Consider the following 60948-nt stretch of genomic DNA (forward strand, 5'->3'; position numbering starts at 1 on the left):
TGCAGCAGACAACTATTTACTGATTGGACAGTGATCTTCTGCAGCAGACACAACTATTTACTGATTGGACAGTGATCTTCTGCAGCAGACAACTATTTACTGATTGGACAGTGACCTTCTGCAGCAGACACCACTATTTACTGATTGGACAGTGATCTTCTGCAGCAGACACCACTATTTACTGATTGGACAGTGATCTTCTGCAGCAGACACCACTATTTACTGATTGGACAGTGATCTTCTGCAGCAGACAACTATTTACTGATTGGACAGTGATCTTCTGCAGCAGACAACTATTTACTGATTGGACAGTGATCTTCTGCAGCAGACAACTATTTACTGATTGGACAGTGATCTTCTGCAGCAGACACAACTATTTACTGATTGGACAGTGATCTTCTGCAGCAGACACAACTATTTACTGATTGGACAGTGATCTTCTGCAGCAGACAACTATTTACTGATTGGACAGTGATCTTCTGCAGCAGACACCACTATTTACTGTGTGTGTGTGTATTTATGTAGAGCGTTTAATGTTTCACACATTATTCATAGATAACTGTATATTTGCTATGAGGTTATTTTATGGAATGAAAGACTCATGTACACAATACATTAATATTCCAATCTATATAATATTGTAGTCTAGTCTAGATACTGTTGTGTGTGTGTGTTCCTACCTGTAGACAGGCTTGCTGTGGTGCCAGGATGGTTCCTCCTCCGACGGTACCCAGCTCTATGGAGGGCATGGTACAGCTGATGTAGAGGTCTTCTCCTGTAGGCCCTGACGTCTCCATCAGAGTGATGCAGTTACTGCTGCCCACCGTCTGGGCTGGGTCCTAAAGGAGACAGGTGGCTCGGTTAGTGCCCCGACTAAAAGTTTGTTACATTATGGACTTGTTTCCTGGACCCAGATTACACATATTCCTGGATTTAAAAGCATTTATAGGGTAGGTTTCCTGGACCCAGATTTAGCCTCGTCCTAACACATTAAACATAGCTTCTTAGTTCAGGACTAAAAAACTATGTTAATATCTCCATGAACACTATGTGACAAAATACATGTACAATTCTTCCTACTTGAAACATTTATCATCCGATGAAGCTAAACTATCCCCGTTTGAAAAGACAGGTCCTGCTCTTCTCTTACCTGTCCACAGGCAATGTAGATGGCCGCCACTAGGTTGGCTGCGTGGGCATTGTAGCCACCGATGCTTCCAGCCATGGCGGATCCTACTAGGTTCTTGTTAATGTTGACATCTACCAGGGCTTCAGTGCTGGTCTTCAACACCTGGTAGATAGACAGGGAAAATACACTCAAGACATAGAAACACAAAGCATAGATCGTCTCGGACATAGAAATATGGTGCATAGATCGGCTCAGACATAGACACATGGTGCATAGATCGGCTCAGACATAGACACATGGTGCATAGATCGGCTCGGACATAGACACATGGTGCATAGATCGGCTCGGACATAGACACATGGTGCATAGATCGGCTCGGACATAGACACATGGTGCATAGATCGGCTCGGACATAGAAATATGGTGCATGGACATGGGTCAAATACATAATGTTAAATATTTGAGCTTTGTTTGATGCAGTTTGACTGGTTCAACAGAACCAATGGAATTGCCCATAGAGTGCAAACCCTTAGCTAAATTAAGCACACCTCAAATACTTTCAATACGACATATGTACTTGACCTAGGTCTGGAATGACGATCAATACGACATATGTACTTGACCTAGGTCTGGAATGACGATCAATACGACATATGTACTTGACCTAGGTCTGGAATGACGATCAATATGACATATGTACTTGACCTAGGTCTGGAATGACGATCAATATGACATATGTACTTGACCTAGGTCTGGAATGACGATCAATACGACATATGTACTTGACCTAGGTCTGGAATGACGATCAATACGACATATGTACTTGACCTAGGTCTGGAATGACGATCAATACGACATATGTACTTGACCTAGGTCTGGAATGACGATCAATACGACATATGTACTTGACCTAGGTCTGGAATGACGATCAATACGACATATGTACTTGACCTAGGTCTGGAATGATGATCAATATGACATATGTACTTGACCTAGGTCTGGAATGACGATCAATACGACATATGTACTTGACCTAGGTCTGGAATGATGATCAATATGACATATGTACTTGACCTAGGTCTGGAATGACGATCAATACGACATATGTACTTGACCTAGGTCTGGAATGATGATCAATACGACATATGTACTTGACCTAGGTCTGGAATGACGATCAATACGACATATGTACTTGACCTAGGTCTGGAATGACGATCAATACGACATATGTACTTGACCTAGGTCTGGAATGACGATCAATACGACATATGTACTTGACCTAGGTCTGGAATGACGATCAATACGACATATGTACTTGACCTAGGTCTGGAATGACGATCAATACGACATATGTACTTGACCTAGGTCTGGAATGACGATCAATACGACATATGTACTTGACCTAGGTCTGGAATGACGATCAATACGACATATGTACTTGACCTAGGTCTGGAATGACGATCAATACGACATATGTACTTGACCTAGGTCTGGAATGACGATCAATACGACATATGTACTTGACCTAGGTCTGGAATGACGATCAATACGACATATGTACTTGACCTAGGTCTGGAATGACGATCAATACGACATATGTACTTGACCTAGGTCTGGAATGACAATCAATACGACATATGTACTTGACCTAGGTCTGGAATGACAATCAATACGACATATGTACTTGACCTAGGTCTGGAATGACGATCAATACGACATATGTACTTGACCTAGGTCTGGAATGATGATCAATATGACATATGTACTTGACCTAGGTCTGGAATGACAATCAATACGACATATGTACTTGACCTAGGTCTGGAATGACGATCAATATGACATATGTACTTGACCTAGGTCTGGAATGACGATCAATACGACATATGTACTTGACCTAGGTCTGGAATGACGATCAATATGACATATGTACTTGACCTAGGTCTGGAATGACGATCAATACGACATATGTACTTGACCTAGGTCTGGAATGACGATCAATACGACATATGTACTTGACCTAGGTCTGGAATGACGATCAATACGACATATGTACTTGACCTAGGTCTGGAATGACGATCAATACGACATTTTGAATGAAAAAAAAACCAAAACAAACAGAAGATACTAAGCTTCAACTGTATAAAGTGGTGTACCTCTCTGACCACTTTAGCTGGGATGGTGGCCTCGCACACAGCAGACTTTCCCCGACCCTCGATCCAGTTGATGGCTGCAGGCTTCTTGTCGGTGCAGTAGTTCCCACTGACTGCCAGAACCACCAGCTCAGGGTACTGCTCCTGTAACCTGGCCAGAGCCTGCTCTGTTCCCTGACGAGATAGACACACAATGCTGGTTACACCCAGAGCAACACACGCACAGGACACACACACACACACAACATATACAGAGCAACACACACACACAGGACATATATAGAGCAACACACACACACACACACACACACACACACAACATATACAGAGCAACACACACACACAGGACATATACAGAGCAACACACACACACACACACACACACACACACACACACACACACACAAACAGAGACACACACACACAGGACATATACAGAACAACACACACCGGGAGACAATAACCAGCTAATTAACATGACACATGATAGTCACACACATCACATGATAGTCACACACATTACATGATAGTCACACACATTACATGTCTAACACACACATTCGCTCGCAGTACGCACGCACACACACCTTAGAGATCATGTTCATTCCCATGGCGTCTCCTGTTCTGGACTGGAAACGGATGTAAAGGTTTCTACCAGCGAGACCAATCATGAGCTTCTGCAGACGAGCAAACCTGGAAACACAACCAAAAGACGAGGCCATCAGTCTTCTCTCTTCACAACTGTTTTCAAATGTTGACCATAGAAATAGAACATATAGAGTGGACCGATCTATAAAATAATTATGTTCCTGTCATATATATATTTCTATATAACAGACTTCACCCACATTCTACCATATCACCTCCACCCTACCTGACACCCTAGACCCACCCCAATTTGCTTACCGCCCAAATAGGTCTACAGACGATGCAATCTCAACCACACTGCACACTGCCCTAACCCATCTGGACAAGAGGAATACCTATGTGAGAATGCTGTTCATCGACTACAGCTCGGCATTCAACACCATAGTACCCTCCAAGCTCGTCATCAAGCTCGAGACCCTGGGTCTCGACCCCGCCCTGTGCAACTGGGTACTGGACTTCCTGACGGGCCGCCCCCAGGTGGTGAGGGTAGGCAACAACATCTCCTCCCCGCTGATCCTCAACACTGGGGCCCCACAAGGTTGCGTTCTGAGCCCTCTCCTGTACTCCCTGTTCACCCACGACTGCGTGGCCACGCACGCCTCCAACTCAATCATCAAGTTTGCGGACGACACAACAGTGGTAGGCTTGATTACCAACAACGATGAGACGGCCTACAGGGAGGAGGTGAGGGCCCTCGGAGTGTGGTGTCAGGAAAACAACCTCACACTCAACGTCAACAAAACTAAGGAGATGATTGTGGACTTCAGGAAACAGCAGAGGGAACACCCCCCTATCCACATCGATGGAACAGTAGTGGAGAGGGTAGCAAGTTTTAAGTTCCTCGGCATACACATCACAGACAAACTGAATTGGTCCACTCACACAGACAGCATCGTGAAGAAGGCGCAGCAGCGCCTCTTCAACCTCAGGAGGCTGAAGAAATTCGGCTTGTCACCAAAAGCACTCACAAACTTCTACAGATGCACAATCGAGAGCATCCTGGCGGGCTGTATCACCGCCTGGTATGGCAACTGCACCGCCCTCAACCGTAAGGCTCTCCAGAGGGTAGTGAGGTCTGCACAACGCATCACCGGGGGCAAACTACCTGCCCTCCAGGACACCTACACCACCCGATGTCACAGGAAGGCCATAAAGATCATCAAGGACATCAACCACCCGAGCCACTGCCTGTTCACCCCGCTATCATCCAGAAGGCGAGGTCAGTACAGGTGCATCAAAGCTGGGACCGAGAGACTGAAAAACAGCTTCTATCTCAAGGCCATCAGACTGTTAAACAGCCACCACTAACACTGAGTGGCTGCTGCCAACACACTGACACTGACTCAACTCCAGCCACTTTAATAATGGGAATTGATGGGGCATGATGTAAATATATCACTAGCCACTTTAAACAATGCTACCTTATATAAATGTTACTTACCCTACATTATTCATCTCATATGCATACGTATATACTGTACTCTATATCATCGACGGTATCCTTATGTAATACATGTATCACTAGCCACTTTATACTATACTATGCCACTTTGTTTACATACTCATCTCATTTGTACATACTGTACCCGATACCATCTACTGTATCTTGCCTATGCTGCTCTGTACCATCACTCATTCATATATCCTTATGTACATATTCTTTTTCCCCTTACACTGTGTACAAGACAGTAGTTTTGGAATTGTTAGTTAGATTACTTGTTATTACTGCATTGTCGGAACTAGAAGCACAAGCATTTCGCTACACTCGCATTAACATCTGCTAACCATGTGTATGTGACAAATAAAATTTGATTTGATTTGATTTCTATAGAACAGACTACACCCACATTCTATAGAACAGACTACACCCACATTCTATGTAACAGACTCCACCCACATTCTATATAACAGACTCCACCCACATTCTATATAACAGACTCCATCTGCATTCTATATAATAGACTCCACCTACATTCTATAGAACAGACTCCACCCACATTCTATATAACAGACTCCATCTACATTCTATAGAACAGACTCCACCCACATTCTATATAACAGACTCCACCCACATTCTATATAATAGACTCCACCTACATTCTATATAACAGACTCCATCTGCATTCTATATAATAGACTCCATCTACATTCTATATAACAGACTCCATCTACATTCTATAGAACAGACTCCACCCACATTCTATATAACAGACTCCACCTACATTCTATAGAACAGACTCCACCTACATTCTATTTCTATAACTGAGACTATAACTGAGGCACTCCTACTCAATATCCCCTAAATCTAAAGTATATTTTATTCCAGACAGTTTGACCTCTGACCTGCTGGTGTGGTCGAAGGCGTCCTTGATGGCCTGGAATCCGTCGGTGCTCTCCAGCCAGCCCTTGACCTCTGCAGCCAGGCAGGCCGACGGGCACCTAATCACAGGACCCCGGGTCATCCCGTCCGCCAGGATACGACTGCTGGCACCGCCACCCAACTGGGGGAGAGGAGAGGGGGCAAAGGTTAAGGAAAGGTCAGGGTGGTCATAGAATGGATACAGCTACTTCACTGAATTGTTCCTAGTAGTACTGTTTAATATATACTTCCATATGTAGTTACTGGTATACAGTACAGTGATTCTACCATTGTCTAATGCAGTATGCTGTATTACAGTATATAACACTGTAACTTACGGAGATAGCACGACAGCCCCGGTTGGTGCTAGCCACCAGGCAGCCTTCTGTGGTCGCCATGGGGACCTGGAACTGCTTCCCATCGAGGTGAAGAGGCCCGGCCACGCCTACCGGTATGGGCATGTATCCAATCACATTCTCACAGCAGGTCCCCATCACCTGGCAACCAAAACATCAACAAAGATTGTTTTTCAGTTTCCATCAACCACAGAGGTGGTTATGCAAATAAAAACAAAGAACTGAATTACTGTTTTGTGCATCAAGCATTGATGTTTTAATGCCCTTTGGGAGGACATTCTGTATCAATCACACAACAACTTCAACCAAAAGCCTAGAAATCCTCACCTTAGAGTAGTCGTAGTCTAGGTAGGGCAGAGAGGAGAGGGCGGAGGAGTTGGGGAGCTTGGAGGAGATCATGTGTCTACGGATGGATACCCCTCTCTCTGGTCTCTCCATCATGGCCTCCAGCTTGTAGGAAGGGATGTGTTTAGAGTTGACCAGAACCACCACCTCATCATCGCTCAGGAATCGGGCTCCCATCTGTGGAGGATGCACAGAGACTTTGTCAACTCAAAACACACATTCTGTGTACAGCAGTGTGCAATGAAACCCAATGAAATGCATGTGTAAAGCACTTTTCAAACAGTCTCGAGTATTACACAATGCAATGGATCTTGGTGATAAGAAATGTATGTAATAACATTGAAATATCACAATTATTCATAAACCCAGGCTAAGTGTCGAGGTAGTCTTTCTGCAAACATTTAAAGTTACAGTACATGTAACCTCTCGTGGACAGATTCACATGAAAAGTGACAACTTTTTTAAACTTCTGGGTAACAAACATTACAGCACATGTAGCTAAAGTCACCTGATCTACCTGTGACCTATCGTCTGACGGTCACCTGATCTACCTGTGACCTATCATCTGATGGTCACCTGATCTACCTGTGACCTATCGTCTGACGGCACCTGATCTACCTGTGACCTATCATCTGACGGTCACCTGATCTACCTGTGACCCATCGTCTGACGGTCACCTGATCTACCTGTGACCTATCATCTGATGGTCACCTGATCTACCTGTGACCCATCGTCTGACGGTCACCTGATCTACCTCTGATAGATGTGGTAAAGAGGTCCAAAACAATGGAAATGCCATGGAAACAAGTGGGCTAAAGATACTGTGTGGGAAACATCCCAAATCTCCTCATTGCCCCCCACAACTTTAAAATAGGAGGACGGGCTCATTGTAATGGCTGTAAAGGAACTTGGCCTCTATGTTCTCTCCCCACGAGCCTCCACTGGGTCACAGGTAGATCAGGTGACGATCAGACGATGGATTCACTGAATGTCCGTCCTCTATTACTGTCCTGCTCTAATAGGTTCAGCCTAAGTGAATGAGTAAAGTGAGTTAAGCTCATTAGGGATATAGTTAAACCCATAGACCGTAGCAAGGGGTTATTACTGCACCGACATACAATACTCCTACAGGTCCACACCATGGAAACAGTCGTTGGATTGACATTGTGAAACAGGGGATCAGTTCTGCATTTCATTACATTACATTTTAGTCCATCTTATCCAGAGTGACTTATCGTATGTAATACAGTCCATTCTGCACTGTAATTGACCATAGCCCTGGTTGTAAACGGTGTGTGAGTGTGCATGTGGAGCTATGTAAGTGTGCATCCCTCCATACCTCAGGGTTTTTCAGGATGGTCAGGCACTCCTCCAATGGTCTGGGGTCTGAGGGTAGGCTGGGCTGAGAGGGTTCTGCTCTGGGGCACTCAGCCTGGCTCTCCCTCTCCTCTTCCATAGAGCCCAGACGGAAGGTGGGCTGGGGTTCGGTGGTCGGGGCAGGCAGCGGCCGGATCACCTCGGCTAGGGTGGGGAGGAGGAGAGAGAGGGGAGGAGGAGGGAGAAGGGAGGAGAGAGAGGGGAGGAGGGGGAAAGAGGGACGGAAAGGAACGATAATTAAGTTAACCAACGAGTTCAGAGCAAAGCCCCAGAGGCTGAGAGAGTTGCACCTTGTTGAGATCTATTCTAGAGCTAGACAGCACCGTAAGGAATGTATTGACGCAGTGGAACTCGACCAGAACAATGGAAATGTCATGGAAACGGCTGGGGGAAAGATCCTGAATCTCCTCATTGCACTCCAGCAGAATAAGCCTACTTTTAGGCTACTGTTTCTATGTGTATTTCACACAATGTTGAGGTTGAAACCGGAGTATAATGTTTGTATAGATGTCAACCCCAATACATGTTCATGTTATCGTCCCCAATCAACTGCATTAGTTAAAAAGGACTGACTACCTCCATCTATTTCTGTATGTTAGCAACGCTACCAGCTAATACGACTGCATTTCTCACAGTCCTTTCCAGACCACCATAACACCACTGTACAACACGTCTTGTTCCTCCCTGCCGTACCTCTCTCCTCCTTGGTGGCCTCAGCCAGGGCGGGGGGTGTGGGGGTGGCGGTCCTGAGGGGGGACCTGGGGGGGTGGGGGGGGGCAACCTCCTTCCTGCAGCACTGGTCTGCGCTCCAGCGGGGGGCACGGTCGGGCCCTTGGGACAGGGGGCTCTTCAGAGACAGGGTGGACTCCAGCTCGACTTGTTCAAAGAAGATGTACTTGACGGCCAGCAGCAGGGCCAGACCCAGACAGATCACCTGCTCTATGTCCATGCTGACCAACCTGGGGACACAACGGACGGAGAACGACAATAAAACAACAGATGAAATAACAGAAGAGAATATGGATTGTACTTTAATAAAATGTCACATATGTTTATATTTCACTGGTGAGACTGGATTGGTCGAGTCACAGTCCAGGGGTGGAATCAATTCCATTTCAACTTCGTCAGTTCCAGAAGCAAATTAGAATTCCAGGTAGAACTCACCTTGACATGTAGAACTGCCAGAGGGGTCTCTCGGGGTCGATCCTCTTGGGTAAATGGTTGTCCAGGGACATGGAGCTCACCTGGGAGACGTCCAGGTTGGAGTTGAGGGAGAGAGGGTCGGCGATCCAACGGCTGTGGGCGTGCACCATTACCAGGCCCAGAGACTGGAGAGCAAACAGCAACGTTAAAACACACACACACACACACACACACCACAACACACACACACACACACCACAACACACACACACCACAACACACACACACCATATACACACACACACCACAACACACGCACACACACCGGTGTAGTCTTACCATGATCATCTTGACTCTCTGGGTGACAGGGTTGGGCTTGTGATCCTCCTCTTCCTCCATCACGCGGGAGAAGTGGCTCAGCTGCCAGATGGGGTGACCCTCCTGACTCTCCCTGGACAGCTGAAGAGAGAACACACACAGATCAGAATATACACACACACACACACACACACACACACACACACACAACCTGTCATAGGCACTGAGACTGTCTCAGTGTTGCTTAAAGGCATTTAGTGTTTGTCTCATTTAAAGGCATTTAGTGTTTGTCTCATTTAAAGGCATTTAGTGTCTGTCTCATCATGTTGCTTAAAGGCATTTAGTCTAGATTTCTCCTCATGCTATGGCTCTCCTCTCCTTACACATCTACATCTCTCGTTTTACACCTATTTCATTTGACGCGTGTGTGTGGATGTGTGTGTGTGTGTGTGTGTTAGTGGATGTGTGTGGGTGAGTGTGTGTGGACGTGTGTGAATGTGTGTGTTTGTGGATGTGTGGATGTGTGTGTTTGTGGATGTGTGTGGGTGTGTGTGTGTGTGTGTTTGTGGATGTGTGTGGGTGTGGATGTGTGTGAATGTGTGTGTTTGTGGATGTGTGTGTGTGTGTTTGTGGATGTGTGTGGGTGTGTGTGTGTGGATGTGTGTGAATGTGTTTGTGGATGTGTGTGTGTGTGTGTGTTTGTGGATGTGTGTTTGTGGATGTGTGTGGGTGTGTGTTTGTGGATGTGTGTGTGTGTGTGTGTGTTTGTGGATGCGTGTGTGTCTGGGTTTAGATATGTGTGTGTGTGTGTGTCTGTGGATGTGTGTGTGTGTCTGTGGATGTGTGTGTGTGTGTGTGTGTGTGTTAACCCTTACCTCTAAGACCAGGGAGACGCAGGCAGGGAAGAACGTCATGAAGACAAAGTAGTTGGCCAGGACAGACATGCAGCCAAAACAACACATGATCTCCAACTGTCGTACACCTGGAAGATCAATCAGTCCATCAACCAATCAAACCTGGAATACTGCATCCAAAATAATATCATATTCCCTGTACAGCCAACTCTGGTCTAAATTACTTATAATTATATATGTGGACTCTGGTGCTCCATGCTCCCTTCCATACCTGACATGGTGCCCACCCCGATCACCAGGCATTCCACCAGAGCATCCAGAGTGAAGGTGGGCCCCAGGACGGCCATGCCGCGGGCGATGTTGTCGCGCACCTCGTCCTGTTACACAGGTGATCAATCAATTAATACATTTATCAAAACGTATTTAAGGAAACCTTTTTAAAGCCTTTTCAACACGGGCCACTACTACAGAGTGTCCGCTATCACAGAAACACAACGTGTTGAAAAAGCCTATAACAGCTGTATAATAACAGAATAACGTGCTGTGAAGCCTATAACAGCTGTATAATAACAGAATAACGTGCTGTGTATTACTACTGATGTGTTCCCACGGGAGTATGACGCGACACGTACCTGTGAGTTAGAGCTGAGTGCGTACTTGGCGAGAGCGCATGCCTTGGAGAGGTCGATCAGAAGCAGGAAGAAAGGTAAGGCCTCGCTGGAGAACAACATGGACGACAGTGTGTGTGAGACTCAAACGTTTTCTGAAGAGCTACAGTGGTACTGAACTGGAGAACAACATGGACGACAGTGTGTGTGAGACTCAAACGTTTTCTGAAGAGCTACAGTGGTACTGAACTGGAGAACAACATGGACGACAGTATGTGTGAGACTCAAACGTTTTCTGAAGAGCTACAGTGGTACTGAACTGGAGAACAACATGGACGACAGTATGTGTGAGACTCAAACGTTTTCTGAAGAGCTACAGTGGTACTGAACTGGAGAACAACATGGACGACAGTGTGTGTGAGACTCAAACGTTTTCTGAAGAGCTACAGTGGTACTGAACTGGAGAACAACATGGACGACAGTGTGTGTGAGACTCAAACGTTTTCTGAAGAGCTACAGTGGTACTGAACTGGAGAACAACATGGACGACAGTATGTGTGAGACTCAAACGTTTTCTGAAGAGCTACAGTGGTACTGAACTGGAGAACAACATGGACGACAGTGTGTGTGAGACTCAAACGTTTTCTGAAGAGCTACAGTGGTACTGAACTGGAGAACAACATGGACGACAGTGTGTGTGAGACTCAAACGTTTTCTGAAGAGCTACAGTGGTACTGAACTGGAGAACAACATGGACGACAGCGTGTGTGAGACTCAAACGTTTTCTGAAGAGCTACAGTGGTACTGAACTGGAGAACAACATGGACGACAGTGTGTGTGAGACTCAAACGTTTTCTGAAGAGCTACAGTGGTACTGAACTGGAGCACAACAGTAGACGTCAACAGGAAACCCTCTCTCTGTCTCTCCTCTATAGTAATTAGACCTCTTGGTGATATTACAGTAGGCCAACTAATCCAAATACTTAAGAGGAAAATTGAGGCTCAGAGTGTATTAACATATCTTATAACATAAACCATTTATCAGATGTGTTTTTATCCAACGCGACTCACACTGCTGTGTTCATACATTCACAGAAAACCAGTATGTAGCCTACTGCAACCGTGTCGAAACCCGGAGCAATGTGTGCATGCTTGGGAACAGTCAACATAGGACATCAATATTGACAGAAACATTGTGTTTTTGTACTGTTCTCTTGGGTTTACATACTTGAGGCCAGTGAGTTCTTTATCCAGGAAGTGAATCACGACAGTACTGAATACGAAGCTGGAGAATATGGTGAATAGTCCAGCGATGCCTAAAAACAAAGATGATATATGGTAAGAAGTGCAACTGGTTAGATTTAAATTGACAGTATATATTTAAGTAATAAGGCCTGAGGGGGTGTGTCACACTCTGCAACGCGGAGTGCCTGGACACAGGCCTTAGCCGTGATATATTGGCCACATACCACAAACCCCCGAGTTGCCTAATTGCTATTATAAACAGGTTACCATTGTAATTAGAACAGTAAACAAGTCGTTTTGTGTCATACCTGTGGTATATTGTCTCATATAACACGGCTTTCAGCCAGTCAGCATCTAGGGCTTGAACGACCGGTTTATAATGCTGTATATTTAACTGAATATTGCTTGCCCTGAATGACGACGCTTGCCTAGAATATATTTTGATATTGTAATATATTTCACTTTAGATTAACACGCTACATTTACATTACTTTAAAGTGTAAGTGTAAAGTTCACAGGACATAGTATTTACAGTCTCTTTACAGAATATTTACAGTCTCTTTACAGAATATTTACAGTCTCTTTACAGAATATTTACAGTATCTTTACAGAATATTTACAGTACAAACAAATGCTCACCAAGAATATATTTTATGTCACTTACAAGATTCATTTGACTGTGTATTTTACAGTATATTTACAGGATTTTTTTTACAGTAAATGCTCACCAAGAATATATTTGGAACCTAGTTGCCGTAGATTCTGGAACTGGAAGTAGATGTACACGATGGCTATGCACCGTGTGATGGTCAGAATGATGATGTCACTGCTTAGAACCAGCTGGAAGCGAGGCAGAGACAACATAATCAATGAAGTAAGTTCATCATAAAAGTCCCTAAAGGAAACGATGATGATTAACTGAAGGAACTAAAAGTACAATGAACAGAAAGTTGGCCTAACTACTATGTGTTGTAAAATAGACAAGTTGATGGACGTGTAAAACGTGTGACCCATGAAAAATGCACTTTAAATAAAAGGTATTTGACTCAAGTTAAAATGGTTTTCTCATGTACCGTGAACAAGCTACCTTTTGTTAGGTGTCCTACTTGTACTCAATGACGAGTAGTGTGTACGTACCCTCCAAACCATATATGGTAACCCGGTGAAAGTGTACACTACAGTATAGGTCCCTAGGCTAGGTTGCTAGGAGCCCTTGTAGCCGCGATAGTTCTTACAAGCTCTAGTCTAAGACTGTCCCGATACGGTGCCGAGACGACAAAGGCCTTCACTCCTCCTCCCAACCCTTTACCCCTCTATGCCTCAACCCTTTTAAATCCATCCTTCCTAACCCTGTACCGCACTTCTTACATAAGTCTATGGCTCTATGGGGCGGCAGGTAGCCTATCGGTTAAAAGCGATTCAGACAGTAACTGAAAGGTTGCTGGTTAGAATGCTCGAGCTGGCAAGGTGGAAAAATCTGCCGCTCTGCCCTTGAGCAAGGCAGTTAACCCCAAACAACAACTGCCGATGATGTTGATTAATGCAGCCCCCCCCCCTCTCTGATTCAGAGGGGTTGGGTTAAATGTGGAAGACACACCTCTCTGATTCAGAGGGGTTGGGTTAAATGTGGAAGACACACCTCTCTGATTCAGAGGGGTTGGGTTAAATGTGGAAGACACACCTCTCTGATTCAGAGGGGTTGGGTTAAATGTGGAAGACACACCTCTCTGATTCAGAGGGGTTGGGTTAAATGTGGAAGACACACCTCTCTGATTCAGAGGGGTTGGGTTAAATGTGGAAGACACACCTCTCTGATTCAGAGGGGTTGGGTTAAATGTGGAAGACACACCTCTCTGATTCAGAGGGGTTGGGTTAAATGTGGAAGACACACCTCTCTGATTCAGAGGGGTTGGGTTAAATGTGGAAGACACACCTCTCTGATTCAGAGGGGTTGGGTTAAATGTGGAAGACACATTTTGGTTGAATACATTTGGTTTTTGAAATTGACTAGGTATCCCCTCCAGCACAGTACTGTCCATCCATCCGGGTTCCGTACCTCCTCCATTTTGGGGCAGTCGTAGTTCCAGCCGCAGATCTGGGCGTTGCCAGTGAACATGTTCATGGACATCATGCAGATGGTGAGGGTGACAGTGCCTACGATCACCTCCCAGGGGTGGGAGGCCACCAGCATGCCGTGCATACGGAACAGACCAGTCAGCATGGTGGGGCTGGGGTTGGGGAACGGTGAATGTGCTTTAGAAAAAGACAAAAAGAAAGACTGAAGCTCCAACTCTGACAGAGGCAACAGAGAGTGGCATCCTAGAAGAGAAGAGCAGTATTTTGTTTTGTGGCAACCTATGTATGAGATCAAATACTATCAGTACTAAAGCTTAGTGTCGAAATGTGTAAAGTTCCTGAGAGGATAGAAACACCAACAGCAATGTTGACAAATGACCAGAAAAACAGCTAGTATTTTTTGAATTTTGGAGCGCAGTGTCCCTTCAACTTTATAGGGTAGTCATCTATTAGTTGGCCTGATGTGCTCTTTCATCTTTGTACTGGGGTGACGATGACAAAGCCAACAGAGGAGGAAGACTTCCTGGAAGGTAGAGAGTAGAGTAACCCATATAGAAACACTGACTCAAACCAGGGTGGAGACCAGACCGAGCCCATTTGTCAAAATCACAAAACTGTGGTACTTTCCAAGTTCCCAATCCGTCTACTCATGAACAAGACATTTAGTAAGTCAAATACAGTAGCCTATATTAGCTAATTATTATTAGCCTTTATTGGTCCTAGAATAATAGACTGTATCTGATGTAGTATCTCAATCACACACACTGACTGGATAGATTGGACATTTGTTCACGAAAAAAAACATCAGCTGAGTTTCAGTCACTCTATTTACTATACCAAATATTCTCATATATACCGAAACCTTTCTTTACAATTTGTGTAGTGTACTATACACTGCCTATATACCTATAGGGTACTGACTGTATGGTGTCATGATGCATAGGATAGGATAGGACAGGGATTAAGTTATCTACACTTTCTGATGATGCAAGAGGAATTTAGGAAATACTTTTCCATCTTTAAATTCAGTTTAAAAAAATAGGCAATTCTCCGGAAGCTATGACTGAACAATATGTTGAAGTTCAAAGCAGAAAAATGACAAATTAAACCTTTACGCATATAAAACAGTATCACAACCTTGATCAACACGTTTATAAAACACAGCATTAACCAAAATAAACAGATTATTATAATGTATAATAAGGTTTACAGCAAGTTTCACCAGAGTGACTTATGACGTTGACTGAACGAGTCAGCGGCAGGCACACCTTAGACACCGGCTGGCAGCATCAACCAATAAGAAAGGGACGCTAATGGCCTCATCATAGGCATCATCATGGATGCAACTCAAACATCATCCGACCATGACAGCGCGATAACAGTCGCTGTCTATCATCACTGACTAAAAATGCAAGAAACACCAGCCACAGCAAATACAGTAGGCTATACGGAAACGGCTCTGTCTACTGTAGTTATACTATAGTATAGTCTGGGCTATACGGAGACGGCTCTGTCTACTGTAGTTATACTATAGTATAGTCTGGGCTATACGGAGACGGCTCTGTCTACTGTAGTTATACTATAGTATAGTCTGGGCTACAAGGAGACGACTCTATCTATCCTACAAAAAACTGTATCAGATTCGGTACTAGATCGAGCGTTCTAAAGAGATGTGCGCGCGCTGCTACAAATGCAAGATAACGCAGAGAACAACCTCAACCATCTGAATGTTGTAGTCGGTGCATGCATTTTCTGACCAACAAACCATGTATTGCAAAACATATTGTAGGATTAGTAATAGCGGCGTCTGATACCGGTAATACCGGTGGTAGGTTTTTAACATATTAGTTACATAATGTCTCTACTGCTAATAGAGAGGAAGATGGCAGCCATATCTATGTCACTGACTGCCTGTGTGTGCAATCCCAGAATTTGCAAAACAACCCTTAGAAATAGGTGCGAAAAAAATTATCCTGTGAAAATATTGGGCACAAGTCCACACAGGTGTAAATATCAAGCAGGTTCAATAGGATCGGAGACTGCTTACCTGTGTCAAAAAGTCTCAAAGACAGCTAAATGGATGCAGTTAAAAGCCAGTCAACCCTCGCTTAAAACCGATCGTCCTTGCTTTAAATCCCAGTTTCTGTCTGAAGATTAATTTGAGCCCGAGTACAGATTAGCCTATACAGTGTGCATATTTTTATTGATACAATAAATAATGTACATGCACACAAGCTCCCAAATGGTCGTGCTCGCTTGAGAGACAGCTTTCGGGCTGAGACAACAGGGAGCAGGCTTCCTACTGTATGAGCGTGGAGAGATGGCATGGGAATGCGTCATCCGATACATTAGCCAATCGAATCGGAGATTTGCTCCGCGAGCGCTTTGGGCACGCCTCGTTTCCAAGGCGACGGTCCGTAGGGGCGTGTTCAGAGGGGGGACGCGTGATCTCACCACTGGCGCTCGGGCCAATTTCTGCGAGGAATAGGAAACAGGCAGTGGCTACAGGCGGTGCGATTCAGCATCATTGGACGTTCCATTTGAATTGGTGTGGCATTTTGATTTCAAACGTGATGCAAAGAAAGAGCACACGTTTTTCGTTTAAAGTTAATCATTAAAATTAGTCGTTTTAATTACTTTGAAGAATTTTTTTATTTGAAAATGTCAAGGTCAAAACTGTGTAAAAAGCCTTGACCTGCTGTAGCCTAGTGCTTAGTCCTTGTTTATTCCGATCTAAAATATATATATATATAATATATATATATATGTATAAGTGCAGTGAAATGTGTTGTTTTATATGGTCAGCCATAGTAGTAAGGTGCCCCTTGAGCAAATTAGGGTTTAGTGCCTTGCTCAAGGACACATCGACAGACTTTTATCTAAATCGCTTCACAATGCATATAGGCCATAATGATCAAGGATCCCAAACCTCTCAGACTTAAACTTTTAGCCCTACAATAGATTATGTATTAGTAATGAATGTTTAAAAAGCCTATAGCCTATGTATTTCAGTGCTATCTTCGCGGATTTGAAACCTTTCCGACCCGACATTATGGACCTAGTCGGATACATAATTTGTTCATTTATTTCTGCAAATATAAACCTATATTTGTTTCGTTCGTTTGCATTAGGTAAATTGTGTCCGATTCATGGAAACGTTGGCTACTATACCTGCATTGTAACATTTTATTTAAACAAAATAAATATTTGCCAGTGTTTTGCCTTATTTTATTAATTTCAGTTGAGTTTTCATGGGAGTTTCTCAATAAATTGGTGGTATTGTCACTCAGACTCTGTTGCTAAGGAGTTATGTATTAGATTAGAACATTCAATAAGAAAGCAGCTGTCAAAAAACTTCAGGAGAGCAGGTGACAGACATTATATAATATGGGCTGATGGTTTATTACACACACGCACGCACGCGCGCACGCACGAACGCACACACACACCTCTGGTTCAACTGATATTTATTTAGCTCTTCCCAGCCTGAGGTAGAAAGGTGTAGGCTGCTATGCTGGCCTGGAACAACGACTTTCACCTCTCTAAAACCGGAATGGTTTTGGTAAACACTGCTTTTAAGATAAAATATTTTTGGTGACCACTCGTTTTGATTGGAGGCTGAGTGAGGGCCATTGCCAAATCAGGCTCAATCTCAGAGTTTTTCAAATGTAGGCCTAATATTATATTTGGCGCAATCTTTTTTCCTGCCATGGGAAAACAAGGGATACTGTTGTAGACTACTCAGTCTGCTACGCCCTCTTGTGGCAGAAAAAAAAGTATTTCCACTTTTCTCCAATTTGGCAAGGAACGTCTACCAGGAACGCCTACCAGGAACGCCCTAGAGACAGTCTGCAGTCACACTTTTTCTCTTTTCGCGCGCTACTCTCATCCGTTACTAATCCAAACTAGTAACGTCGACGTGGTTGGCTAGCTAGATGTAAATATTGACTAATTGGAAATTTATCACACATGTTATGGAGACAAGTTGCTTCTCTGATATCGACAATGAGTCGGCGTCAATTGTTGGTGATTCTGAAGGAGAAGAAGAAACAAATCTTTACCTGGACAGGTTTGGACACTTTTAGCTTGGTAGCAGACACTTTTAGCTAGCTAACGTTGGTTGGATAACTTCTAGCAAACCCCAGTTCTCGCTACTTACCACAGCCACAAAGTCAAACTTGGAAACATAAAAATCCATGAACATAATTTTTTTTTTTCGCATAAGGTTAGCAGTATGGTTAATGTTAGGGTTAGGTTTGAAGTCAGATTTTTTGAAAATAAATAGGCGGGATTTAGCCATAAATACGCTTTTGTGGCTGTGTTAACTAGTGACGACCCAGTTCTCCAGCCGAATTCACACTTTTCGTAGATGAAATAGCTGGCTAAATTATTGTTATGAAATGTTTTCTCTTGTGCCAAAATGAAAAGCTGTGCGACTGCTAGGTCGGCTATGGCTGGTTAGCAGCTAGCCACTATTTAGCTAGCTAACATTAATTACTTTCTTCCTGTTGTTTTTTACAGATTGATGCTTGCAGATTTGCTAGACTCGCCCTACTCATATAATTTGTCCACACCACACACCATCAATGGCTGTACAGACGGTAGGTTGGCCCTTCCATCAAGGCCTCGGACTGCCATATCTTTGACACCGCTCACCGTTTCTGTTGTAATATAATCGTTTCTGATGTGATACCATGTCTGTCCGCTAGGGTTTTCTCCTCAGATAGCGATGTTGACTTGTAGACGTTTGGATGGCTTGGACCAAGTGCGTCTCACACCTGAAAAGGTAGCTTGTGCAACAGTAGCTTTCAAAAACCTTTTTTACTTAGGTTGGGTCTTCATAGGAGACATTCTCCCACGGTTGGCTCCATGTGAACTACGATTCCCGGTGCTGTATTTTTAATGTTTAGATACGTCAATCATCACGTTCAAACATGTTTTTAAAACATATGGTGATATGCCCCTCTTTCATATCAGCGAGAAATAATCTTTAAAATAGAAAATATACACTTACTGTGGCAGTTTTTTACAGTACCACAAGCTGTGTGTGCCCCCAGTTGACAAACTACACTTCCTCCCCAGTTAGCTTACACACAGGTACGGAGTACACTAGATAGCTAATTAGCACAGATGTCTGTCTGTCTGCCATAAAAAAAGCGATATAACATGGAGAGAACCCTAACCCTGTATAAAAATGTGTAGTAATTTGAACCTTTTGTTTTTTTGAAAATAATTTTCTCGCTGATATTAAAAGATACATTCATTATGTCCCCCCCCCCCCCCAAAAAAACAAAACGTATCGCAAACGATGCGTTTTAACGTTCAGAACGAGCGTCTGGGATCTTAACAAAACTTCTCTGACCAGAAGATACCTATCGTCAATAGGCACTAAAGCAGTTAGTGTTTGTAACCACGTTTCCATCCACAGTTTTTATGTGAGTAAAGTCATACCTTATGTTTTAAAAATAGACTTGACAGATGTGATGGAAGCAGGAAGTTTTTTTTATATAAGTACAATTTTATAAATGGCAACAGATAATTTGTTAGTTCGACGTTGGAACTTATTGCATCAGCGGAAACATTTATGGGGGAATTTGAAGAGGAAATGCCTTTATGCACAAATATTGATTTAAGAACCATCATATCGAGGCAAACTTTGAGTCACGCGATGATATGGTGTGTGGTCCTCCCACTGTGACTCGGGAAAGCACGCAGTTTATTAGGCTACAAACCGCTGCGCCACTCCAATGCACTGTATCTCCGGTGCTTGAGGCGTCACTACAGACACCCTGGTTCGAGTCCATGCTGTATCACAACCGGCCGTGATTGGGAGTCCCATAGGACGGCGCACAATTGGCCCAGAGTCGTTCGGGTGTGGCCGGTGTAGGCCGTCATGATAAATAAGAATTTGTTCTTAACTGAGTTGCCTTGTCTCTATGGGGGTGCCACCGGGTTCAATTCTATGTATATATTAATGATGTCGCTCTTGCTGCTGGTGATTCTCTGATCCACCTCTACGCAGACGACACCATTCTGTATACATCTGGCCCTTCTTTGGACACTGTGTTAACTAACCTCCAGACAAGCTTCATTGCCATACAACTCTCCTTCTGTGGCCTCCAACTGCTCTTAAATGCTCGTAAAACTATGCTCGTAAAACTTCAACCGATTGCTGCCCGCACCCTTCCGCCCGACTAGCATCACTACTCTGGACTAGAGGTCGACCGATTAATCGGAATGGCCGATTAATTAGGGCCGATTTCAAGTGTTCATAACAATCAGTATTTTTGGGCGCAGATTTTGCCGCTATTTTTAAATTTTTTATATATACCTTTATTTAACTAGGCAAGTCAGTTAAGAACACGTTCTTATTTTCAATGACGGCCTAGGAACGGTGGGTTAACTGCCTTGTTCAGGGGCAGAACGACAGATTTTCACCTTGTCAGCTCGGGGGATACAATCTTGCAACCTTACAGTTAACTAGTCCAACACTCTAACCACCTGCCTCTCATTGCACTCCACGAGGAGCCTGCCTGTTACGCGAATGCAGTAGAAACCAAGGTAAGTTGCTAGCTAGCATTAAACTTATCTTATAAAAAACAATCAATCAATCATAATCACTAGTTATAACTACACATGGTTGAAGATATTAGTAGTTTATCTAGCGTGTCCTACGTTGCATATAATCGATACAACGCTGGGGGCTGATTTAACAAAAACGCATTTGCGAAAAAAGCACAATCGTTGGACGACTGTACCTAACCATAAACGTCAATGTCTTTCTTAAAATCAATACACAGAAGTATATATTTTTAAACCTGCATAAAATAAATCCAGGTTAACAGGCAATATTAACCAGGTGAAATTGTGTCACTTCTCTTGCGTTCATTGCACGCAGAGTCAGGGTATATGGAAGAGTTTGGGCAGCCTGGCTCATTGCAAACTAATTTGCCTGAATTTTACGTAATTATGACATAACATTGAAGGTTGTGCAATGTAACAGGAATATTTAGACTTATGGATGCCACCCGTTAGATAAAATACCGAACGGTTCCGTATTTTACTGGAAAAATAAACGTTTTGTTTTCGAAATGATAGTTTCCGCATTCGACCATATTAATGACCAAAGGCTCGTATTTCTGTGTGTTATTAAGTTATAATTAAGTATGATTTGATAGAGCAGTCTGACTGAGCGATGGTAGGCAGCAGCAGGCTCGTAAGCATTCATTCAAACAGCACTTTCGTACATTTTGCCAGCAGCTCTTCGCAAGCACAGCACTGTTTATGACTTCAAGACTATCAGCCTAATGGCTGGTGTAACCGATGTGAAGTGGCTAGCTAGTTAGCGGGATGCGTGCTAATCGCGTTTCAAACGTCACTCGCTCTGAGACTTGGAGTAGGTATTCCCCTTGCTCTGCAAGGGCCGCGGCTTTTGTGGAGCGATGGATAACGATGCTTCGAGTGTGGCTGTTGTCGATGTGTTCCTGGTTCTCTCCTTCCAGACTCACATTAAGCATCTCCAATCCAAAATGAAATCTAGAATTGGCTTCCTATATCGCAACAAAGCATCCTTCACTCATGCTGCCAAACATACCCTCGTAAAACTGACTATCCTACCGATCCTTGATATCGGCAATGTAATTTACAAAATAGCCTCCAACACTCTACTCAGCAAACTGGATGTAGTCTATCACAGTGCCATCTGTTTTGTCACCAAAGCCCCATATACTAGCCACCACTGCAACCTGTATGCCCTCGTTGGCTGGCCCTCACTTCATATTCGTTGCCAAACCCACTGGCTCCTTATCTCAGTTCACTGGTCACCATAGCAACACCCACCTGTAGCACGCGCTCCAGCAGGTATATTTCACTGGTCATCCCCAAAGCCAACACTTGCTTTGGCCACCTTTCCTTCCATTTCTCTGCTGCCAATGACGGGAACAAATTGCAAAAATCACTGAAGCTGGAGTCTAAAATCTCCCTCTCTAACTTTAATTATCAGCTGTCAGAGCAGCTTACCGATCACTGTACCTGGACACAGCCCATCTGTAAATAGCACACCCAACTACCTCATCCCCATATTGTTATTTATCCTCTTGCTCTTTTGCACCCCAGTATCTCTACTTGCACATCTATCACTCCAGTGTTAATGCTAAATTGTAATTATTTCGCCTCTATGGCCTATTTATTGCCTTTACCTCCCTCCTCTTCTACATTTGCACATACTGTACATAGATTTTTCTATTGTGTTTTTCACTACGTCTGTTTATGTGTAACTGTGTTGTTGTTCTTGTCCCACTGCTTTGTTTTATCTTGGCCAGGTCGCAGTTGTAAATGAGAACTTGTTCTCAACTGGCCTACCTGATTAAATAAAGGTGAAATAATTAAAATAAAAAATTAAATAAAGGTGAAATGAATAAAAAGTTATAAACTTCACAGGGTGGTGAAAGTGCAAGGTGATGAACTTGATACGCCTTTCCAATTAATATCGAGGGTCTTATTCTGGTGACATGATCATCGATGCTTGGCTGCCAATTGACAAATAAAAATAATCTGGCTCTTTTCTCCATGATAATCTCATCATGTAGGCTATACCCACACATTATCTCATCATGTAGGCTATACCCACACAGTATCTGAGCTGTTGGCTATACCCACACATTATCTCATCATGTAGGCTATACCCACACAGTATCTGAGCTGTAGGCTATACCCACACAGTATCTCATCATGTAGGCTATACCCACACAGTATCTCATCATGTAGGCTATACCCACACAGTATCTGAGCTGTAGGCTATACCCACACAGTATCTCATCATGTAGGCTATACCCACACAGTATCTCATCATGTAGGCTATACCCACACAGTATCTGAGCTGTAGGCTATACCCACACAGTATCTCATCATGTAGGCTATACCCACACAGTATCTCATCATGTAGGCTATACCCACACAGTATCTCATCATGTAGGCTATACCCACACAGTATCTGAGCTGTTGGCTAGAGCGCAAGTGCCAATACCAGAGTGGGCACATTCGCTATATAACTCGCATTATTTTGGTAATAAAAATCATTAGTAGAGTGTTAAATGCGATGGGAACCCATTTAACTTGTATTTTTTATTCGGTACATGGAAATTTAACAATACTTCATAATGCGCACACTTTTATCCGCAACAAGTCAATTTGTTGGAAACATCTCTGGGGGGAAAATTTGCATATTTAATTTATGCGGATTCTAGAATATTCGCATTGAAAGTCTGTCACCAATTGGATGAGAACCTAGGAAGCGATTGGGTTAGTGCAGCAGTAGTGGTTTTACACAAAATGAAGTCCTGCTTGTTCTTTCTTGTTCATGTTCTTTTGTCTGATTATTTGTCGGATTCGAATGCGTTTTGAAAATGTTTTCCTTCTGCAGATCCAATCCCCATTTTTGTCAAGGTGTGTATAATCCATTTAGCTACATCATATTCAGTTTTAGTTATCAGTGCATGTTTATGGTTAACTGTGTAACGTTACACTTATCTAATGAGTAAATACCATTCTACTTACTTCCTTGTTGATTACTTACTTTATTTCCTCTCTTTTCAACGCTAGGAGTTCTGGGAATCCAGGTGACGAGAAGGGAATGGACGGTGTTATCGCTCAAGGACATGATGGAGGTGTGTGTGTGTGTGTGTGTGTGTGTGTGTGTGTGTGAGAAAGAGAGTTTGAGTGTTCAAGGCTGGAGCGCTAGCAGGCATTTGCACAGATTACACTCTGAATGTGTGCCTGCCCTGTCTAGTCCTACCGAAGACTATTCATTTATGGTAGTTTATCACCAGTTGTAGAATGAAGCAACTGCTTTTGGTGGCACTTACAGTATCAACCAATGAATCAATCAAATGTATTTATAAAGCCCTTCTTACATCAGCCGATGTCACAAAGTGCTGTACAGAAACCCAGCTTAAAACCCCAAACAGCAAGCAATGCAGGTGTAGAAGCACCAGTCAAAAGTTTGGACACACTTACTCATTCAAGGGTTTTTCTTTAGTTTTACTATTTTCTACATTGTAGAATAATAGTGAAGACATCAAAACTATGAAATAACACATGGAATCATGTAGTAACCAGAAAAGTGTTAAACAAATCAAAAGTATATGTTATATTTGAGATTCTTCAAAGTAGCCACCTTTTGCCTTGATGACAGCTTTGCACACCTTGAAAAACCCTGGAATGAGTAGGTGTGTCCAAAATGTTTGACTGGTACTGTAACCCAATGCCTGCATCTCAAATTTGACCTTATTCCCTATGTAGTACACTCACTTTAACAAGGGGCCTATAGGGCTCAGTGTGCACTATATAGGAAATAGGAATCCATTTGGGATGCAAGCCAATGCAACTTGTCGTGTAGAAGCTCCTGTACACATGCAAACCAAGGAACAATATAGCTATTATAACTACTATAACTATTATCACTCCTCTAATGTCTCTAGGATATTATGTTGCTCAATATTTCTTTGGGATTATCATTCTCTGATAGCATAACGGGTAAATAATATAATTTATCTTCACCATCATTGCTCGTCTGACACTTTCCAGAGACTCAATCGAAATGGTATATTTGCTTCCTCCTGGTGGTGCTATTTGGTAAATCAGTATGTGCAAACTACACTGAACAAAAATATAAATACAATATAAACGCTACAAAGTGTTGGTACTATGCTTCATAAGCTGACATAAAATATTCCCGAAATGTTCTATACGCGCCAAAAGGTTATTTATAAAAAATAAATCCATCTACCTGACAGATGTGGCTTATCAAGAAGCTGATTAAACAGCAGGATCATTACACAGGTGCACCTTGTGCTGTGGACAATAAAAGGCCATTCGAAAATGTGCCGTTTTGTCACGGAACACAATGCCACAGATGTCTCAAGTTGTGAGGGAATGTGCAATTGGCATGCTGACTGCAGGAATGTCCACTAGAGCTGTTGCCAGATAATTGAATGTTAATTTATCTACCGTAAGCCGCCTTCAACGTTGTTTTAGAGAATTTGGCAGTGCGTCCAACCGGCCTCACAACCGCAGACCACGTGTATGGCATCGTGTGGGCGAGCGGTTTGCTGATGTCAACGTGAACACAGTGCCCCATGGTGGCGGTGGGGTTATGGTATGGGCAGGCATAAGCTACGGACAACGAACGCAATTGCATTTTATATATGGCAGTTTGAATGCAGAGAGATACAGTGCCGAGATCCTGATGCCTAATCGCCGCCAACACCTCATGTTTCAGCATGATAATGCACGGCCCCATGTCGCAAGGATCTGTACACAATTCCTGGAAGCTGAAAATGTCCCAGTTCTCCCATGGCCTGCACACTCACTAGACATGTCACCCATTGTGCATGTTTGGAATGCTCTGGATCAACCGGTACGACAGCGTGTTCCAGTTTTCGACAATATCCAGCAACGTCACACAGCTATTATAGAGGAGTGGGACAACATTTCACAGGCCACAATCAACAGCCTGATCATCTCTATGCGAAGGAGATGTGTCACACTGCGTGAGGTGGTCACACTAGATACTAACTGGTTTTCTGATCCACGCCTCTTGCCTTTTTTAAGGTATTGAAAAGGAAATTATATACTTCATGGTAATGACTAAAATATATTCCACCCTGAAACCATATAATTGTATGACATTTATAAGAATCATAAATCTATAATCTGATGATGTGTGTAGTTTTAGTCAGAATTAGAACAAGGACCTTTTAGCATGTAAGCAGGGTGCAAGTGTGAAACAAATGATAAGAGGAGCCATCGACAGACGAGTTGTACCACTGTGTTCCTTTACAGGACATTCTGTCTCCACCCGTGGAGGGGAGAAACTGTTAGGCTTGCAGAAAAGGACGAAACACGTTGCAGATTAAACAATGTATCTGTATGGTGGAAAAACACAGACTGTCTGAGCAAGGCGTAGCTTAAGATTTGTGTGTATGTATGTGCGTAGGATATCTACTGTTTGTGTGAAGGTATGTGCGTAGGATATCTACTGTTTGTGTGAAGGTATGTGCGTAGGATATCTACTGTTTGTGTGAAGGTATGTGCGTAGGATATCTACTGTTTGTGTGAAGGTATGTGCGTAGGATATCTACTGTTTGTGTGAAGGTATGTGCGTAGGATATCTACTGTTTGTGTGAAGGTATGTGCGTAGGATATCTACTGTTTGTGTGAAGGTATGTGCGTAGGATATCTACTGTTTGTGTGAAGGTATGTGCGAAAGGAGCTGGTATAAAATTGATGTTTTTGTACAATGGACTAGAACGTTCTCGTGAATAAACTGTACTAACCTTTTGCATGAGCCGAGTCTGTGCCTAATTATTATTATACCCACGGTCTTCTAAACCTCGGCGATTGGTCAAAGCTATTTGATTGTCAGTTATTATCATTGGGATTGAAAATTCTCCTGACGGGTATCTGTGACCAACAGATACATATCTGTATTCCCAGTCATGTGAAATCCATAGATTAGGAGCTAATGCATTTATTTCAGTTGACTGATTGTCTAATTTGAACTGTAACTTGTTGCGTGTTGTGGTTTTATATTTTTGTTCAGTATATAATGACCAAAGTCTACTATCATTTATTTCTGCCAGTATAGTATCTCTGTATGATGCATCACAGATTAATACTATAAGGCTAACAACACCTATTTAGCTGCATATGTTTTTTTTTTCATTGATGCTTTTTTTTACAGAAGACAGTGAGGGGATGATAGAAGAGGATCCCTCTGAGGGGTCAGTGTCAGAGAGTCCCTCACAGCACGTTGGGAGTGGTACCTCTACCAGACGTTTGAAGAGAGCAGCCACGGTAGCTAAGACACAGGTAGATAACAGTAGTTAAGACCCCTTCACACAGGAAGGGTACACAGCGGACCCTTGGACATAATCCTAAAAAAATGTTCCCCAGGGTGGCGGTGGTTGTGACCTCTCACAGAAGGAGATAGGTGCAGAGCCCAAGAGACAGACCAGGCTGACTGACAGTCAGACACAGGGGAGTAGACAGACCAGACCAATGGAAGAAATCAGACCAAACGGACAGAATGACAACCAGGCACAGGAGAACAAACAGGTAAAGGGAGTGAACATCCTGAACACTTACACTTTTTGCGTAAAAACAGTGCGAGGCTAGATGGAGTGCCAGTCTGTTTGTGATGTCATGTCAAAGAGTGACAAGGAGATGGCATGACAACACAAACAGACTGGCACTCTGTCTAGTGAAAGGGTGAGTCAACAGTAAACAAAGACTTCAATTGCTATTACATTAAATGATTGCTGGTCCCCTGTTTTCAGGCCAGACAGAGCAGGGGTAACAACAGACAGAATCAGGACACCAGTATACAGTTAAAGGGAACACCACAGAGATCCTGTTCAATTAGGCTTGAATTCTGTGGGAAACATGCTCAACTCTCTCCACTTCCATAAAAACAGTGAAAGGGTGCTTGAAGTCAACAGTGAACAAACAAAGATTTCAATAGCCATAACATCAAGTGATTGCTGGTCCACTTTTTTCATTGTTAGGAGAACAGACAGACCAGGCAGACTGATAGTCAGAAGCAGGAGACCAGCGGACCAACCAGACAGACCAGGCAGACTGACAGCCAGAAGCAGGAGCCCAGCGGACCAACCAGACAGACCAGGCAGACTGACAGCCAGAAGCTGGAGACCAGCGGACCAACCAGACAGACTGACAGTCAGAAGCAGGAGACCAGCGGACCAACCAGACAGACCAGGCAGACTGACAGCCAGAAGCAGGAGCCCAGCGGACCAACCAGACAGACCAGGCAGACTGACAGCCAGAAGCAGGAGACCAGCGGACCAACCAGACAGACTGACAGTCAGAAGCAGGAGACCAGCGGACCAACCAGACAGACCAGGCAGACTGACAGTCAGAAGCAGGAAACCAGCGGACCAACCAGACAGACCAGGCAGACTGACAGCCAGAAGCTGGAGACCAGCGGACCAACCAGACAGACCAGGCACACTGACAGCCAGAAGCTGGAGACCAGTGGACCAACCAGACAGACCAGGCAGACTGACAGCCAGAAGCAGGAGACCAGCGGACCAACCAGACAGACTGACAGCCAGAAGCAGGAGACCAGCGGACCAACCAGACAGACTGACAGCCAGAAGCAGGAGACCAGCGGACCAACCAGACAGACTGACAGCCAGAAGCAGGAGACCAGCGGACCAACCAGACAGACTGACAGTCAGAAGCAGGAGACCAGCGGACCAATCAGACAGACCAGGCAGACTGACAGTCAGAAGCAGGAAAATGGAGGTAAATTTTAGTTTAGCGGGAAAAAAGCCTGACACGACGTGGGGACGGTATGTGGGAGCGCGATGGGGTCAGAGGTAGAGAATCCCAGTGGAGAGAGGGAAGCCAGCCAGGCAGAGACTGTAAGGATGGTTCGTCACTCCAGTGCCTTGCCGTTCACCTTTGCACCGCTGGGCCAGACTACACTCAATCATAGGACTAACTGAAGAGATGAGTCTTCAGTAAAGACTCAAAAGGTTGAGACTGAGTCTGCGTCTCTCACATGGATCAGCAGACCATTCCATAAAAATGTAGCTCTATAGGAGAAAGCCCTGCCTCCAGCTGTTTACTTAGAAATTCTAGGAACAATAAAGAGGCCTGCTTCTTGTGACCGTAGCGTACGTGTAGGTATGTACGGCAGGACCAAATCGGAGAGATGGGTAGGAGCAAGCCCATGTAATGCTTTGTAAGTTAGCAGTAAAACCTTGAAATCAGCCCTTGCCTTAACAGGAAGCCAGTGTAGGGAGGCTAGCACTGGAGTAATATGATCACATTTTTGGGGTTCTAGTCAAGATTCTAGCAGCCGTGTTTAGTTAGCACTAACTGAAGTTTATTTAGTGCTTTATCCAGGGAGCCGGAGAGTAGGGCAATGCAGTAGTTTAATCTACAAGTCACAAAGCATTGGATTAGCTTTTCGGTATCCTTTTTTGGACCAAGTATTTCAGATATGTTCGTCAAAAGAAAGCTCAGGGTCCAGGGTAACGCAGAGGGTCCTTCACAGTTATATTTTAGATGACTGTACAACCAGCGTGGGAAATAAAAGTTTAGTGGATTCAGCCACACCCGTTGTTGACAGGTGTATAATATCGAGCACACATACATGCAATCTCCATAGACAAGCATTGGCAGTAGAATGGCCTTACTGAAGAGCTCAGTGACTTTCAACGTGGCACTGTCATAGGATGTGTGTTGTTCGCCAAGCAGTGAAATGAACTTGAAAGTTTTTCACAAAATGTAAAATGGCGGACCTTATGGGTCCCTGAAGCAAATGTGTTCCTTGTGAGGATAGGGACCTATGTACCAAATTTTATGACTTTAGGTCAAATAGCGCCACCATTTGACCAATCAGTGTCCTTTTGTAAATGCCTGATCTCCATGGCAAGACGCATCATTTACTCAAGTTTTGTCATAATCTGGCTGGATAGTGCATGTGACTAAAGTACAAACGGACAGAGACAGATTGTATGAAGAGGATGTAGTATGCATGAATGGGATAACAGATTCATGGCTGGATGACTGGATGGCTGGATGACTGGATGACTGGATGACTGGATGTATGAATAAGGTGCCTGTTTGGTGATGTTCTTGAGATGAACACTAGGTGGAGTCAGTATAGCAGCAATCAATCCACTTGTTTTCTGGGCCTGACCAGATATACAGTAAGCCTGTCTTCTGTGCCTAACCAGATATACAGTAAGCCTGTCTTCTGGGCCTAACCAGATATACAGTAAGCCTGTCTTCTGGGCCTAACCAGATATACAGTAAGCCTGTCTTCTGGGCCTAACCAGATATACAGTAAGCCTGTCTTCTGGGCCTAACCAGTAAGGCTTTTTTGGACTGTGATTACCATGGTTCCCAATTGGCACCCTGCCAGGTCAAGCCCATAAGGCTCTCGTCAAAAGTCAGGTTCCCAATTGTCAAATCATTTCTGGAATGTCATGGAATTTTAAGATGTTAATTCCCAACTGGGATGTAATAAATTAATTTCTGCAATTTCATGGAAAAAAAGTGAGGGAATTATTTTCTGGGGGCGGGGGCCAAGACACCACACACGATGGCACATAACAACAGACACACAGAACACCATGCATTTGATTTGCATAGTCACTTATTTTACAGCCTGATGCCATTGACTATTTGACAGCACTCGGAGCCATTCTACAGTAGCAACCAGCAAACATAATGCCTGGTATTGTTACTCTACATCTGGTGGTATAATTTGTTCAGGTTTACGAAGCTGTGAAATGTAGACAGGCACGTCCCAAATGCCACCCTATTCCCTATATAGTACTCAACTTAACCTTTGACCTGGACGGCCCATAGGAGGCCTGAAGCATAATGAGGGAAAGTGAATGTTGAGGGGAATGTGTGCCACCATTGATTCCAGTGTATGATAAAACATTCCTTGTCGTGTGTGCATATGCATCCTACAGCAGTAACATGCAATGACCAGTGTTTTCCAGCCCCTAGGCCTGTGTGTTACAAAGACACAGGCATGAACACAAGCCTCCCACTCCCCGTCCAGCTCCCTACTTCAGATCCCATGTTTTAGTACATGCTGTACTGGACCTTATTGAAAAGGTTCTGATTGTGTGGATGGCTGAGCATGGCTGTAAGCAGGTTGGATGTTGATTTGGGGGACTTGGCTGTCAGAGTAGCCTCCACAGTAGGGCCCACCTTGATTATGTCAATAGCTGAGTATCTATACTGTAAGGGTTAGAGTGTAAAGTTAGCTGAATCTACCTATACTGTAGGGTTAGAGTTAGCTGAATCTACCTATACTGTAGAGTTAGAGTTAGCTGAGTCTATCTATACTGTAGGGTTAGAGTTAGCTGAATCTACCTATACTGTAGGGTTAGGGTTAGCTGAATCTACCTATACTGTAGGGTTATAGTTAGCTGAGTCTACCTATACTGTAAGGGTTAGAGTGTAAAGTTAGCTGAATCTACCTATACTGTAGGGTTATAGTTAGCTGAATCTACCTATACTGTAGGGTTAGAGTTAGCTGAGTCTACCTATACTTTATGGTTAGAGTTAGCTGAGTCTATCTACACTGTAGAGTTAGGGTTAGCTGAGTCTACCTATACTGTAGAGTTAGGGTTAGCTGAGTCTACCTATACTTTATGGTTAGAGTTAGCTGAGTCTACCTATACTTTATGGTTAGAGTTAGCTGAGTCTATCTACACTGTAGAGTTAGGGTTAGCTGAGTCTACCTATACTGTAGGGTTATAGTTAGCTGAATCTACCTATACTGTAGGGTTATAGTTAGCTGAGTCTATCTATACTGTAGGGTTAGAGTTAGCTGAGTCTACCTATACTGTAAGGGTTAAGAGTGTAGAGTTAGCTGGGTCTATCTACACTGTAGAGTTAGGGTTAGCTGAGTCTACCTATACTGTAGAGTTAGGGTTAGCTGAGTCTACCTATACTGTAAGGGTTAGAGTGTAGATTTAGCTGAGTCTATCTCTACTGTAAGGGTTAGAGTTAGCTGAGTCTATCTATACTATAGGGTTAGAGTTAGCTGAGTATCTATACTGTAGGGTTATAGTTAGCTGAATCTACCTATACTGTAGGGTTATAGTTAGCTGAGTCTATCTATACTGTAGGGTTAGAGTTAGCTGAATCTACCTATACTGTAGAGTTAGGGTTAGCTGAGTCTACCTATACTTTATGGTTAGAGTTAGCTGAGTCTACCTATACTTTATGGTTAGAGTTAGCTGAGTCTATCTACACTGTAGAGTTAGGGTTAGCTGAGTCTACCTATACTGTAGGGTTATAGTTAGCTGAATCTACCTATACTGTAGGGTTATAGTTAGCTGAGTCTATCTATACTGTAGAGTTAGGGTTAGCTGAGTCTATCTACACTGTAGAGTTAGGGTTAGCTGAGTCTACCTATACTTTATGGTTAGAGTTAGCTGAGTCTACCTATACTTTATGGTTAGAGTTAGCTGAGTCTATCTACACTGTAGAGTTAGAGTTAGCTGAGTCTATCTATACTGTAGGGTTAGAGTTAGCTGAATCTACCTATACTGTAGGGTTATAGTTAGCTGAATCTACCTATACTGTAGGGTTATAGTTAGCTGAGTCTATCTATACTGTAGGGTTAGAGTTAGCTGAGTCTACCTATACTGTAAGGGTTAAGAGTGTAGAGTTAGCTGAGTCTATCTACACTGTAGAGTTAGGGTTAGCTGAGTCTACCTATACTGTAGAGTTAGGGTTAGCTGAGTCTACCTATACTTTATGGTTAGAGTTAGCTGAGTCTACCTATACTTTATGGTTAGAGTTAGCTGAGTCTATCTACACTGTAGAGTTAGGGTTAGCTGAGTCTACCTATACTGTAGAGTTAGAGTTAGCTGAGTCTATCTACACTGTAGAGTTAGGGTTAGCTGAGTCTACCTATACTGTAGGGTTAGGGTTAGCTGAGTCTACCTATACTGTAGGGTTAGAGTTAGCTGAGTCTATCTATACTGTAGGGTTAGAGTTAGCTGAGTCTACCTATACTGTAAGGGTTAAGAGTGTAGAGTTAGCTGGGTCTATCTACACTGTAGAGTTAGGGTTAGCTGAGTCTACCTATACTGTAAGGGTTAGAGTGTAGATTTAGCTGAGTCTATCTCTACTGTAAGGGTTAGAGTTAGCTGAGTCTATCTATACTATAGGGTTAGAGTTAGCTGAGTCTATCTACACTGTAGAGTTAGGGTTAGCTGAGTCTACCTATACTGTAAGGGTTAGAGTGTAGATTTAGCTGAGTCTATCTCTACTGTAAGGGTTAGAGTTAGCTGAGTCTATCTATACTATAGGGTTAGAGTTAGCTGAGTCTACCTATACTGTAAGGGTTAGAGTTATCTGAGTCTACCTATACTTTATGGTTAGAGTTAGCTGAGTCTACCTAAACTGTAAGGGCTAGAGTTAGGGTTAGCTGAGTCTACCTATACTGTAAGGGTTAGAGTTAAGGTTAGCTGAATCTTCCTATACTTTAAGGGTTAGGTTTAGCTGAGTCTACCTATACTGTAAGGGTTAGAGTTAGCCCCTCTAGTAATTTCATAGGATCTCTATGATCTACCTATACTGTAAGGGTTAGAGTTAGCTGAGTCTACCTATACTGTAAGGGTTAGAGTTAGGGTTAGCTGAATCTTCCTATACTTTAAGGGTTAGGTTTAGCTGAGTCTACCTATACTGTAAGGGTTAGAGTTAGCCCCTCTAGTAATTTCATAGGATCTCTATGATCTACCTATACTTTAGGGAGACATTTGCTTTTGGGGTTGTCGTCATGTCTGCTTTTCAAATATTGTATGTTCTAACCCATATTTACAAGCTTAAAAGCTTTTCTTCAACAATTAAAACGAGTTGACTATTTATGTATTGCTCAGTGTACTAAACTAGTTAAATAATCACCTCCTTTGTAACGCACATCGTTGAAGAGAAGTTTCAAATTAAATCATGCTGCCAGATTACAGTAAGCCCGAGGTTTATGGTAAATGTTGCACTGAACACTGTTTTTTCACCGCGTCGCCCTTCCTATGTTCTCCTCAGGTGTGAACCACGGTCAATCCCATAGCAGGCGGGGCATCACCCGTCTGAATGCCCTCCACCGGAGGAACCGTTACGGGGAGACTCTACTCCATATTGCAGCCATGCAAGGAGACACCCAGTGGATCAGAGGCATGCTGTCGCTGGGCCCCGACATCAACATGGCCGACAACGCAGGTAAGACATTAGAGGAGGTTGGTGGGCAGCAATCTGTCACTTCAGTTAGTTTCAAATAACTTTATAGATACTCACACACAGGGCCTAAAATTAGCCATTTTTAATTTATTCTCGGAGCGCGCTGCCACGAGCAACAGTTTATATACAATAACATGACGTCCTTTAATTGCTTAACAGAATCTCCTCCTCTCGACCGGGACAAAGGGAACTTTAAAAGTTCATTCTGACCCCCCCAGCACATAAACAGGACACACAACACAACTGAGTTAACTTTTGACCCCTCAACATTATCGATCACCACTTAAGCTGACAGTTCTAATTAACAGAAAACCTAGGAATGCATTCACTGCCTTATCTAAAACACCTCAGAGCTCAGTTTCGTCGGTTCAACCATAGGTTAACTACCTTATCTGCTTACTTAATCCACAACCCATTCGTTTCTGCCTAGTTGGAAGGGTGTTCATTAACTTTAATTACTCCTTGTCCGTGTCTCACAATCCCTTCTTATGAACTCATATTGTTAATCAGATATAATAAAACAGAGTATAAGTTTACTTAGTTACAGTTCCATTTAAAATGATTTGTTCAGTCATTTAATCATAATTTTCCTAACATAAATTAATCACACAAAGTCAAAAAACTATGAATCCTATATAGCCTATTCCACCTCGCGCTGCAACACTGCCTGGCTGGGAGCTGGATATCCGTGAAGATCTGAGTGAAATATACATTTTTAGAAGCGCTGCTTACAGGCATAAAAGTTGGTCTAATTCACTTGAAACGAAAGTCTACTGAAGTGAGACGTTTTCCTTGTGTTTCTTGGCTATTTACCTTGTTTTGTTCACAAGCTATGTTGTTTTTCACTGTTTTGAGTTTTAACTGCTAGGGAAGAGAAGACAACGCTGCTACTTGTCAGACTTTATCTCACAGGCACAAACATGAATCGAGAGTCCCATAACCAAGGTAACCTGCCGCCCTTAAAGGGACAGGTGAACATTTGTGTCTCATCTGTGATATTTTGGTTACTGGTTACTTCTGGACTGGAGGAGGTACATTTAGGGACACTGGACTGGAGGAGGTACATTTAGGGACACTAGACTGGAGGAGGTACATTTAGGGACACTGGACTGGAGGAGGTACATTTAGGGACACTGGACTGGAGGAGGTACATTTAGGGACACTGGACTGGAGGAGGTACATTTAGGGACACTGGACTGGAGGAGGTACATTTAGGGACACTGGACTGGAGGAGGTACATTTAGGGACACTGGACTGGAGGAGGTACATTTAGCGACACTGGACTGGAGGAGGTACATTTAGGGACACTGGACTGGAGGAGGTACATTTAGGGACACTGGACTGGAGGAGGTACATTTAGGGACACTGGACTGGAGGAGGTACATTTAGGGACACTGGACTGGAGGAGGTACATTTAGGGACACTGGACTGGAGGAGGTACATTTAGGGACACTGTTTCCTCTTTAGACTTTCATTGATATTTTTCTTTAGACTGAATGAATAGAATAGACATGTTTTGTTCATCGAAATGGACATTTGCCTTTTTTGCTGTCTGTAATTTCCTGTGTATAGTGATGCAGGAATGAATTCTCTCACCCTAAACAGACTTGAATAAAACAAGTAGGGCATCTCTCTATGCTGTGACCATCACTGGTTGCTTTATTGTTTCTCACAGGTTGGACTCCTCTTCACGAGGCAGTGTCCCACGGTCACTATGAGATCAGTAAGCACCTGATCCAGGCAGGAGCTCTGGTCAACTGTACTGGAGAAAATGGAACCACACCTCTACTTGATGCTGTAGTGCAGGGACACCTGCAGGTACATATATCATACTTTGTTCTTCTTCTTGGCACTGATGCCCTAGGCTTGCTTGTGTGTTTGTGCTGCATACACAGTGGGAAGAAAAAGTATGTGAACCCTTTGGAGTTACCTGGATTTCTGCATAAATTGGTCCTACAATTTGATCTCGTCATCTAAGTCACAATAGACAAACACAGTTTGCTTAAACTAATAACACACAATTATAATTATTAATGTCTTTATTGAACACACCGTGTAAACATTCACAGTGCAGGGTGGGAAAAGTATGCGAATCCTTGGATTTAATAACTGGTTGACCCTCCTTTGGCAGCAATAACCTCAACCAAACGTTTTCTGTAATTGCGGATCAGACCTGCACAACGGTCAGGAGGAATTTGGTCCATTCCTTTTTACAAAACTGTTTCAGTTCAGCAATATTCTTGGGTTGTCTGGTGTGAACCGCTCACTTGAGGTCATGCCACAGCATCTAAATCGGGTTGAGGTCAGGACTCTGTCTGGGCCACTCCAGAAGACATATTTTCTTCTGTTGAAGCCATTCTGTTGTTGATTTACTTCTGTGTTTTCGGTCGTTGTCCTGTTGCATCACCCAAATTCTGTTGAGCTTCAATTGGTGGAAAGATAGCCTAACATTCTCCTGTAAAATGTCTTGATAAACTTGGGAATTCATTTTTCCGTCAATGATAGCAAGCTGTCGAGGCCCTGAGGTGCTCACTCCACCATACTTGTTGTTGGGATGAGGTTTTGATGTTGGTGTGCTGTGCCTTTTTTTCTCCACACATAGTGTTGTGTGTTCTTTCCGAACAACTCAACTGTAGTTTTATCTGTCCACAGAATATTTTGCCAGTAGCGCTGTGGAACATCCAGGTTCACTTTTGCAAACTTCAGATGTGCAGCAATATTTTTTGGGGACAGCAGTGGCTTCTTCCGTGGTGTCCTCCCATGAGCACTATTTTTGTTTATTGTTTTACGTATTGTAGACTCATCAACCGAGATGTTAGCATGTTCCAGAGATTTCTGTAAGTCTTCAGCTGACACTCTAGGATTCTTCTTATCCTCGTTGAGCATTCTGCGCTGTGCTCTTGCAGTCATCTTTGCAGGACGGTCACTCCTAGGGAGAGTAGCAACAGTGCTGAACTTTCTCCATTTATAGACTATTTGTCTTACCGTGGACTGATGAGCATCAAGGCTTTTAGACATACTTTTGTAACCCCTTTCAGCTTCATGCAAGTCAACCATTCTTAATCAAAGGTCTTCTGAGATCTATTTTGTTTGCGTAGCAAACTCACATTTTGTGAGTGTTTTTTATAGGGCAAGGCAGCTTTAACCAACGTCTCCAATCTCGTCTCATTGAGCTGACTCCTGACTTCAATTAGCTTTTGGAGAAGTCATTAGCCTAGGGGTTCACATACTTTTTCCAACCTACACTGTGAATGTTTAAATGATGTATTCAATATAGACAAGATAAATGCAATAATTTGTGTGTTATTAGTTTAAAGCAAACTATGTTTGTCTATTGTTGTGACTTAGATGAAGATCAGATCAAATTGTAGGACCAATTTATGCAGAATTCCAGGTAGTTCCAAAGGGTTCACATACTTTTTCTTACCACTGTAAGATAATATTTGTTTTGCTTTGTGTGTCCCAGATAGCAGAGTTGCTGTTGAAGCACGGGGCAGACCCTCTACTGAAGAACAATGAAGGACAGACAGCCTATAGCAACACCACAGAACCCTGTCTGATCAAACTCATGGAGAAAAACATCCCCAATAACAAGAGAAAGGCACTAGCAGGTCTGGACCTTTCCATAACCAAGGGTGTCTCTGTCTTTATCCCAAATGGCACCCTATTCCCTATATAGTGCACTACTTTAGACCAGAGCCCTATTCCCTATATAGTGCACTACTTTAGACCAGAGCCCTATTCCCTATATAGTGCACTACTTTAGACCAGAGCCCTATTCCCTATATAGTGCACTACTTTAGACCAGGTGCCAAATTAAATAGGCCTACATGTTGTTCTCTCTGTGTGTCTCTTGTAGGAAGAAGCGTTGAGAGGTCAAGAGCAGGAGAACCCATGTAAGTTGTTGGTGGGGGGGGAAGGTGGCTGAGGTTTTACATAACTAGAAAGTCAAATTGTCATAGGCACATTTCATATCACTTAGGCTATACACATGGCTCAGTTGGTAGAGCTTGGCACTTGAAATGCCAGGGTTGTGGGTTCCATTCTTGCTGTGGCCACAACACGAAATGTGCATGCATGCTTACTAAAGTTGTGTCAGCTAAATGGCCTATTTTTATGTATTACACAACAAACCTGAAGTACATTATTAATGATTGATAAACATTTGTAGTGATTTATTTCACTCCCAACACACACAACAAACTAAGTCAACACAATGTCATATACTGTAAGTGCTCTAGCCATTGTAAATACTCTAGGTCTAAATAGGTCTGGGACAGGACTCTTCAACCCTGTTCCTGGAGAGCTACCCTCCTGTAGGTTTTTGCTCCAACCCTGTTCCTGGAGATCTACCCTCCTGTAGGTTTTCGCTCCAACCCTGTTCCTGGAGAGCTACCCTCCTGTTGGTTTTTGCTTCAACCCTGTTCCTGGACAGCTACCCTCCTGTAGGTTCTCTTTCTAACCCTGTTCCTGGAGAGCTACCCTCCTGTTGGTTTTCGCTCCAACCCTGTTCCTGGAGAGCTACCCTCCTGTTGGTTTTTGCTTCAACCCTGTTCCTGGACAGCTACCCTCCTGTAGGTTCTCTTTCTAACCCTGTTCCTGGAGAGCTACCCTCCTGTTGGTTTTCGCTCCAACCCTGTTCCTGGAGAGCTACCCTCCTGTTGGTTTTTGCTTCAACCCTGTTCCTGGACAGCTACCCTCCTGTAGGTTCTCTTTCTAACCCTGTTCCTGGAGAGCTACCCTCCTGTTGGTTTTCGCTCCAACCCTGTTCCTGGAGAGCTACCCTCCTGTTGGTTTTTGCTTCAACCCTGTTCCTGGACAGCTACCCTCCTGTAGGTTCTCTTTCTAACCCTGTTCCTGGAGAGCTACCCTCCTGTTGGTTTTCGCTCCAACCCTGTTCCTGGAGAGCTACCCTCCTGTAGGTTTTTGCTCCAACCCCAGTTATAACTAATCTGATTCAGTTTATTAATTCAAATAACATTTTATTTGTCACATGCGCCGAATACCGTGAAATGCTTACTTACAAGTCCTTAACTAACAATGCAGTTCAAGGAATAGAGTTAAAATAATATTTACTAAGTAAAGTAAATAAATAAAAAGTAACAATAAAGTAACAATAAAATAACAATAACGAGACTATATACAGGGGGTACCGGTACCGAGTCAATGTGTGGGGGTACAGGTTAGTCGAGGTAATTTGTACATGTACTGTAAGTGACTCTGTATAGATAATAAACAGTGAGTAGCAGCAGTGTAAAAACAAATGGGGGGGGGGAGCATGTCGATGTAAATAGTCTGGGTGGCCATTTGATTAACTGTTCAGCAGTCTTATGGCTTGGGGGTAGAAGCTGGTAAGGAGCCTTTTGGATCTAGACTTGGCGCTCCGGTACCGCTTGCCGTGCGGTAGCAGAGAGAACCGTCTTATGACTTGGGTGACTGGAGTCTTTGACAATTTTTTGTGCCTTTCTCTGACACCACCTAGTATATAGGTCCTGGATGGCAGGAAGCTTGGTCCCAGTAGCGTACTGGGCCGTACTCACTACCCTCTGTAGCGCCTTATGGTCAGATGCTGGGCAGATGCCGTACCAGGCAGGGATGAAATGCAACCGGTCAGGATGCTCTCGATGGTGCAGACGACTGTCTTGGTGTGCTTGGACCATGATAGTTTGTTGGTGATGTGGACACCAAGGAACATAAAACTCTCGACCCGCTCGACTACAGCCCCGTCAATGTGAATTGGGGTGTTCAGCCCTCATTTTCTCGTAGTCCACGATCAGCTCCTTTGTCTTGCTCACGTTGAGGGAGAGGTTGTTGTACTGACACCACACTGCCAGGTCTCTGACCTCCCTAAAGGCTGTCTCATCGTTTTCGGTTGATCAGGCCTACCACCATTGTGTCGTCAGTAAACTTAATGATGGTGTTGGAGTCGTGCTTGGCCATGCAGTTGTGGGTGAACAGGGCGTACAGGAGGGGACTATGCACCCACCCCTGAGGGGCCCCCGTGTTGAGGATCAGCCTGGCAGATGTGTTGTTGCCTACCCTTACCACCTGGGGGCAGCCCGTCAGAGTCCTTAGCTTAGTGATGAGCTTTGTGGGCACTATGGTGTTGTAGTCAATGAACAGCATTCTCACATAGGTGTTCCTTTTGTCAAGGTGAGAAAGGGCAGTGTGGAGGGCGATTGAGATTGCGTCATCTGTGGATTTCTTAGGGCGGTATGCGAATTGGAGTGGTTCTAGGGTTTCTGGGATGAGGGTGTTGATGTGAGCCATGAACAGCCTTTCAAAGCACTTCATGGCTACCGACGTGAGTGCTATGGGGTGGTAGTCATTTAAGCAGGTTAGCTTCATTTTCTTCGGCACAGGGACTATGGTGGTCTGCTTGAAACGTGGGTATTACAGACACGGTCAGGGAGAGTTTGAAAATGTCAGTGAAGACACTTGCCAGTTGGTCAGCGCATGCTCTGAGTACACGTCCTGGTACACGTCCCGCAGCCTTGAGAATGTTGACCTGTTTAAAGGACTTGCTCACATCGGCTACGGAGAGCGTGATCACATAGTCGTCCAGAACAGCTGGTGCTCTCATGCATGCTTCCGTGTTGCTTGCCTCGAAGCGAGCATAAAAGGCATTTCGCTCGTCTGGTAGGCTCACGTCACAGGGCAGCTCGCGTCTGGGTTTCCTTTTGTAGTCCGTAATAGTTTGCAAGCCCTGCCACATTCAACGAGCGTCAGAGCGGTGTAGTAAGATTCAATCTTAGTCCTGTATTGATGCTTTGCCTGTTTGATTGTTCATCTGAGGGCATAGCGGAATTTCTTATTAGCGTCCGGATTAATGTCCTGTTCCTTGAATGCGGCAGCTCTAGCCTTTAGATTGGTGCGGATGTTGTCTGTAATCCAAGGCTTCTGGTTGAGATATGTACGTACGGTCACTGTGGGGACGATTTTGTCGATGCACTTATTAATGAAGCCGGTGACTAAGGTGGTATACTCCTCAATGCCATTGGATGAATCCCGGAACATATTCCAGTCTGTGCTAGCAAAACAGTCTTGTAGTGTAGCATCCGCGTCATCTGACAACTTACATATTGAGCGAGTCACTGGTACTTCCTGCTTTCGTTTTTGCTTGTAAGCAGGAATCAGGAGGATAGAATTATGGTCAGATTTACAAAATGGAGGGCGAGGGAAAGCTTTCTATGCGTCTCTGTGTGTGGAGTAAAGGTGGTCTTGAGTTTTTTTTCTTCTTTGTTTGCACATGTGACATGATGGTGGAAATGAGGTAAAATGGATTTACGTTTGCCTGCATTAAAGTCCACGGTCTTCGTGCCAGCATCGGTTTGTGGTGGTAAATAGACGTCAACGAAGAATATAGATGAAAACTCCCTTGGTAAATAGTGTGGTCTACAGCTTATCATGGGATACTCTACCTCGGGCGATCTATACCTTGAGACTTCCTTGATATTAGACATCGCGCACCAGCTGTTATTGACTAATAGACACACACCCCCGCCCCTCTTCTTACCAGACGTAACTGTTCAGTCCTGCTGATGCACGGAAACCCAGCCAACTGTATATTATCCGTGTCGTCGTTCAGCCACGACTCAGTGAAATATAAGATATTACAGTTTTTAATTTCACGTTGGTAGTATAGTCTCGAACGGAGCTCATCCAGTTTATTCTCCAGTGATTGCACGTTGGCCAATAGAACGAATGATAGAGGCGCATTACCCACTCGTCGATGAATTCTCACAAAGCACCCCAATCTCTGCCCCCTGTATTTCCGTCTTTACTTCACGTGAATGACAGGGATTTGGGCCTGGTCTCGGAGAAGCAGTATATCCTTTTCGAGGTTAGTAATCGGTGTTCTGATATCCAGAAGCTCTTTTCGGTCATAAGAGATTGTTGCAGCAACATTATGTACAAAATAAGTTACAAACAATATGAAAAAACACACAAAAAAGCACAGTTGGTTATGTGCCCGTAAAATATCAGCCATCCCCACTGGCGCTATTATATCAACCAGCTAATTACTAAAATCAGGTGTGCTAGATTAGGGTTTGAGTAAAAACCTACAGGACGGTAGCTCTCTAGGAACAGGGTTGGGAAGCCCTTGTCTGGGGTATATTAGCCTAATATCAGTTGTCTGTAAAGGAGACCGTTGAGGTCCGTGTCCGAGGGCACTGTGTCCAGGAACATCTCTGGGGGGTCCCAGAGCGGGCGGACCGTCACCCCTCTGAATATCCTCCACCGGAAGAACTGTTACGGGGAGACTCTACTCCACATTGCAGCCATTCAAGGAGACACCCAGGGGGTCAGAGACATGCTGTCACAGGGGCTCAACGTCAACATGCCCGATAATGCAGGTAAGACATATAGCAGCCATTTATACTGAACAAAAATATAAATGCAACTTGCAACAATTTCAACAATTTTACTGTGTTACAGTTCATAAATAAATTAATTAGGCCCTAATCTATGGATTTCACGTGATTGGGCATGGGAGGGCATAGGCCCACCCACTTGGGAGCCAGGTCCAGCCAATCAGAATATGTTTTTCCCTTTCCCAAATCTTTGGAAGGAGTTGAAAGTCCGTGTTGCCCAGCAACACCCCCAAAATATCAGTGCTCTAGAGGAGATCTGCATGGAGGAATGGGCCAAAATACCAGCAACAGTGTGTGAAAACCTTGTGAAGACTTACAGAAAACGTTTGACCTCTGTCATTGCCAACAAAGGGTATACAACAAAGTATTGAGATAAACTTTTGTTATTGACCAAATACTTATTTTCCACCATAATTTGCAATAAATTCATTAAAAATCCTACAGTGTGATTTTCTGGATTTTATTTTCTCATTTTGTCTTGTCATAGTTGAAGTGTACCTATGATGAAAATTACAGGCCTCTCTCATCTTTTTAAGTGGGAGAACTTGCACAATTGGTGGCTGACTAAATACTTTTTTGCCCCACTGTACATATAGGGGCGGCAGGTAGCCTTGGACTAGTAACCGAAAGGTTGTAAGTTCGAATCCCTGAGCAGACATTCTGACAAGGTACAAATCTGTTGTTCTGCCCCTGAACAAGAATTTGTTCTTAGCTGACTTGCCTAGTTAAATAAAGGTTATATATAACTGTCCGAGGGGCTGGTTTCAGATAGTCCCGCAGGTGAAAAAGCCAGATGTGGAGCTCCTGGGCTGGTTTGTTACATGTGGTCTGCGGTTGTGAGGCCATTTGAATGTACTGCCAAATTCTCTAAAACGACAGGCAGCTTATGGTAGAGAAATTAACATTCAATTCTAAGGCAACAGCTCTGGTGGACATTCCTGCATTTGTGGAATTGTTTTGTGTGAAAAAACTGCACAGTTGCCTTTTATTGTCCCCAGCACAAGGTGCACCTGTGTAATGATCATGCTGTTTAATCAGCTTCTTGATATGCCACACCTGTCCGGATCATCTTGGCAAAGGAGAAATGCTAAGTAACAGGGATGTAAACACATTTCTGCGCAAAATATGAGAGAAATAATATTTTAATGAATGTGGAACATTTCTGGAATCTTGTATTTCTGCTCATGAAGCATGGGACCAACATTTTACATGTTGCGTTTATATTTTTGTTCATTATAGATACTCACACACAGCACTTCAATAATATTCCAACTAGTACAGTGATTTTACACTGCTAAGACTTAATAATATTGTACATTTATGGCGTGTTAACAGTTATGAAAATATATATATATATATTATTACTGCTTTGCTCCTAGAGTACACTTACAACAGGTCAACATTCTGCCAGTCCACCCATTATGCTAACATTGACTTAAATGGGCACTCCTTTTCTATTCAGTATTTCTCTATGTGTACAGTATTAGTGACTCATAATGGAAGGCTCAATCAACAAGTGACCAGGTTTTCCCACATGAGAAAATACTACAGTTTACTATAGAGTACTACAGTACTTCTACAGTACTTCTATAGGAAATGGTAGTATACTGTAGAATACTATACTACACAGTGTTGAATCCCTCATGTGTAGTACTTACTGTAGATTGTTGTAGAATACCATAGAATACTATAGTATTATCTGCAACACTAGTAAATAGTACAGTCATTTCAGCAGAAACACTGCAGTCCACCAAAACCCTACACTTTTTTAACTATAGTAAACACTAAACTATTTCATTTGCTTATACCCTGCCCATTCCCCTCCCCCATATTGCAATTTGTGCCACCCATAACTGGTAAACCTACATGCCAAGTATAGACCATATTGTGTTCCCTACAGGTTATAGAAAAGAGCAGAAGCTCTGAACTATCAGACATACCGACCTACCTACCATGACCCATTTGCTCTTCTGCCTGCCTGCCTGCCTGCCTGCCTGCCTGCCTGCCTGCCTGTTATGGAATATATTGTGTTTCCTACAGGTTATAGAAAAGAGCAGACGCTCTGAACTATCAGACCCCAGCCCTGCCTACCTACCTACACTACCGTTCAAAAGTTTGGGGTCACTTAGAAATGTCCTGGTTTTCTATGAAAACATACATGAAATGAGTTGCAAAATTAATAGGAAATATACTATTTAATGAAACTGCCAGTTGAGGACTTGTGAGGCATCTGTTTCTCAAACTAGACACTAATGTACTTGTCCTCTTGCTCAGTTGTGCACCGGGGCCTCCCACTCCTCTTTCTATTCTGGTTAGACAGTTTTGGCTGTTCTGTGAAGGGAGTAGTACACAGCTTTGTACGAGATCTTCAGTTTCTTGGCAATTTCTTGCAAGGAATAGCCTTCATTTCTCAGAACAAGAACAGACTGACGATTTTCAGAGGAAAATGCTTTGTTTCTGGTCATTTTGAGCCTGTAATCGAACCCACAAATGCTGATGCTCCAGATACTCAACTAGTCTAAAGAAGGCCAGTTTTATTGCTTCTTTAATCAGCATAACAGTTTTCAGCTGTGCTAACATAATTGCAAAAGGATTTGCTAATGTTCAATTAGCTTTTTAAAATTATAAACTTTGATTAGCTAACACAACGTGCCATTGGAACACAGGAGTGATGGTTTCTGATTAATGGGCTTCTGTGCGCCTATGTAGATATTCCATAAAAAAATCAGCTGTTTAGTGTACTACAGTCCTCAAAAACACTACAGTAAATACTACAGTCCTCAAAAACACTACATTAAATACTACAGGATACATCAATCCGAAAAAAACAAGATGAATTACTATAGTGTGTACTACAGTTTTGTATACTACAGTAGTATATACTACAGTATTGTAAGGTACTGGGTGTCGTGAGTGTGACGTCAGGCGCAGGAAAACAGAGAGTTCAATATCGTGCTCTTTTAATGTACACACAGTGAACCACGGCCACCCCACTAAACACTGGGTGCTCAAAACAAAATGCCCCAGACACGGGGAACGAAAACAGTCCAGCACTATGCACAGACATAAACCAACACGTTCGTCTGTATCAAACACCAGGGTTACAATAATCAATAAAGCCCAACTAATTACAACAAACTCAAAACAGGTGTAATCAATAAACACATAAGGAGGGGGAGAAAATAATCAGTGGCAGCTAGTAGGACGACGACCGCCGAGCGCCACCCGAACGGGAAGGGGAGCCACCTTCGATCGGAGTTGTGACAAGTATACTATGGAAAATACTACAGTATTCACTGTAATGTTCTTGCGGAATACTAAAGTAAAGTCTGCAAAAACACTACAGGGAATACTATAGTATTTATACCATAGTATACTATAGTATTTAAAATAAAACATTTGTCTGTTTTCTCATGCAGGTTGGACTCCTCTTCACGAGGCAGTGTCCCACGGTCACTATGAGATCAGTAAGCACCTGATCCAGGCAGGAGCTTTGGTCAACTGTACTGGAGAAAATGGAACCACACCTCTACTTGATGCTGTAGTGCAGGGACACCTGCAGGTACATGTATGTCTGTGTGTGTGTCACTATAAACCACGTCCACCTACATCCAAATAAAGGACAGAATCACTAATGGCCTTTAGCACCCAGACTAGTTTCAGTGTGTATGCATGTTTGTGTGAAAGAGAAAGACTGAGCAATTGTGTGCGTGTGTGAGAGAATTTGTGTTTGTGTGCTCTAGAGCTGGCCAATACCGACAAAAATCCATATCGCAATAAATTGACTGAATTATTATTATTATTATCACGATAAAATTAATTAACGATAAGATTCATAAAACTACTATTACTGCTTTGAATGTTGTACCTATCAATTGTCCTATTAACAATCACCTATATTAGCAAACTTATTTCATTTCAAACTTCAGATTTCTCTATTAGGACCCTAGTCATAGGTTGCACCTCCGGCACTCGGTCTCGTCATGTCATTGTTATGAACGTTCTCAAGCCTCCCTCTACCAGCCGCACAATAGTGATGCCCTGAAGTCGTGATAAGCCCAGTCATTCTGGACGGAGGCTAACGATTGTTTAGTATAAATTACTCTAATAGTGCTTGTCAATACTATGACATTACTAACATAGTCAAATATTTAGTAGGAAACAACTTTGCCAGCAGATCACCGACCATTTCGAATCCCACCGTACCTTCTCCACTAATAAAATTTACAGCCCATCTGTAAATAGCACACCCAACTACCTCATCCCCATATTGTTATTTATCCTCTTGCTCTTTTGCACCCCAGTATCCCTACTTGCACACTACTCTATCACTCCAGTGTTAATGCTAAATTGTAATTATTTTGCCTCTATGGCCTATTTATTGCCTTTACCTCCCTCCTCTTCTACATTTGCACACACTGTAAATATACTTTTCTATTGTGTTATTGACTGTATGTTTGTTTATTCCATGTGTAACTCTGTGTTGTTGTTTGTTTATTCCATGTGTAACTCTGTGTTGTTGTTTGTGTCGCACTGCTTTGCATTTATCTTGGCCAGGTCGCAGTTGTAAATGAGAACTTGTTCTCAACTGGCCTACCTGGTTAAATAAAAAAATAAAATATTATCATGTCGTCAAATTTACTTTAGACAGATGCCAATGTTGTCATTAGCTAGCTAAGTTAGTCAAATAAAATGCTAGCAATACCAGCTTTAGTTAGATAAAATCTGTTGTACTCCCCTCAACCTTAGCTAACTAGCTAACGTTACGAAACATGCAACCCATGAATTGGTTATTTATTGTAATGAACGATATCAGCAAAATGTTCACGATAAGTGGTCAGTTTGGTCGGTGTCAAAAAAAATGTGGTTTATCGGCCCAGCTCTGTGTTTGCACGTGTGAGTGTTACCTCTGTAAATGCTTACTAGGTCAGCTAGGTCAGCTGTGGTTTGCTTTGTGTGTCCCAGATAGCAGAGTTGCTGTTGAAGCACGGGGCAGACCCTCTACTGAAGACAAACAACGGACAGACAGCCTTTAGCAACACCACAGAACCCTCTCTGATTAAACTCTTGGAGAAAAACATCCCCAAGAACAAGAGAAAGGCACTAGCAGGTCTGGACCTGTCCATAAACAAAGACATGTTATTCTGTTGTTTCTTTGGTTTAGGTTTCTACCAAATGTTTTGCTGTTGTCTATATTATTTCATGATAAAGTTATATTGTTCTAGGCTTGGGTGAGTTTCCTAAAAGCTTTGTAACACTGTCATTTTTGGTCCAGTGACAAGGTGATCTTAGTCCTACAAAGCTTCCAGGAAACTCTCACCTGTCTCGTTCTGTTCTGTTTATCCTAGCACCAACAAAACGACCTGCAGACGCGTCCCAACTCAGCCCGTCCCAAAGTGGAACAGGGAGAAAGCTCAGGAGGTTACCAGTTCAGGCAGATCAGACCAGCACTGACCAGGAGAGATACCAGCAGAGACGCACAACAACCAGGTCTGAAACCAGCAACACTGACCAGCAGAGACGCACAACAACCAGGTCTGAAACCTGCAACACTGACCAACAGAGACGCACAACAACCAGGTCTGAAACCTGCAACACTGAACAGCAGAGAGACACAACAACCAGGTCTGAAACCAGCAACACTGACCAGCAGAGACGCACAACAACCAGGTCTGAAACCTGCAACACTGACCAACAGAGACGCACAACAACCAGGTCTGAAACCAGCAACACTGACCAGCAGAGACGGACAACAACCAGGTCTGAAACCAGCAACACTGACCAGCAGAGACGCACAACAACCAGGTCTGAAACCATCAACACTGACCAGCAGAGACGCACAACAACCAGATCTGAAACCAGCAACACTAACCAGCAGAGACGCACAACAACCGGGTCTGAAACCAGCAACACTGACCAGCAGAGACGCACAACAACCAGGTCTGAAACCAGCAACACTGACCAGCAGAGACGCACAACAACCAGGTCTGAAACCAGCAACACTGACCAGCAGAGACGCCCACCAACCAGGTCTGAAACCTGCAACACTGAACAGCAGAGAGACACAACAACCAGGTCTGAAACCAGCAACACTGACCAGCAGAGACGGACAACAACCAGGTCTGAAACCAGCAACACTGACCAGCAGAGACGCACAACAACCAGGTCTGAAACCAGAAACACTGACCAGCAGAGAGACACAACAACCAGGGCTGAAGCCAGCAACACTGAACAGCAGAGACGGACAACAACCAGGTCTGAAACCAGCAACACTGAACAGCAGAGAGACACAACAACCAGGTCTGGAACCAGCAACACTGACCAGCAGAGAGACACAACAACCAGGTCTGAAACCAGCAACACTGACCAGCAGAGACGGACAACAACCAGGTCTGAAACCAGCAACACTGACCAGCAGAGACGGACAACAACCAGGTCTGAAACCAGCAACACTGACCAGCAGAGAGACACAACAACCAGGTCTGAAACCAGCAACACTGACCAGCAGAGACGGACAACAACCAGGTCTGAAACCAGCAACACTGACCAGCAGAGACGCACAACAACCAGGTCTGAAACCAGCAACACTGACCAGCAGAGAGACACAACAACCTCTACTAAAGGTATTTGAACCAGGTGTCTGCGTGTCTCTGTGAAAACTGTCATGTCTATGTATGGCTATAGTAGTGATGTAGGGCTGTAGTGCTGTAGGGCTATAGTGATGTAGGGCTGTAGTGTTGTTGGGCTGTAGTTCTGCTGTAGTGATGTAGGGCTGTAGGTTGGGCTGTAGTGATGTAGGGCTGTAGGTTGGGCTGTAGTGATGTAGGGCTGTAGGTTGGGCTGTAGTGATGTAGGGCTGTAGTTCTGCTGTAGTGATGTAGGGCTGTAGTGCTGCTGTTGGGCTGTAGTGCTGCTGTAGGGCTGTGGTGCTGCTGTAGGGCTGTAGTGATATAGGGCTGTAGTGATGTAGAGCTTTAGTGATGTAGGGCTGTAGTGCCGCTGTAGTGATGCTGTAGTGCTGCTGTAGGGCTGTAGTGCTGCTGTAGGGCTGTAGTGCTGCTGTAGAGCTGTAGTTCTGCTGTAGTGATGTAGGGCTGTAGTGATGTAGGGCTGTAGTTCTGCTGTAGTGATGTAGGGCTGTAGTGATGTAGAGCTGTAGGGCTGCTGTAGTGATGTAGGGCTGTAGTGCTGCTGTAGGGCTGTAGTGCTGCTGTAGTGATGTAGGGCTGTAGTGTTGTTGGGCTGTAGTGATGTAGGGCTGTAGTGATGTAGGGCTGTAGTGCTGCTGTAGGGCTGTGGTGCTGTTGTAGGGCTGTAGTTCTGCTGTAGTGATGTAGAGCTGTAGTGATGTAGGGCTGTAGTGATGTAGGGCTGTAGTGCTGATGTAGGGCTGTAGTGATGTAGAGCTGTAGTGCCGCTGTAGTGCTGCTGTAGGGCTGTAGTTCTGCTGTGGTGATGTAGGGCTGTAGTGCTGCTGTAGGGCTGTAGTGCTGCTGGAGGGCTGTAGTTCTGCCGTAGTGATGTAGAGCTGTAGTGATGTAGGGCTGTAGTGATGTAGGGCTGTAGTGCTGATGTAGGGCTGCTGTAGTGCTGCTGTAGGGCTGTAGTGCTGCTGTAGGGCTGTAGTGCTGCAGTAGAGCTGTAGTGCTGCTGTAGGGCTGTAGTGCTGCTGTAGGGCTGTAGTGCTGCTGTAGGGCTGTAGTGCTGCTGTAGTGATGTAGTGCTGCTGTAGTGATGTAGGGCTGTAGTGATGTAGGGCTGTAGTGATGTAGGGCTGTAGTGCTGCTGTAGTGATGTAGTGCTGCTGTAGTGATGTAGGGCTGTAGTGATGTAGGGCTGTAGTGATGTAGGGCTGTAGTGCTGCTGTAGTGATGTAGGGCTGTAGTGATGTAGGGCTGTAGTGCTGCTGTAGTGATGTAGGGCTGTAGTGATGTAGGGCTGTAGTGCTGCTGTAGTGATGTAGGGCTGTAGTGATGTAGGGCTGTAGTTCTGCTGTAGTGATGTAGGGCTGTAGTGCTGCTGTAGTGATGTAGTGCTGCTGTAGTGATGTTGGGCTGTAGCTGTAGGGCTGTAGTGCTGCTGTAGTGATGTAGTGCTGCTGTAGTGATGTAGGGCTGTAGTGATGTAGGGCTGTAGTGATGTAGGGCTGTAGTGCTGCTGTAGTGATGTAGTGCTGCTGTAGTGATGTAGGGCTGTAGTGATGTAGGGCTGTAGTGATGTAGGGCTGTAGTGCTGCTGTAGTGATGTAGGGCTGTAGTGATGTAGGGCTGTAGTGCTGCTGTAGTGATGTAGGGCTGTAGTGATGTAGTGCTGCTGTAGTGATGTAGGGCTGTAGTGATGTAGGGCTGTAGTTATAATGTAGTGATGTAGGGCTGTAGTGCTGCTGTAGTGATGTAGTGCTGCTGTAGTGATGTTGGGCTGTAGTGATGTAGGGCTGTAGTTCTGCTGTAGTGATGTAGGGCTGTAGTTCTGATGTAGGGCTGTAGTTCTGCTGTAGTGATGTAGGGCTGTAGTGCTGCTGTAGTGCTGCTGTTGTGCTGCTGTAGTGATGTAGGGCTGTAGTGCTGCTGTAGTGCTGCTGTTGTGCTGCTGTAGTGATGTAGGGCTGTAGTGCTGCTGTAGTGCTGTAGTGCTGCTGTAGTGATGTAGGGCTGTAGTTCTGCTGTAGTGATGTAGGGCTGTAGTGCTGCTGTAGGGCTGTAGCAGTGTTGTAAAGTACTTTAGTGAAAATACTTTTAAGTAATACTTATTGTTTTTTGGGGTATCTGTACTTTAATTTACTATTTATATTTTCGACAACTTTTACTCCACTACATTCCTAAAGAAAATGTATTTTTACTCCTTACGTTTTCTCTGACACCCAAAAGTACTGGTTACATTTTCAATGTTAAGCAGGAATGGAAAAAGGTCCAATTCACAAGAGAATATCCCTGGTCATCCCTTCTGCCTCTGATCTGATGGACTCACTAAACACAAATGCTTTGTTTGTAAATTATGTCTGAGTGTTGAGCTGTGACCCTGACTATCCGTAAATTAAAAGAAATCAAGAAAATTGTGTCGTCTGGTTTGCTTAATATAAGACATTTTAAATGATTTATACTTTTACTTTTGATACTTAAGTACATTTAAAACCAACTAGACTTTTACTCAAGTAGGATTTTACTGGGTAGCTTTTACTTTTACTTCAGTAACTTTCTATGAAGGTATCTTTACTTTTACTCAAGTATGACAGTTGGGTACGTTTTCCACCACTGGGCTGTAGTGATGTTGGGCTGTAGTGATGTAGGGCTGTAGGTTGGGCTGTAGCGATGTAGGGCTGTAGGTTGGGCTGTAGTGATGTAGGGCTGTAGGTTGGGATGTAGTGATGTAGGGCTGTAGTGATGTTGGGCTGTAGTGATGTTGGGCTGTAGTGATGTTGGGCTGTAGTGATGTAGAGCTGTAGTGATGTAGGGCTGTAGTGATGTAGGGCTGTAGTGATGTAGGGTTGTAGTGATGTAGGGCTGTAGGTTGGGATGTAGTGATGTAGGGCTTTAGTGATGTTGGGCTGTAGGTTGGGCTGTAGCGATGTAGGGCTTTAGTGATGTTGGGCTTTAGTGATGTAGAGCTGTAGTGATGTAGGGCTGTAGTGATGTAGGGCTGTAGTGATGTAGGGCTGTAGGTTGGGCTGTAGTGATGTAGGGCTTTAGTGATGTTGGGCTGTAGGTTGGGCTGTAGGTTGGGCTGTAGCGATGTAGGGCTTTAATGATGTTGGGCTGTAGTGATGTAGGGCTGTAGGTTGGGATGTAGTGATGTAGGGCTGTAGGTTGGGCTGTAGTGATGTAGGGCTGTAGGTTGGACTGTAGTGATGTAGGGCTGTAGGTTGGGCTGTAGTGATGTAGGGCTGTAGTGATGTAGGGCTGTAGGTTGGGCTGTAGTGATGTAGGGCCCTTTCTATCACCTCCTGTCTCTGTCCAATACATAGGGCTTTAGTGATGTTGGGCTGTAGGTTGGGCTGTAGGTTGGGCTGTAGCGATGTAGGGCTTTAATGATGTTGGGCTGTAGTGATGTAGAGCTGTAGGTTGGGCTGTAGTGATGTAGGGCTGTAGGTTGGGCTGTAGTGATGTAGAGCTGTTGGTTGGGCTGTAGTGATGTAGGGCTGTAGGTTGGGCTGTAGTGATGTATGGCTGTAGTGATGTAGGGCCCTTTCTATCACCTCCTGTCTCTGTCTCTGTCCAATACATATGAAGACTGGTTCTCATATCCCCCTGCAGTACAGTCATGTATTCTTCCCTGTACTAGTCCCCATCATAGAACTAGCATTACTAGAACGGACATTCTTACCATTCTCCATTGAGTGTACCCACCAGTCAAATCACTATTGGTCAGGCCTCCCGAGAGGCGCAGTGGTCTAAGGCACTAAAGATCTAGTAGCTGTGCCACTAGAGATCCTGGCCAGCTCTGTCGCAGCCCGGCCGCAACCGGGAGATCCATGTTTGCGGCGCACAATTGACCCAGCACCGTCCGGGTTAGGGTTTGGCCGGCAGGGATGTCCTTGTCCCATCACGCTCTAGCGACCCCTGTGGCGGGCCGGGCGCAGTGCACGCTGACACAGTTGCCAGGGGTAGGGTGTTTCCTCCGACACATTGGTGTGGCTGGCTTCTGGGTTAAGCAGGCATTGTTTCAAGAAGCAGTGCGGCTTGGTTGGGTTGTGTTTCAGAGGGCTCTCGACCTTCACCTCTCCCAAATCCGTACTGGAGTTGCAGTGATGAGACAAGACTGTAACTACCAATTGGATACCATGAAATTGGGGATTATTTTTTTTTTTTTTAATGAAAAAATAAGCATGAAAAAAATCCATATTGGTCAGGGCTTTGTTGTTTCTAGTGATTCGATTTCTATGGTCCCCATACAGACCTGGCCACCAGAAGAACCTTTACTCCTCCTCCTCGCCCTCAACCAATCCCAGAGGTCCTGAGGAGAAGGAGTCCGCTCTATGTCCCCAACCCTGATCCAGAGGTACAAGGAGAGGACAGTGTTGCTATTAGTGACAGCGAGAGTGACGAGACCGTTGACTACACGGGAGAGGTTTTTAACTTCTCGTCGGACGAAACAGAAGACTGGACTCATGAAACCACGCTGGAGTTCTATAGAGAGGGAGCTGTGAGGAGCAGGGAGGACTCTGGTTGAGCTGGATTATAGCTTGTTGTTGTGTTTCGTCTATGACATCACATTTGTTGTTGTGTTTCGTCTATGACATCACATTTGTTGTTGTGTTTTGTCTATGACATCACATTTGTTGTTGTGTTTTGTCTATGACATCACATTTGTTGTTGTGTTTTGTCTGTGACATCACATTTGTTGTTGTGTTTTGTCTATGACATCACATTTGTTGTTGTGTTTTGTCTATGACATCACATTTGTTGTTGTGTTTTGTCTTTGACATCACATTTGTTGTTGTGTTTTGTCTATGACATCACATTTGTTGTTGTGTTTTGTCTGTGACATCACATTTGTTGTTGTGTTTCATCTATGATATAACATTTGTTGTTGTGTTTCTAGGACATCACATTTGTTGTTGTGTTTTGTCTTGGTCATCACATTTGTTGTTGTGTTTTGTCTATGACATCACATTTGTTGTTGTGTTTTGTCTATGACATCACATTTGTTGTCGTGTTTAGTCTATGACATCACATTTGTTGTTGTGTTTCGTCTATTGTCCCAGTTGAAACTGTAGTAAAAACCTTTCTCAGTCTTATGAATGTTGATCATATTGGATTCAAAGGTTTTTAAAATTAATTCAGTTTTATCATGTGTTTAGTTTTGAAAGATTATGTGCATGTTTGTTGAATATATTTTTCCAAGTAAATTTTTCACAAGTGTTAATATGTTTGTACCATTGGGATAATATATTGTATGATATGTATTATTTTTTTGTAGAGTAGCTACAGTAGTAGCTGGTACAATTAAATCATTCGTTGTAAAAGTGTAACAAAGTATCTTATTTATTTGTAATCTCACGTTCAACGTTTCTCCTTCTATTGTATCATAATACTTGTTAATGTTAAGAGAAATTATCCTGAAATTATAAAGTGCTTTTTTGCTATTAAAGTTGACATGTTGCTTCGTCAAATGTTGGCTATTTTCTGCAGTTAAACACAACACTTGACACCTACAATGCTTAACCTTTTTCCCCACTCCTGAACGGCAGTGATAAATTGATTGTTGTGTTATTATTAAGGTGTTCTGCACCATTTGAGATGCCCGTCCCGTAGGGTTATTTTGGTTCTACCAAACCATCTATTTTGTATTTTTTTTTTTAATTAGGTGTTTTGTGCTCAGTTGCAGGGGTCTTGGGAGAGAAAGAGGAGCCTCGTGGCGATGGCTCTACTGGTCCAAACCGTCCACTACCTTCTGTCCAGGATGGGATGCGGTCTACAGCACCAGCTATGAAGAGGAACCTGGAGGACCAGGCAGGGGAAGAAGACTCGAGGCCTAATCACGCCATTTTATCAGACACATCCACACCTAGAAAAGTCATTAAACGCATCACCACCAAACGGAAGGATATCTTTGATTTGCTCCTGCAGAGCAACCCTTTCGACCTGGACAGTGTTCTATTGGCGGCCCAGACAGGAAATGGTCAGGCGACAACAGGAAGTGCAGGTTTCCTGCTGGAGACAGCAGATTTCAAAGGAAAAGAGGAAGGAAAGGAATGGAACACAGAAAAGCAGGAAATTACACAATCCTCAGAGGAGATCACTCTAGATGGGAATCTCTCCCAGCATACCGACCACTGCCAGAGCCAGAGAGAGGAGATCACTCTAGATGGGAATATCTCCCAGCATACCGACCACTGCCAGAGCCAGAGAGAGGAGATCACTCTAGATGGGAATCTCTCCCAGCATACCGACCACTGCCGGAGCCAGAGAGAGGAGATCACTCTAGATGGGAATCTCTCCCAGCATACCGACCACTGCCAGAGCCAGAGAGAGGAGATCACTCTAGATGGGAATCTCTCCCAGCATACCGACCACTGCCAGAGCCAGAGAGAGGAGATCACTCTAGATGGGAATCTCTCCCAGCATACTGACCACTGCCAGAGCCAGAGAGAGGAGATCACTCTAGATGGGAATCTCTCCCAGCATACCGACCACTGCCAGAGCCAGAGAGAGGAGATCACTCTAGATGGGAATCTCTCCCAGCATACCGACCACTGCCAGAGAGAGGAGATCACTCTAGATGGGAATCTCTCCCAGCATACTGACCACTGCCAGAGAGAGGAGCTCACTCTAGATGGGAATCTCTCCCAGCATACTGACCACTGCCAGAGCCAGAGAGAGGAGATCACTCTAGATGGGAATCTCTCCCAGCATACCGACCACTGCCAGAGAGAGGAGCGCACTCTAGATGGGAATCTCTCCCAGCATACTGACCACTGCCAGAGCCAGAGAGAGGAGATAACTCTAGATGGGAATCTCTCCCAGCATACTGACCACTGCCAGAGAGAGGAGATCACTCTAGATGGGAATCTCTCCCAGCATACTGACCACTGCCAGAGCCAGAGAGAGGAGATAACTCTAGATGGGAATCTCTCCCAGCATACTGACCACTGCCAGAGAGAGGAGATCACTCTAGATGGGAATCTCTCCCAGCATACTGACCACTGCCAGAGCCAGAGAGAGGAGATCACTCTAGATGGGAATCTCTCCCAGCATACTGACCACTGCCAGAGAGAGGAGATAACTCTAGATGGGAATCTCTCCCAGCATACCGACAACTGCCAGAGCCAGAGAGAGGAGATCACTCTAGATGGGAATCTCTCCCAGCATACTGACCACTGCCAGAGCCAGAGAGAGGAGCTAACTAAAGATGGGAATCTCTCCCAGCATACTGACCACTGCCAGAGCCAGAGAGAGGAGATCACTCTAGATAGGAATCTCTCCCAGCATACTGACCACTGCCAGAGAGAGGAGATCACTCTAGATGGGAATCTCTCCCAGCATACCGACCACTGCCAGAGCCAGAGAGAGGAGATCACTCTAGATACGAATCTCTCCCAGCATACTGACCACTGCCAGAGCCAGAGAGAGGAGATCACTCTAGATATGAATCTCTCCCAGCATACTGACCACTGCCAGAGCCAGAGAGAGGAGATAACTCTAACTCAAGAGGGGCATCTTTCCCAGCATACTGACCACACAGACGAAGCAGGGTTCAATCTAGGTGAATATTTCAATTTTAACCCAACAACGAGTGCTGACAGATACCAACACAATAACACTATCTGGGCAGAGGAAACCAGTCAAAACCCTGACCAGAATACATGTCCTGAAGCCTTAGTGCCGCTAGCTGGATTGGATGCCACAAGAAACAGCATCTCCACCGATAAGTCAAAGGTCACCCTCACCCACCGACCTGCTAGACCAGAGACTGACCCTGTGGACAAGACCAGATCTGCGGTAGAGGTTGACCTGAGCCAAATAGACCAGGATGACACCTGCTGTACCCTCATAGACAACGTCTCACTTGTTGAACACCTGTCCCTGTCCAAAGCACCTGTCCCTTTGGAAACCACTGACGTTGTGAATGCCTGTGTGGCTGGGACATCATCTCCATATGTTGATGACAAGTGTAAGCTAGACAATGGTCTCCTGTCCAATGAAGACTTGGAGGAGCAGTGTAGCGTGTCTCTTCTTCCGCCTCATTCAGACGCTACAGCAACAACACACCTGGATGTCACGAGACAAGCTTCCATTGTTGACGAGAAGCAGACACAACCAGTAGAGGCACCATCAGCGATGGAGGATGATAATGATGAATATCTTGGCTCTTGCAACACTAGCTCACCATCCCTCCTAGTGGCTGAGGAGCTCCACGGCCCTGTGGGGATATCAGAATGTACAGAGACCAATATCGATACACTGTTTATGCAGAGAGCAAGTCAAATCCCCAAAGCTTCTTCCATTGGATCAGATGTCGGTTTAAAAGCCAACCTGCTAAAATGCACTGGTCTCGATCTCCAGCTGATTGGAGACAGACTGAACAGAGAGACCACGGCTGCTGTGACTGGAAGAGATGGTGAGAGATGTCATATTGATGGTGGACAACGGGAGGGAGGCTCTGTAACACACAGAGTGTCTAGAGACCCGGATGCTTCTACTGACAAGACTTTGTCTTCCGACAATAAAGACAATGGCGCTGACTCTGACATCACCGTGGTCTCTGAGCTGGACCAAGCAGAGACAAAGAACAATGATCTGGAACAAGTTGAAAAGGAGGAGGTGGCGAAAGCTCATGTTCAACTTGATTCAGAAGCGACAATTGGTTCCGTCCAAGATCAGGTGAGAGGAGTAGAAAACCAAACCCCCGGGACTGAAGTTGAGACTTTAGATACATTAATAGATTACTCTGAGGCGTGTGAGATGAATGGTAATGGATATACCACTACTGTAATGGAGGACTCCACTAGCCTGTTACCCGCTTTAGATGACTGCCAAGCTAAAGACGGTGTGAAGGAAGATGAACCAGAGATGAACACTATGCAAAGTGATACGGGCCGCGCCAAACACCACAACAGCTGTAGTCAACACAAGAGGAAAGCCAAGAGCAGTAGAGCCAGACCTGGCAAGAGGCAGGCCAAGCTGTTGTTGAAGCCAAAGCCAAACCCTTGGGCATCGCAAAACAGAAGTACTAGTTACACAACAGGTGGTGCTGATACCTCGTCTAGTTCAGGTATTGGAATATTGTATTAATGAATAGATTCACTTTTTCAACATTGTTCATTTGATTCATAAATACAGTCAGGTCCATAAATATTTTCACATTGAAGAAGTTATTATTATTTTGGCTCTGTATGCCACCACAATGGATTTGACTATCAAGATGAGATTAAAGTTAATTCTGAGGATATTTACATCCAAATCAGGTGAACGGTGTAGGAATTACAGCACTTTTGTATGTGGTCACCACAATATTAGGGGCTCAAAAAGTAATTGGACAAACTAACATGAACATAAATTAAATTGTTTTAATACTTAGTTGCAAATCCTTTGCCGTCAATGACTGGCGGAAGACTGGAACCCATAGACATCACCAGATGCTGGGTTTCTTCCCTGGTGATGCTCTGCCAAGCCTTTACTGCAGCTGTCTTCAGTTCCTGCTTGTTCTTGGGGCGTTTTGCCTTCAGCAAGTGAAATGCATGCTCAATTAGATTCAGGTCAAGTAATTGACTTGGCCATTGCAGAACATTTCAATTCTTTGTCTTAAAGTATTGGGTTGCTTTCGCAGTATGCTTCGGGTCATTGTCCATCTGCACTGTGAAGCGCCGTCCAATGAGTTTTGAAGCATTTGGCTGAATCTGTAGCAGATAATATAGCCCTAAACACTTCAGAATGAATCCTGCTGCTTTTGTCAGCAGTCACATCATCAATAAATACAAGGGAACCAGTTCCATTGGCAGCCATACATGCCCACCCCATATAACACTACCTCCACCATGCTTCACAGATGAGGTGGTATGCTCTGATGATGAGCAGTACCTTCCCTTCTCCATACTCTTCTCTTCCCATCATCCTAGTACAAGTTGATCTTTGTCTCGTCTGTCGATAGGATGTTGTTTGACAAACTCTAATCTCTAATCTTCCTGTTTTTAAGACTTACCAGTGGTTTACATCTTGTGGTAAACACTCTGTATTTACTCTGGTCTTCTCTTGAATGTTGACTTTGACACAGATACGCCTACCTTCTGGATGGTGTTCCTGATCTGGCCAACTGAAGGGGTTTTTCTTCACCGGGGAAGAACAGTTGTTTTCCGTGGTCTTCCCGGGCCTTTTTGTGTTCCTGAGCTCACCAGTACGTTCTTTCTTTTTAAGAATGTACCAAATAGTTGATTTGGGACTCCCAAGTGGCGCAGCGGTCTAAGGCACTGCATCTCAGTGCTAGAAGCGTCACTACAGACCCTGGTTTTATTCCAGGCTGTATCGCAACCGGCAGTGATTGGTGACTCCCATAGGGCGGCGTACAATTGGCTCAGCCTCGTCCGGGTTAGGGTAGATAGATAAAGGTTAAATAAATAAAATACTTTTGGCCACACCTAGTGGTTTTGCTATCTCTCTGATGGGTTTGTTTTGATTGTTCAGTCTAATGATGGCTTGCTTCACTGGCAGTGACAGCTCTTCGGCCTTCATATTGAGGGTTAAACAGCAACAGAATCCAAATGCAAATGTCACACTTGAAATCAACTCTAGAACTTTTTATCTGATTACTTGTAAAATTAACTAATGAGGGAATAACACACCTGGCCATGGAACAGCTGAGCAGCTGTTGGTCCCTTAAAAGGGGGGGGGTCCACAAGTAAAAAATGCTGTAATTCCTACACCGTTCGCCTGATTTGGATGTAAAATACCCTCAAATTAAAGCTGGAAGTCTGCTGAAAGTTTGCGTACAGAGACAAAATGATAATAACTTGGTCAATATCCAAATGTGTATGGCAAACCGATAGTAAAATAAAAAATATTGTATCAAATAGAACATCTTACATAATTCTGTGTCTGTGACTTTCCCATTGTTGTCACCTTGATCAATCATATTTTATTTATATTTCATACATATTTTATTTATATGTTCATCTTTCTATCAATGTTTTATCAGTAGGTCCCATGCCTGGCACAAAGATTCCCTTGAGGAATCTACACAGGAGAAACAGTATGGGAGAGAGCCACCTTCACCTGGCATGCAAGAAAGGAGACCTGGCTCTAGTGAGAGGCCTTCTGGAAGCAGGCCTAAATGTCAATCAGATAGATCACGCAGGTTTGTAACGGACCAGACTCTATACTGCCCTACCAAGCACAAAGGCAGTAACTGCTCATAGTGTGGAACTGATAAATATGGCTTTTATTTACCTTGGTTTCACAGTAACTACTATGCAGTTACTGCTAACATGACCCCCCCATTTTCTCCAAAACACAATACAGTAGAGGCGAGATACTTGTCCACGTGATTAAGCATGTATTTAATGTAGCAAAAAAATGACATTAACTAATTTTTGACCAAATGAGCAGTTACTGCCTTTTTGCTTGGTAGGGCAGTATAGACTATTTCATTTTTATTCACCTTTATTTTTAGCAGGGTGTCATTGGAACCAAGTCTTATTTTTTTTCTTCTTAAAATGAGCCCTGCACAATACAA

At 44.0% G+C, this 60948-nt stretch overlaps 2 protein-coding genes across 3 annotated transcripts in view; one reads left to right on the forward strand and one right to left on the reverse strand.

Moving 5' to 3' along the window:
* hmgcra (3-hydroxy-3-methylglutaryl-CoA reductase a) overlaps positions 1-16917 on the reverse strand; it is a 20923-nt gene extending 4006 nt beyond the window's left edge. Inside the window, exons 1-18 of one of the 2 annotated variants that reach the window (XM_036936405.1) lie at positions 16656-16917; positions 14589-14785; positions 13261-13372; positions 12516-12603; positions 11312-11396; positions 10951-11056; positions 10701-10807; positions 9847-9966; positions 9529-9692; positions 9058-9323; positions 8327-8508; positions 6970-7164; positions 6625-6783; positions 6271-6428; positions 3867-3972; positions 3283-3453; positions 1151-1291; positions 681-839 (exon numbers count right to left, since the gene is read on the reverse strand). In XM_036936405.1, coding sequence (XP_036792300.1) covers positions 681-839; positions 1151-1291; positions 3283-3453; positions 3867-3972; positions 6271-6428; positions 6625-6783; positions 6970-7164; positions 8327-8508; positions 9058-9323; positions 9529-9692; positions 9847-9966; positions 10701-10807; positions 10951-11056; positions 11312-11396; positions 12516-12603; positions 13261-13372; positions 14589-14753 — 2484 coding nt within the window. In that variant the 5' untranslated portion in view covers positions 14754-14785; positions 16656-16917. Of the gene's footprint in view, positions 1-680; positions 840-1150; positions 1292-3282; positions 3454-3866; positions 3973-6270; positions 6429-6624; positions 6784-6969; positions 7165-8326; positions 8509-9057; positions 9324-9528; positions 9693-9846; positions 9967-10700; positions 10808-10950; positions 11057-11311; positions 11397-12515; positions 12604-13260; positions 13373-14588; positions 14786-16655 lie in introns of those variants that run through there. The other variant, XM_036936406.1, reaches the window with a different exon arrangement.
* A 1188-nt stretch (positions 16918-18105) lies between these two features.
* LOC110535120 lies at positions 18106-60578 on the forward strand. The gene is made up of 18 exons (XM_036936346.1): positions 18106-18677; positions 19130-19209; positions 19318-19394; positions 24030-24052; positions 24209-24273; positions 27351-27478; positions 27563-27724; positions 28174-28933; positions 34217-34390; positions 36084-36226; positions 37875-38019; positions 38268-38304; positions 42554-42765; positions 46203-46345; positions 47749-47893; positions 48132-49406; positions 55102-58494; positions 60412-60578. The coding sequence occupies exons 1-18, from the start codon at positions 18583-18585 to the stop codon at positions 60576-60578; spliced, it is 7224 nt and encodes a 2407-aa protein (XP_036792241.1). The 5' UTR covers positions 18106-18582.
* The last annotated feature ends 370 nt before the right edge of the window (positions 60579-60948 follow it).

The sequence above is a fragment of the Oncorhynchus mykiss genome, chromosome 11, assembly GCF_013265735.2.
Source record: "Oncorhynchus mykiss isolate Arlee chromosome 11, USDA_OmykA_1.1, whole genome shotgun sequence".
NCBI lineage: Eukaryota > Metazoa > Chordata > Actinopteri > Salmoniformes > Salmonidae > Oncorhynchus > Oncorhynchus mykiss.

Bases quoted from the DNA above. Each gene is read 5' to 3' on its own strand.
- LOC110535120 (XM_036936346.1), top strand. From the start codon at position 18,583: ATGGAGACAAGTTGCTTCTCTGATATCGACAATGAGTCGGCGTCAATT. The intron at 42,766-46,202 runs GTAAGACATATA...TTTCTCATGCAG, and splicing joins CAACATGCCCGATAATGCAG to GTTGGACTCCTCTTCACGAG. The intron at 46,346-47,748 runs GTACATGTATGT...TGTGTGTCCCAG, and splicing joins TAGTGCAGGGACACCTGCAG to ATAGCAGAGTTGCTGTTGAA.